The sequence below is a fragment of the Lactuca sativa genome, chromosome 5, assembly GCF_002870075.4.
Source record: "Lactuca sativa cultivar Salinas chromosome 5, Lsat_Salinas_v11, whole genome shotgun sequence".
NCBI lineage: Eukaryota > Viridiplantae > Streptophyta > Magnoliopsida > Asterales > Asteraceae > Lactuca > Lactuca sativa.
This window is the reverse complement of record NC_056627.2, coordinates 183,579,997-183,652,085: the sequence shown is the minus strand read 5'-3', so window position 1 is coordinate 183,652,085 and position 72,089 is coordinate 183,579,997. Positions and strand designations below refer to the sequence as shown.

At 38.3% G+C, this 72,089-nt stretch overlaps 3 long non-coding RNA genes across 8 annotated transcripts; all 3 read left to right on the top strand.

The window, feature by feature from the left end:
• Positions 1-34,171: 34,171 nt before the first annotated feature.
• On the top strand, positions 34,172-36,311 carry LOC128126249 (uncharacterized). The gene is made up of 2 exons (XR_008224027.1): positions 34,172-34,291; positions 36,054-36,311. It is a non-coding gene; the product is annotated as an uncharacterized LOC128126249 (long non-coding RNA).
• An 809-nt stretch (positions 36,312-37,120) lies between these two features.
• LOC111897284 (uncharacterized) lies at positions 37,121-41,207 on the top strand. Of its 5 annotated transcripts, none has more exons than XR_008224449.1 (7): positions 37,121-37,358; positions 37,498-38,354; positions 38,765-38,801; positions 39,109-39,556; positions 39,634-39,760; positions 39,833-40,140; positions 40,462-41,207. It is a non-coding gene; the product is annotated as an uncharacterized LOC111897284 (long non-coding RNA). The 5 variants fall into 5 exon arrangements; XR_008224448.1 differs by having other exon boundaries at positions 37,133-37,358; positions 38,288-38,354; XR_008224450.1 differs by lacking the exon at positions 37,121-37,358 and adding an exon at positions 37,370-37,497 and having other exon boundaries at positions 38,288-38,354.
• Positions 41,208-43,064: 1,857 nt separating this feature from the next.
• On the top strand, positions 43,065-44,485 carry LOC111897256 (uncharacterized). Of its 2 annotated transcripts, XR_006191863.2 has the most exons (3): positions 43,069-43,651; positions 43,747-44,033; positions 44,123-44,485. It is a non-coding gene; the product is annotated as an uncharacterized LOC111897256 (long non-coding RNA). The 2 variants fall into 2 exon arrangements; XR_006191862.1 differs by having other exon boundaries at positions 43,065-44,033.
• Positions 44,486-72,089: the final 27,604 nt, after the last annotated feature.

Below are 72,089 nucleotides of genomic sequence, written 5' to 3'. Positions count from 1 at the left end.
CTCGTGATAAAATCCATGAAGCGATCCAAGTGAGCATGGGTTTATTCCAATACTCTAATCTTATAACAACACTCATTAACCATGCAACAAACTTTTGCTATGTCTAAAACACTTTAGACAATCTACAGTCAAATTCATGATAGTCTTCTTTCATTCCTACTTCCAAAGAATGAGCGACTGTGGAGGGTTTGAATAATCTCATTATTCGGGAAGTCAAAACATGCAAAGTGAAACACAAGAATAATACTAATACTATATGGCCTCAAACCTTTGAGTATAAATAAAACATTTTATTTAATCACCATACTGATTACTCATTATTTGTTGTTTCGGGTAACCAACTTCTTACTTGAATTATAAGTACAATTGTCCCATGCTCTTAGCATGCACACAATGTTTACCTATGGTCCTTACTTTGTGAAATAGTATGATTGAATAACATTTTCAATCGCACTCATTTCACAATTCCTAATCCATTAGTGTAAGAATACAAAATTCTCGCCACTACTAGAATATGTTAGATTCTAACATTTTATGCAACAGTCATTTCGTAATGTCACAGCGTGTAACAACTCGAAGTTGTCCATCGCCGAAATCCGTTCCGCGCGTAAAAATCTGCCTTTATCGATTCGTCCCGTTTTTGTTTTTGGGCTAAGATATATAAACTATAAGTTTATTTTAATCTCGTAAGTGTTCAAATCCATTTAAAACTCATGAAAATGGCCCAAAATCATTAATTTGAAATTTCTAAATTCTATCCCGTCGAATTACGGAAACTTAATCGGGTGCGACCAAAAGCCCCGTTTAATGCCGGTATCGGGTAGAATTCCTCCGTGTCCAAGTTTTGGGACCTATTTAAACATGTTTAAGCTTTCATTTGAAGCTTTTGCTTCATCTCTCTACTCTCTCTCTAACCTCTCTCCTAAATTCAAGTTTAAGGGTCCAAATCTCAAATTTAAGGCTTCTAATCACCAAGGTACATTCTCTAACTTGTTATGCAACCTCTCTAGCCTTCAAATTCGAGTTTAAACCATGGATTAGGACCATTATCATGATTTTACGGCCCTAGAACAGTCCTAGGCCGTAAACACGTATAAATGGGGGTTTTGAGCAACAAAACCCTTCCAAACCACAATTAGACCTTAGATATGGCTAGATGACTTTATGGAATGGACTTAGAATGCCTTGAACCATGATTTAGATCCTTGTTCATGTGTTTACGGCCCTGGAGCATTCTTGGGCCGTAAACACATATAAAAGGGGTTTTTATGCCCTTAAACTCTTCCAAAACACCAATAAGGCTTAGATACGACTTGTAGAATTATGGATTTGGCCTTGGAACACCTTGAACATCAATTTAGAGGAGTAAACTTAAGTTTACTGCCCAAGAACATGCTTGGGCCGTAAACTCATATTCTTGAGGAGTAAACTCCTCTAAATGTGTTAAGATGCCACTTAAACACACCATGAGCCTTGGGGTAAATTCTAGAAGTGAATACAATCAAGATTAGGACCTTAAAACATGTTAGAACACCCTCCTAAGGAGTTCACGGCCATAAGGGGGTCTTGGGCCGTAAACTCCTAAAAATATGTCAAATGATGCCCAAAAATCCCTCCAAGGCTTGTAAAATGAGTTTAAATCACATGTGATTGTCCTAGCATCACCAAAACACATAAGAATTGGGTATAGGGGAGTTTACGACCGTAAACTCCTAGTTTACTACCGTAAACTCCATTAAATGGTCAATGTGTAAGTCTAATCCACTCCTATGCCCTAGATTTGATCCTAGCAAATTTTCCCAAGTCATATGAAGCCATTTAGCAACCAAAAGTACCCCTCCATGAGTTTACGGCCGTAAACTCATGGGGAATATGTCATTAGGGCCGAAAACTCCATAAGGAGTTTACTCTCGAAGAGTAAACTCAACATCCAAGCCTCATGTGTCCTCAAACGTCACTCGGGTCCTTCCAAACACTTGTAATGGGGTGTTTCCGCAACTAGAAGAGTATGTCCTTATCAAATAAATTAATCAAGTCCTAATTAAATACAAATATGTATCATTTTATAATCCATAGGAATCTTGTGCGTTCGCGAACCCAGAACTGACGTTTAGGATCCAATCTGACGCGTTTCTCAACTGGTGAGTTCATACCCCTACCCTTTTTCAAATGTTTTCAGGGGGAATACAAGCAAGAGTACAAGGAAATCTTGTACTTAAACTTATTTTCAGTTCAATGTTTCATTTTATGTATGTTTCTAATTTCAAAATTTGTGTTAACTATTGGTTCGAATTGCAAGGTAAACAGTTAGACTAAAGTCAGATTTCTTTAAAAAGTGTTTTAAACTATATTACTTTTTGTAAAAGAAATCATACTAATCATAACTAAAATTAATACAAATACGAATACGAATACGAATATAACCAACAGTATAGTACAAACACGAATACGAATGCGAATACGAATATAACCAATAGGATAGTACAAATACGAATACGAATACGAACACTAATACAAATACGAATATAACTATTAGGTTAGTACGAATACGAATGCGAATACGAATATAACTAATAGCATAGAACGAATACGAATACGAATAGAAATAGGACTACGAATGCGAAATAACGCCTTTGGATGACACCAAGACTTCGAATATACAGTTAGTGTATGCCTTGAATGTCACTAGAGTTTCGAATTTAATACGAAAGTACGCCTCTGGACCTCTACTGAGTTTCGAATACATCCGCCTTAGAATGTCGCCAGAGATACGAAAATACAACTAATGTACTCTTTTGGAAATCATCAGAATAATTGAAAATATTGTAATGTACGTTTATGGTGAATCCAAATATTCGAAAATACAACTAAGTTAGTAGATGATAGACATTCGAATGTAGGATAACTAAGAGTTTAGAATACTTAACTAATACTACAAGTATGATATTTACTAGTACTTCGAAATCAAACTTATGAACCAACCTCAATACATAGGAAAATATGGGATTTTCTTGAGATAACATAACAACTAGTAACGAATTTAGAAACGAATAAAGTAACAAACGAATAATTAAACTATTAGGAAAATATGGGATTTTCCTGGAATGACATAACAAACCGTTTTCAAAATTGTAACGAAAGATAACTAATCTGTTTTCATAAGAAAATATGGGATTTTCTTGAACAACAACTTTTTCAGAAAGCAAAGGAAACTCGCTCTTTTCAAAACTAAACCGCTTATGAACTCACCAGCTTTATGCTGATTTTCAAACCACTTGTATTCTCAGGTCAGCGTTAGACAGGTACACCGCCACCTTTTGGAGAAGACGGAGCGTTCCAAAGACTCGTCTTTACTTTTATTCGTATGATATATGTATAACACTTGTATAAATTTTCTTTCAAACAAATGTAAACAATATTATGTAATGTAATGTTTTGTGTTTACTGTTTTACTATGTGCATTGGATTGATACTCAACGTGGAGTCAACGCCGGAAATGTTTCCGCCTTTGGTTTTCGGGGTATACTTTCAACTATCCTCAAGCGACCAATCATTGGCGAACCTTAGATTGTCCTTGGCAGTTGTTTAATTAATTTTAGACAAAACCGGTTCCATTTCCCTTTTCCGTCTAAATACCCTAGGCATTTGAATTTTTTTTAGAACGGTCGAATATTACGACATATGCAATCGATCCTATACCCGAAGCGTGTGGGATACGATTCATAATGAAAAACATGATACTTTACCAGTTTCTTGCTATAATATTGTCATAATATTTCTATTTGCCATGTTCTCGAAATTCGAACTATGAAGAGGGATGTTGTAATCATAATCGAGCTTTGAGAATGCAAATAATAAATATATCATTGACTAAATTCAATTAAAATTTCTCGATCTAAGCTTTTAGATTGGAAATGAAGTATAACATTCTCTCCCTTAGTTATAGCAAAAACAACTTTTCAACCCCTGCAACTTTGCAAAGTGAAACTTATGTTTTTCTATAATTAATATTGCCAACTTGCAGTACTTAAATAATAATCATGCTCCCACTAACATGATGATTATATCCATTCCAGCATAACATTTATGCTCCCACTAGCTTTGACACATATTTAGAAACCAGCTAAACTTCTAGAAAACAATACTTATTGACTTCCAAAGTTCATTGTTTTTAATAAGAGATGCTTCGATAAGCCTTTATCTAACCTTCTCAAAATCACACACCTTTACTTAGATAGCTCACATGTGTGTCTAAACTAATTCAGAACTTATTTTACTAAATCCTAAATGTTTAGACTAATTGCCAAATCTCACAATTCGAACTATGAAGAGGGATGTCGTAATCATAATCGAATTTGAGAATGCAATCTACACAGTTGCTATCTTCTTAAAATCTTTCTTAGTGAAAGCGTTTCCTCACAATCATTTTTCATGAAGGAGAGAAACCTTATGACACTTAGATTTTATGGTGTATGTGTTCCTATCCATGTGAATTTGCCATAACCATAATTAAAAGATAATGTTTGTGACAAATTCAAACTCTTATGGACAGAACTTGTTCATTCTTAATTTCTTGCCATCAAGGGTCCAACCATTGCTTCCAAGTTATCTAGCAGCTCACCTATACCAGTCAATGTACTTTCATTGAACAAGGTGCTTGCCTTATGCAGTCTATTGAGAACTCGTAGAACTCATATGCATAATCAAACAATAGGATTGGCACAGAAATAGAATTTTGTCAACACGATAGGTTACAAACCTCAAGTCGTGTGCTAGTGTTTAATAGGTTTACTCTTGATTAGTTCCGGAATCTTTTCAAGATCTTCAGACTCCCACTGACCTCTTGATATATTAGATTCTCTTATGAAGAAACATTTCTTGATAAACAAATATCCAAGAGTTAGTGTGTGTTTATATCAAGACAAAACATTACAAACATTTGGTCTTAGTTGGTCCTTGTCTTCTCCAAGACATCACAACCTACCAATTTCAAACATGCAAGAGTATGAAAAACAATTTTCTACTTCACCTTTGATGAGTGTGTGTCACTCAATTCACAATCTTGGAGTACGATTCTAAGACTTGATTTTGGCACGAAGTATGACTCATCCTTTTGATTTAACCATTTCAACAATTTCCGATTCCTCTTCTTAGCCATACTAGTGCACTAAGATGTCCTTAGAGGATCAATTGTGATATGGTTCTTAATCATTAAGACGATCATAAAACTGATATAAAAGTACTATCCCTTATTCTTAGATTTGAGAAACCTTTTATCTTTCTGCCTTCATTGATTCTTCTTATTCGTTCTGCCATTTATTGAAACTTTTCAATGATTCAGAATTACATTTAATCTTGTAAGTATAACCACATTTACCAGACTTTTGGTGAATTATGACGAATAGTCTCATTGTTATTTGTGGTGGACTTGACTAGTGCACAACATTGTGTTCTAGTCCTTTAGTCCTTCACTTGAATCATATACTTGTGTGATCAAGGAATTAGTCTTAATTTCCTAAGTACCAAGATTTCCATACATCACATGATTCAAATCATATGATTCCAAGTTTCTGTCCAATTGAAACCTGGGTGATGGGAATCTTTCCTTACTTAAATTTTTTTGACACTACCATAAATGACATAACTAAGAATCACATCCATTTATAGAAATACACAAACATCAATTTTTCACAACGATTTCATTGCAAGGATATATATATATATATATATATATATATATATATATATATAATACAAATCAAAAAATTCATTTTATTCATAAAAGCAGCGGAAAACATGTCCTTACAATGCAAAATCAACTGAAAAACTATGTAATCAAATATTCCTAACAAATCTATCATAACTTCCTAGCTCAAAATCTGATCTTTGAATCTATGCGATCGTGATCCATTTCTTCGTGATCAGACTCATCTTGTTCTTCCATCAAACTTCCTCTCCTTTCTTTGATCCTGCAAAACATTCAAATGTAATCTTATCACATTATGTATTAAGAATTAATGAATAAGAACTTAATGGAGTTAGATAGTGGATTTTACCTGAAGTAGAGCCATACTTCTTGACTCTCCCATCTCTTAGATTCTTCAGGTCCTCTGGGAAGCTTCGTATCCAACGCCCCTTTTCTTGGCAGAAAAAACAGGTGGCTTCTCCTGGAGCGACCATGGAAGCATGGTTGGTTGAATTACCAGACAAATATGCTCCATTACTTTGCCAAATCATTTTTTATTCAACAGTAATAAGCATGTAAGTTAGGTGAAAGAGTGTCGCGTCAAGATCCATCATATAATACTCTCTTATGAGCTTATCATATGATTTAGGGAGTGACTGAAGAACCCACTCTACAACCAACTTCTTTGGAAAAGATGCACCTAACATTTTCAACCTATCGATGTGTGATTTTATCCTTAGGACGTGAGCACACACGGATTTTACATCTTCATGTTTCATTGCCAACATGGCTTGAGTGATTTTGAACTTTTCAATTCTTCGATCTTGTGGGTCTGGGAGAACAACAGGAGGAGGTGGAGGAAGTGAAACCAAGCTAGTCCATAATGCAGGGATCGATCTTTCACCTTCACTATGTAACAGACTTTCACTTTGAGCAGGAAAACCTTTTCCATGGGATTCGGGAAGACCACGGTTAGATTCATACATCTACAAAACAGGAGAAAAATCAAGTTAGTTGATTGATTGAGTCCTTAATAAATCATCCAAATGAGATATTAAGGCTAGGACCCAACATAATACTCTATAACTTGGGAGAGGGATGCCGTAACCCAAATTGCAGAACCTTTGAAGGTAAGTGAATGACGATTCACTAATTTTCCACCATGAAAAACGAAAAAGATATTAGGTTTTAAATGTAATGAAAAACTCTTAGATCCTTTGAGATTCATTGAACTTTTCAATGACATGTTTAAATCTCGATATGCCCCTCGATTTGCGACTAGGATGCCGAGGATCACAAAACAGGGTGTGAATAACCATGCAAACTCACATGGTGCCCCCAATGTTACAATCACATATTCGATGTGTCGGTTAACCACACACGCTCCACCGAATTATGAAAAACATTGAGTCACCCTTTTCTACCTTTGCTTAGAACCATTTAGTGTGCCGGTTAACCACACACGCTCCACTAACGTCTTCGCAAGGGTACAAAGTGTAATTTCATGGAATTGCATCAAATTCACTTTTGCCTAAAGTAACTAAGATTGAGAATTTTGTAAAAACATTTAGTTACTTTATACTTCATTATACTTTTAATGGAAAGGGGTTGCCCTATCCTACTCGTTCGGATAACGACCCTCCACCAATCAAGGAAGCGGTGGGTGAGAGTGGACACCCATTAAACGGCCATTTTATAGGCCATAACCTTATACCCCCTTATAGATCGGCTTCGTGAATGAGGCCTACTAACGGTAAGACTAGCAGTTTAAGTTATAAATATATAATATTAGACTTTTAATGTTATATATAGTATAGGGTGTATTTTACACTTTTAAAATACTAGGTGGTCTAATTTAATAAATTACACTTTTAATTTAATTAAATATAAACCATATCACTATGGATTTATTAACTCTCTTTTAATTATACACTTAATTAGTTTAATAAAACCATAAGAGTACAATTTGAACTTTTTAAAAATTAGGGTTTTAGAATTTAACACTTTAAAATTAAACTTTTAATTAAAATTTAAATTCCAAAACTTGAGGGCAAGTTTTGAAACATTTCAAATCATTAAGGTTTAGAATTTAAATATTTCAAAATTAAACTTTTTAATCAAAAATTTAAATTCCAAAACTTGAGGGCAAGTTTTGAAACCTTTGAAAACTATTAGATCAAAATACAAATAAGGCAATTAAGCAATTAATTGGTGATTATCTAATTATGACCTAATTCAATTTCATGCAAATATAATGATCAGATAATCCAAAAAATTAACATTTATCATATAAGGAAGTAAATATTCAATTGATTTGGAATTATCTTTTGACTTGGAAAGGATAATCATATAACAGTAATAAAATTCGGATTTTATCAGTCAAAAATGATTTAGGTAATTATCCTTAAGCAAAACAACAAGAAATCCCGAAAATCTCTCTGTCTGACAGCAAAACTCGTCGATTTCACATGGGAACTCACCGAGTTCATGCTACTCGACAAGTTCACTTTGGGACTCGACGAGTTTCTCAGTCAGAGGAGCAAAAAATCGATTTTCTAAGCATGAATGAAACACAAAGCATCAATACAATAGAAACCAATCATGGCTCTGATACTACCGATGGGTTTTAGCCATAAGAACATCCTATGTGCTCATGCAAACCGTAATGCTTGGATCTAGGTTTCTCTATTGTACATGCATTCATACAAGACTTTAAACCCTATATCTGGCATGTGATAATCGATATTAACATAAGAATGGGGTTTAGATCTTACCTTAATTGTTATGTAGCAATAACAATCACAAATCCTCCTTGTAATTGGCTTCTGAAAGCTTAGTGTCACAAATGTCACACCTCTAATGGCTCACAAACACCAAGAGTAAGAGGATGACTTAGGAATCAGTTAGCCACGTTTTTAGTGCCCTAGGGGTCCTTAAATAGTGAGGCTATTAAGGTTGTCTAACAAAGAAACCCTAATTTGACTGCTTAGGCCCTAAGCAGCCCATAGACTCCCTCTTTAGAAGCCTTGGATGATTTCTAATGGGTTTCCCCATAGAATTCGTCCACCCCTCTAATATGGAGTCCATTAGCCCAATATTCAACTATCACACAATTGATAGTTCTAGTCCCTTAAGTTTAATTAATCTCTTTTAGCCACAAAATTAATTCTTAATTAATTATTGACTAATATTAATTAAACAATATGATTTCTCCTTTAATATATTATTCTCATAATATATTAATAAGTCATAATTAATCCTCTCTCTCTCTCTATAATTCATCCTATCAAGTTGCTTTGGTAAAGGCAACCCAAAAGGACCATACACCATCGGGTCAAGTACATACCAAAATAGTTATGGACTTAGACACTAATCCAACAACTACCTACTATAGTTACTACAACATTCGTGTTTGTGTGTATTGGTTGCTTTACAGAAAATTGAAGATAATCATAAAGAACACTAGGTGTTTGATAAAATGCCTGAAAAAGAAAAGATTTTTTCGAGGGAAAATGGGGTATGGAGGTTCCAAATCAACTTCATCTGATGACTTTACAAATAGCGTTGGTTCCAAATGGAGGGAAGAAAAGAATGTAGTAGCCTTGTTGTTGCTGCCGAGTGTGTCACAAACTAAGGAAAATAGATTTAGAGCAAAACTTGAAAGGTATTTTCCAAATTTGATGTAACACCCTGTTTATTTATTTAATAAATAAATTAATTAATGAACGAATAGTAGCCCTAAAATAAATAATTACATGTAAAAGGATGGTCTCCCAGAGCTAATTGTCATAGTCTGGAAGTTAAGGGTTAAAAGTGTAGTTCCGGACTGATTTTGTAAGTATTTATGAAGGCGGGGACTAAATGGTAAACTCTGAACCTTAATTGAAAAGAATTTGTCAAGCAAGGGGCTGTTTTGTAAATCTCAGACTTAATTACTAAAGATTTTCAGGGATAGTGTTTAAAAGGTAAATATGGGATTTACTTTGTAATAATTTATGGGAATAGGGGCTAAAGGGGTAAATGTCGGACTTGAGTTGAAGAAGATTCTATGGGGATGGGCCAATTGTGTCATTATGGCAAAAAGTTTAAGAGGTATCGGGTATTTAAGGCATATGAAACCCTAACCCTAGAAGACTATTCCCAGCCGCCACCTTATACCTCCCACCTCCGGCGCCACCTCATTCTCATTCTCCCCAGCCGCCGCCGGATGTCTCTCTCGTTTTCCGACTAGATGGAGTCCCGAACGCCGCCGCCTTCTGCATCACCATCGAGATGCCATCATAGCTTGGCTGCCGGCGAAGACACGTCTCACTACTATCTCATTGCCGCCTCCTCGCCACCACCGAAGAATCACCGGAGCAACCATCATCCTGGTTCCGTCGTCGGCGAAGACGAAGGGTCACGAGGTGATCGTAAATCGTTGTTCATGGGTGTTGTTGTTTTTTGTGGTTAGGTCGCACGCATCCTCTTCTCATTCTTCTGTTGCTCCGTTTTAGCTCGAGTCTGCCACCGTCACGCTGTTGCTACCTCCGACCATCGCTTGTCACCGTGATGGCGGTTGCGATAGCGTTTCCTTATTTTGTATGAGCTACGTACTGTTTCAGAATCATTCATGTCGGGGGTTGTGGGTGTCATCCTGTGAGTTTAGTGTGTTTTGTGTGGTTTGGTTTGGCCGGAAAATCGAGGAAGGGCCACCACTACCACCGTGAGGTGGCGGCTGCCACCATCTACCACCACCAGCCACCATAAGGTGGATGTGTGTGTTTATTTTGTTTAGTTTGTGTGTTTATTTTGAGTTTTAGCATTGTAAAGTGTAAAATTACAATTTGGATAATGAAAAGAAACTGAAAACCACCACCGTAGGGTGGTGGCTGTCGCCTCTTGCCGCTACCAACCGCCGTGTCGGGTGGTGGTGTGCTTTGCCTCGTTGTGTTGATTCGTTTGGGGTGCTTGAAACCCTAATGGGCCCAAAGAAACCCTAATGGGCACAAAGAATCCCTAATGGGCTTAGTGAAACCCTAATGGGCCTAGTGAAATCATAATGGGCCTAATGAACCCTAATTGGTTAAAGGACGTAGCTATTGGGCTAATATGGATTGGAAACCCTAATTAGGGTTTAGAAAACCCTAATATTGGATTTATGGGCTTGGACCTATCGGGACCCACATTTGGGCCATTGGAATGGAATTGTGTATTAAGCCCAGTTATACCATATGATTTATTTAGAAGAGTGATGGACTTAATGGATTAAGTCCTTAATGGGTTAAATGAGAAACACTTAACCCTAATTGTCATTTTATGTGAAATCCTAATTTCTCTTGGGTTTATTGTTGGGCCTTTCTATTGGTCCTTGATGATTGGGTTATTAATGGGTCATCCAAGGTCAAGCAATTGGACCTTGGATGGACCCAATTTGGAAAATTAGGCCATGGATGGACCATAGTTTGGGCCTTAATGACTATATAATGTTGGGCCTTAGAATAGGACCATGTAAGGGGCTTGGGCTCAATTTGAAAAATTGGGCCATATGTTGGGCTTTGATTTCTAGTTGACCTTGGGCCTGTGGATTGGGCATTGGGCTTGAATAAAGCCAACCTTGGGGGTAATGTAGTAATTATCCAAGTATGTATTTATGGTTATGTGTTGGGACCTAATTATTAATTGGGTGTTATTTTGGTGTTGACAGTTCGGGAATCTGTCATCCAGCAGTTGGGGTTGAGTCTGCGGGACTTCAACAGTGTGGGCTTGAGTTTGCGGGACTTCAACAGTGTGAGGTGAGTTACCTTCCAGTAGGGGTGGGTCTAAGGCTACAATGTCGACCCACCAAGAGGAGATGTTGATAGATGATTGTCTTTATGATAATTATCTAGGTTTGCTACTACCTGATATGTTTGTATGCTAGCATGATATGTTATATGTGATAGTGGTAGTAGGAGGGGAATAATCCCCAAGTTCGGTTGTTAGGACCGAAGGGTAGGTCAGACACCCCAGATATGCATGACAACATGATTATGTTATGATATGTGTGGTAGTAGTAGTAGGGGTGGAATAGTCCCCAAGTTCGGTTGTTAGGACCGAATGGTAGGTCGGGCACCCCAAATATGCCTGACAATATGATTATGTTATGATGTGTGTGGTAGTAGTAGTAGTAGTAGGGGGTGAAATAGTCCCCAGAGTTCGGTTGTTAGGACCGACGGGTAGGTCAGCACCCCAGAATGGCTTGACACAGGTAGGTCAGCACCCCATAATGGCTTGATACGGGTATGTCAGCACCCCATAATGGCTTGACATGGGTAGGTCGGTACCCCAGAATGGCCAGACCGGGTAGGTCGGGCACCCCATAATTGCCCGACAGTATGTATGCTATGTGATTGTATAGTATGTGGTATGATGGGGGAACTCACTAAGCTTCGTGCTTATGGTTTACAATACTTTTGGTTTCAGGTGCTTTGTTTTCAAAGGAAAGGAGTCGGCTCGATCGCAGCGCATCACACTATGTTTTCCGCATATGAGATCTTGGGGATCACACTGTGATATTATTCTATGATACATGATTTGATTATTGACACTTTGGTTTTGACATGGGACATTATTATTGAAGATTTTATTACATATGGTTTGATAATAACTTATTTAAAAATGAAATTTTTGGCCTTGAATTTTGGGATGTTACATCTAAGTTCAAATTCATAAAAAGAAAAGTAAATAGATACATGCTTATTGCTTTTGAGTTGAATGCATGAGATAAGTTTGGAAATTAGTAAATTCAAGTTAAGAGTTATTAGAATAATAAATAATGCCTTATATACAAGTTAGAGTCACAGGAGAATTTGCTGCTTGTAATTTGATAGTGGAAGATTTTAACAACTTTGGCTTTTCTGTCTTTGTCTAACAGGGAACCAAAAGTTGAAGTTACTTGGCTTAGTCTCAATACAAAATGGAATTGAGTTGGAACTTATTAAATACCATTAATTAGGAGCAAATAGAGATATAATGAATATAGTAGACACACTAAGTTTAATCTGTTGCTCAGGTTCTATTAATTTTCAACTTCTATTAATTGAATTGATGTATTTTCTGAAATTTCTAGAAATTGCATGCCTTTTTACTTTTTAGTTACTTTATGAGGCAGTCACTAAAACATTGTTGGATAGAATGTCCAAAGAGAAGTGCATCTTCAACACCGTTTTGAGCCTTACTTACTCAACATCTCACACTTCAAGTTCAATCAGGTAATGACAACGACCATAATTGATATATTTTTTAGACTTTAATGCATTAACAAAAATTTTAGTTTGTATAGATTTAGAAAATTTCAGATTCCTTAACGCTTTTCTTGATATAAAAAATTTATTTTTGTTGGTCTATTGTTATAAAGATTGGGGTTCCATTTGGAGGCAAAACATTGACAGTGGATGTTAATCATAATAATATGAAGAGGCGAGTGGTGGAAAAAGACCGACTGTGCAGCTTGGCAGGTAAGTTTATTGATAAGCTATTTGCTTTTTTTAACAAGAAATTTGTTGTTTGAATGATAATATTTTCAGAATTAGTCCCCCCTCTGATTAACTAGAGAAGATGCAGGTATCAATTTTTTTTGGTACATCAAAGACTTCATGAATCAATAACTATAGGGAGGGTATGGTAAGAAATTCTCTTTCATTTATAAGAATGATTCTATTGATAGCCCTCCCTATAGGTATTGATTCATGAAGGAAATGGGTAAAAAGTAAATTACTTACAGTTTATTAAATTAGTTCCAGTAATCAATTTCTCCTTATGATCGACTTTTTTAACCTTCAATAACCCTAAAAGAACTTAGAATCCAAGAAAATCCAATTATAGATGCTCTTGTAGCAAGACCCTAAACGTATTTTATTATGAGATGAGGAAATTAAAAAAAAATTATTTATTAATCATCATTGTGTTATAAATGAGATTTCATGCTTACTCTTACAGATTTCAAATAAAAAATAATTTCTAGGTTGATAGACTTTCAAAACAGCTACAACCTGCCCTTTTGATCATGGATAAAATTAATATTTAAAAGTTACGTAAAAAGAAACTTCAGTTTTTCGAACAACACCACCAGGTTGAAATGACTTCTCCGACTCTAATACAGTATTGTAATTTAAAAATAATATAATAAAAAGAAAAAGAAAAAGTAAAAAACAAATTGACAACTTGCTTGAGGAAACTTTAACAACTCTAGAGCATATCTTAAAACAGTTTTTTTAAAGGGGCCTTTCATTAGAATTTTTATAGAAATTGAAGTAAAAATATCTACATTTTTATAAAAAAAACAAGTCGCCATTATTGAATACTGCTTTATTAAAAAAAAAATCGTATTATTTGTTTTATATTATAGACATGGCAGAAGTTGCTCAAGGCCTTCAGTCCAATCTCGCTCTTGCCGCAGTCGACAGAATCAAAACCAACGTTACAGCCAAAGCCACATGTAGCATCTTTAATAGAATTGTTGAATTTAAATTCAATGGAATTGTATTTTTAGTTCTTCATTGTTTGTATCATATAGGTTTTCATATTGTAAAATAAAGTTTTTTTTTATCACTTTTGTTTAATCAAACCAATTTTATATGATTCATGAGTTACAGATTTTTACTTATGAGACTTTTTTTATTGGAAAAGGTTTTTAACTACCGGGCAACATGAGGCTTTTAGATGCAGCAAAACATAACATGGTGGTGATGACATGGGGATGGTGTAAAGCTAGTGGAGATGAGGTCTGTTAACTGTTATTTAATACATTACTTCCTCGAGACCCAAAAATGCAAGTTAGGCCATAGGTGCAAATTCAATCACCCAAAAGATAAAGTTGCTCTTTTTGTGAATTTCAATGTTTCACTACACTATGTCATGTGACTTTGATTTCCATTCATGGCGCCATAGAAAGTAAACAAGATTTTTCCATAATGTTTGTTTGCATTAACCGAACCATGTATTTATCAAATTTATTGGTTTGGCTTTCTTTAATGTCCAAAATATCCGTGGGGAATATGAAAGTTGATTGATCAGGTTTTATGTTAGGTTTGGCTTTTGTTTTCATCACCAAAATGTCCTCTTGGACGACGTGTCCATGGAAGACAATATGACATTCATGATCGGTTTGATGATTAGATGAAGCTTCCATTTCAATAAATAAATCAATAAACTATGTACCCTAATTTCCTTTTGATAAAAGTTTAATCTAAATCCGACCCGCAATGCGGTTGTTATTATTATTATTATTGTTAAAAATATATTTTTTTGAATTGCAAGACAATTTTGTTTTTTTTTTAATTCGGACTATTACTATGTAAATTACGTGTTGGACCATCCATGCATAATTTTTTTTGGATTATCCTTATGTTATTTTATTTCATTCTGACTATCTTTGCGTTGCTTTTTCTCCAGTCAGATTATCTCATTTTATTTTTTTGTACAGACTATTATTGTGTTATTTTTTGGGCAAATATCATATTAACCCATTAAACTTGTTATTTTTGGTTTAAAAGGTCACTCAATTGTTTTTTTGTTACATAATGGTAATAAAGTCATGTATGACCGTTTTAAAATATCATTTAACCCTTTACATTAGGTTAGCGGTGATGTAGACTTACATGTAGGATACTACAGTCCAATTGGAGGCTTACGAGTCATGAACAGTACAAGCCTTGGGGAACAAGGGTTCTTACCTGGCTTGTGGTCCCCTTATATAAACTCGTATTCCCTTTTAGGTTAAACATTCTCAGTTTGTTACCCTTACAGAGCATCAGTTGTATACCCTTTATCTTCCTCCCCCCTTTATAAATTCCATCCCTACCAATGAGGCAATGATCATGGCTTCAACATGTAGCTTTTCGTACGGAGGATTCCATGCGTCGGACTTAGACATACCCACTGATAACGAGCTGTTAGCTATGGAGATACAGGTCGAAATGGAAAACCTGAGAAATGACTTCACCGTGGAGCTCGTCGAAATCAGGGAGCAGATGGCAGTGATGCAAAAGAGGTTTAATTTCAGTGTGTGGATTTTGATTCTTGGATTGGGTGCTGCTTTGAGTTGGGTTTATCGATCCTCGAAGTAGTGTGGGCTCGTGGACCACCGAAATCATTTTGTGGATGTCTTATTAGATACTAACGTTAGGTGGGTTTGTCTTGATTTCAGTGGTAATGGTGTTAGTGGGTTTAGTATATGTAATGTTGGTTAGTTTACGTGTAACATTCTGAGTTCAGGTGTGTCTCTTAAACCCTTCTCCTTTTCCCAAGTTGTCAAGTTAAGCCCCTTAAATGAAATGTTAGGTAAGCGAGTATGTTGGGCGTACTGAAGAGTACGCTGCGCGTACTCACGCGCTTAATTTGGATGCGGACTCGCCTAGGTACGCTGGGCGTACCCAGGGTTACGCTGGGCGTAGCGAGACCAGATGTAAACCCTAATTTGGGGCTTGTTCACTATAAAAGGAATGCTAAGGCCTTATCCTCAGCCACCATTTCAAAGAGTGATACCCTAATAAAGAGTCCTCCTTCGTTTCTAGCTAGTGTGTTGGTGTTCTAAGCTTCAAAGTGCCATTTCAAGGTGGTGAAAGAGAAGAGGAGGCCATTTTGGAAGATAGGAGTTAGTGGACAAGAGTAGATCCGAGCTTTTCAGAGGTTGGAGCTTCTTTCTGAGGTAAAAAGCTCAAAACTTTCCTTGTCATTTGTGTTGTGTGCTTCTTGGACCAATTTCTAGGGTTTTTGGTCCCAAGGTGGAGACTTTATGAGCAAATGGTCTCCATTGGCCTAGATCTACCATATTTCAGGACTATAAGAGTTGTATGTTCATAAAAATGCAATCTTGGACGTGAATTTTGAGCCATACATGAGATCTAGACCTTTTGAGGAAGAAGGAAAGGTGTTAGAGTGTGTAGGGACCTTTACAGCCATGCAAAGGCTTAAAGGTTCCGACTTTATGGGATAAGAGGCTTAGGGAAAGTCAGATCTGAAAGTTGAATGAGTGTCTTAACCGTTTAAGACCAAAATCCAAGGAAAGGCTGAAACTGAGACTTACGCTAGGTGTAGCTCTCAGTACGCGCAGCGTAAGGGGTTGAGACCCCGATTGTGGTTCGTCGGCGTACGCCCCGCGTACAGAGAAGGTACGCGCCGCGTACTGCCTCCTGTTGACTTCCGTTGACTTTTAGGGTTTTGGTCAACCTTTGGACTTTTGGGTCAAGGAGGGGTAAAATGGTCTTTTACCCTTCCGTGGAATTATAGGAGTGGATTTAATCTAGCCTTTGAGAGCCATTATTTATTTGAGGGTGTTGTTTGTGTGTTTAGGCGGGGGCTAGACCAGTGTGTTCGTGTGCGAGATTATCTGAGATACCTGAGGTGAGTATTCTCACTATACATTACCTAGAGTGGTATTATGTGTAGACCGAAGGGTCTTGTATGCTATGTGTATGTTTGAGATTATGTGCATTTTGGTTGTATGTATGTGGTATGTTGTATAGACCGGACCGGAGGGTCCAACGATATAGACCGGACCGAAGGGTCCAACGATACAGACTGGATCGAAGGGTCCGACGAGCTATGACCGGACCAGAGGGTCCAACGAGCTATGGGACTGGAGGGTCCCGCTGAGACACATCAACCGGAGGGTCGTACTGTAGCTTCGAGTGATGTATATATTGTATGTGATATTTTGGGGAACTCACTAAGCCTTTGTGCTTACAGTGTTTGTGTGACGTGTTTCAGGTACCAGTGAGGATCGCGGGAAGGCGCCGGCATGACCAGTACACACTATCGGAGTTTCATATATTTGATCTTGGGATGTGATTTTATGGATTTGTTATGTGATACATTGAGAAATGGGAATTTTTATGAATGAAATTGCATTATTAAAAAGTGAAAAATTGTTTTGAAATTTACGTTGTTACAAGTTGGTATCATAGCCTTGGTTTGAGGGATTCGGATGCACCTTCGGGCGTGTCTGAACTCAAACTGAGGATTTGAGAAAGTTTTTAATAAAATAAACAATTTTTCTAAAGAAGTAAAAGAGAAAAACAGGAGGAAGCAGTGTGTACGGTCAGCCAGCGCTCGAACGGTGATTTCCCAAAATACCCTTGCATTATGTGTTATGAGATATGATTGTGATATGATATGCATGTTAGAGTAGGCTAGGTATTTATATTAGGAATAGAGTGGCCTGATTTGTGATGCCTTAGCCTAGGAAGATTTCTGTTGCTATTAGATGCTTGAGAGTGAGTAGGTAGCAGTGAGGAGCTTATGAGAGGTCTACCAAAGGGTAGCCTATGCTAGTGAGATGTAGAGTACTTGTGATCTGGGATCCAAGGAGGAGGACTTGGGGTGAATACTGATGCGGTGTGGATGGTAGTATAAGGGCCCATACTCCGAAGACACTGTATCAATGCGCAGTCCAAGTAAGAATCCTTAGGGTACTACGAAACAAGTAGGGTTGAGTTATCGAGTGCGAGTATGCTTGAGCGGATCTCTGATATTTTGTGTTGTATTTGAGAGAGACATCATGGTTGGGACACGCCACACACCTGGGAGTAGTGGTGTTAGTGATGAGGAGATCCGCAGGTTGATTCATGTGGAGGTGGTTGCTGCCATCCGAGCCAAGATACCGGAGATGTTTGGGTCTATCAAGACCACTCTGATCAAGACTTTTGACGAGTGTTATGCTGCTCTTACTGATGCTGCTGTTTCTGCAGCCACCGCATCCGTCGCTGCTGCGAGGCCGCAGGGGGGTGACTCCTTGCTGTACCGGGAGTCCAGCAACATGAAGCCACCAGAGTTCGATGGGACGCAGTATCCGATCTTCGCGATGAGATGGATTTCTGATATGTAGGGATGTTTCTATACCTGCTCATGTCCGGAAATTTGAGAGTTCGGTTTGCACTGAACCAGCTTCGCTTGGGGGCGAAGGACTGGTGGAAGTTTGTGACGGCAGACTTTACTACGACAGAGCTTGCTGCGGTGACCTGGGAGGGGTTCACCGCGATGTTCTGAGATGAGTATGTTCCCCCTGTGGAGAGGGAATGTTTAGCCCAGGAGTTCTTGTCCCTCAAGCAGGGAACTGAGTCTGTTACGGTGATTACGAGGATGTTTCATGAGAGGGCGTTGTTTTGCCCTGAGCACGTGTCGACTGAGCAGGCACGTATGAGTCGGTACTTGAGCATATCGAGGATGGATATCCGTGTGTTCGTGGCGAACTCATCATACCAGACATTTTCCGAGCTCCAAGCAAACGCCCAGAAGAGAGAGAGAGATTGAGCTAGAGACAGAGGTCAGGGAGGAGGCCGAGTCTCAGAGGAGGGATAGGCGACCGACACAGACGCAGCCGACAGCCAAGCGGGCAAATCCCACTGATTCGAGATCTGGGGGTCCGAAGGGCCACACTTGTGGGAAGTGCGACAAGAGCCATGAAGGAGTGTGCAGAGCTGGGGTGTGTTACAAGTATGGGAAGGAGGGGCACTATGCAAGGGATTGCCCCCAGGGATTCATGGTTTGCTTCCATTGCAACCCGACCGGCCATCAGAAGGCCGAGTGCCCACATCTACGGCAGGGATCGACACAGGGATCTGCACCTGCTGCCCGAGCTACTGAGGCCCGGCTAGTGAAGGCCGAGGCATCAAAGGCTCGCGGGAGAGCCTTTCCAGTTGACAGCGGAGGAGGTCAGCGCAACGCCCGATGTCGTGATTGGTACTTTTCTTGTGAGTTATGTACCTGCTTTGGTGTTATTTGACTTGGGTGCGAGTCGGTCATTTGTGTCTTTAGCGTTTAGTCAGCACATCAGTACCCAACGGGAGGCATTGAGTCAACCTCTACGAGTTTCCATAGCTGACGAGCGAGTGGTGTATGCAATTGATGTGATTCGAGGATGTGTGCTCGAGATTTCGGCGTTGAGTTTCCGACTGACTTGGTTCCGATTGCGATGGGAGATGTTTGTGTCATCGTGGGCATGGACTGGTTGAGCAGGTTTGGAGCGGTTATCGACTGCGAGCGACAACTGGTGACCATACAAGACCCGAGTGGGGGAGTTCTTACGATTTATGGCGAGGGTACCCGTTCTGGGTCGGCATTTTATTCGGCTGCCAGAGCGAGACAGAGTTTACAGCAGGGCTGCAGTGGCTTTGTAGCCTATGTGATGGATACGCGAGTGGCTGCTGAGAGACTGGGTTTGATTAATGATGTTCTGATGGTGCGCGAGTTCCCGGATGTTTTTCCCGAGGAGTTGTCGGGTGTGCTTCCCGAGAGGCAGGTAGAGTTCCACATCGATTTGGTTCCGGGGCAGCGCCTATCGCCAAGGCGCCTTATCGCCTTGCGCGCCAGAGATGCAGGAGTTATCCTCGCAGCTTCAGGAGCTGCTGGGGAAGGGGTTTATTAGACCAAGCAGCTCACCGTGGGGAGCGCCGATCCTTTTTGTCAAGAAAAAGGATGGTTCACTCTAGACGTGCATTGATTACCAGGAGTTGAACAAGTTGACGGTCAAGAACCGTTACCCACTACCGAGGATCGACGATTTGTTCGATCAGTTGCAGGGAGCGTCTTGGTTCTCCAAGATTTATCTGAGGTCGGGATATCTTTAGATGAGAGTGCGGGATGAGGATATCCAGAAGACGGCGTTTAGAACTCGTTATGAGCATTACGAGTTCGTGGTGATGCCTTTCGGGCTCACCAATGCACCGGCGGCGTTCATGGATCTCATGAACAGGGTGTGCAGGCCGATGTTGGATCGTTCGGTGATCGTGTTCACTGATGATATATTGGTGTATTCGAGATCCAGAGAGCAGCATGAGGAGCATTTGAGGGAGATCCTCGGAGTTCTGAGATTGGAGAGGCTTTATTCCAAATTCTCCAAGTGCGAGTTCAGGTTACGGGAGGTCCAGTTCTTGGGGCATCTCGTCAACTAAAATGGGATTTTGGTTGATCCGTCCAAGATTGAGGCGGTTATGAGGTGGGAGGTGTCGAGGTCACCCACCGAGATCAGGAGTTTCCTTGGATTGGCTGGCTATTATCGAAGATTTATCAGGGATTTCTCCAAGATTGCCGTTCCACTCACCAGGTTGACCCAGAAGGGTGTTGCTTTTTCATGGGGTCCAGAGCAGTAGACCTCGTTTGAGACACTTCGCCAGATATTATACGAAGCCCCGGTGTTAGCCCTACCGGAAGGGATGGAGGATTTTGTGGTGTACTGTGACGCATCAATATCGGGGTTGGGTGCAGTACTTATGCATAGGGGGCATGTGATAGCATATGCATCGAGGCAACTAAAGCCTCATGAGACGAGATATCCCACCCACGATCTGGAGTTGGGGGCAGTAGTGTTCGCCCTCAAGATCTGGCATCACTATTTATATGGGGTTCGGTGTACCATTTACACAGACCACAAGAGCTTGAAGTATTTGATAGATCAGCCCAATCTGAATATGCGCCAGAGGAGATGGTTGGACGTGGTATAGGATTACGATTGTGAGATCTTGTACCACCCGGGCAAGCCTAATGTTGTAGTTGATGCCCTAAGTCGTAGGGCGGAGAGTGCCCCGATTCGAGATATCTGTATGCGGTTGACAGTGATGACTCCGGTGTTGGACACCATTCGGGAGGCCCAGGCAGAGGCCGTGAGACCAAAGGACCGTAAGAGAGAACGGGTGATTGGGCAGGTACCTGAGTTCATTATCGATAGCCGCGGGCTTATGACCTTTCAGGGTCGGATTTGGGTGTCGTATGCAGGCGGGGCGTGCACCACATTGATGGAGGAGGCGCATAGATCGAGATTCTCGATCCATCCCGGGGCCACTAAGATGTATTTGGATCTGAAGAAAGATTATTGGTGGCCCTGTATGAAGAGGGATGTAGCATGGTTTGTTGAGAGGTGCTTGACCCGTCGCAGGGTTAAGGCCGAGCACCAGTGTCCACATGGCAAGTTGCAGCCACTTGAGGTTCCCCAATGGAAGTGGGAACAGATTTTTATGGATTTCATCACCAAATTTCTGAGGACCGCGAGGGGTGTCGATGCAATTTGGGTGATCGTTGACCAGCTGACGAAGAGCGCTCACTTTCTTGCTATCAGTGAGAGCTCTTCTGCAGAGAAGTTGGTAGAGTTGTATGTGAGGGAGGTGGTATCACGACATGGAGTGCCGATCTCGACTGTGTCAGATCGAGATGTACGTTTCACTTCCAGATTCTGGAAGAAGTTCCATGAGGATTTGGGCACGAGGCTGCATTTCAGTACCGCTTACCATCCACAGACGGACGGGCAGAGTGAGCGGACGATCCAGACCCTCGAGGACATGCTCCGAGCATGTGTGTTGGACTTCGGAGGAAGTTAGGACACGCACTTGCCGTTGGCTGAGTTTTCCTATAACAACAGCCACCATTCGACTATCGGTATGCCTCCCTTTGAGTTTTTGTATGGGAGGAGGTGTCGGACTCCCATCTGCTGGGGAGAGGTCGGGCAGCGAGTGTTGGGTAGCACTGAGTTAGTGCTTCAGATGATAGACCAGATACATCAGGTCAGGAAGAGGTTGTTGACAGCTCAGAGTCGCCAGAAGAGTTACGCGGATAGACGACGATCCGAACTCGATTTTCAGGTCGGAGATTTTGTACTGCTGAAGGTGTCTCCCTGGAAAGGAGTAATCTGATTCAGGAAGAGGGTCAAGTTGGGGCCCCGATACATTGGTCCATTCAGAGTGTCCGCGAGGGTGGGCCAGGTAGCATATCGTTTGGAGCTACATGCGGAATTGAGTCAGATTCATGATACCTTCCACGTGTCTCAGCTGGGGAAGTGTATAGCCGACGAGTCAGCAGTGGTACCGCTGGAGGATATTCAGGTGGATGCGAGCCTGAATTATGTTGAGAGACCGATCGCGACCTTGGAACGGAAGATCAAGGTTCTGAGGAACAAGGAGGTGCCTCTGGTTCAGGTCCAATGGCAACATCAGAGAGGGTCCGTGCTGACTTGGGAGTCGGAGTCAGAGATGCGGGAGCAACATCCAAAGTTGTTTGCGGCATGAGACTTCGAGGGCGAAATCTGGTTCTAGTGGGGGAGAATTGTAACATCCCGAGTTTAGGTGTGTCTCTTAAACCCTTTTCCTTTTCCCAAGTTGTCAAGTTAAGCCCCTTAAATGAAATGCTAGGCAAGCGAGTATGCTGGGCGTACTGAAGAGTACGCTGCGCGTACTCATGCGCTTAAATTGGACGTGGACTCGCCTAGGTACGCTGGGCGTAGCGAGCCCAGATGTAAACCCTAATTTGGGGCTTGTGCACTATAAAAGGAATGCTAAGGCCTTATCCTTAGCCACCGTTTCAGAGAGTGAAACCGTAATAGAGAGTCCTCCTTCGTTTCTAGCTAGTGTGTTGGTGTTCTAAGCTTCAAAGTGCCATTTCAAGGTGGTGAAAGAGAAGAGGAGGCCATTTTGGAAGCTAGGAGTTAGTGGACAAGAGTAGATCCGAGCTTTTCAGAGGTTGGAGCTTCTTTCTGAGGTAAAAAGCTCAAAACTTTCCTTGTCATTTGTGTTGTGTGCTTCTTGGACCAATTTCTAGGGTTTTTGGTCCCAAGGTGGAGACTTAATGAGCAAATGGTCTCCATTGGCCTAGATCTACCATATTTCAGGACTATAAGAGTTGTATGTTCCTAAAAATGCAATCTTGGACGTGAATTTTGAGCTATGCATGAGATCTAGACCTTTTGAGGAAGAAGGAAAGGTGTTAGAGTGTGTAGGGACCTTTACATCCATGCAAAGGCTTAAAGGTTCCGAATTTATGGGATAAGAGGCTTAGGGAAAGTCAGATCTGAAAGTTGAATTACCGTTTAAGACCAAAATCCAAGGAAAGGCTGAAACTGAGACTTACGCTGGACGTAACTCTCAGTACGCGCAGCGTAAGGGGTTGAGACCTCGATTGTGGTTCGTCAGCGTATGCCCCGCGTACAGAGAAGGTACGCGCCGCATACTGCCTCCTGTTGACTTCCGTTGACTTTTAGGGTTTTGGTCAACCTTTGGACTTTTCGGTCAAGGAGGGGTAAAATGGTCTTTTACCCTTCTGTGGAATTGTAGGAGTGGATTTAATCTAGCCTTTGAGATCCATTATTTATTTGAGGGTGTTGTTTATGTGTTTAGGCGGGGGCTAGACCAGTGTGTTCGTGTACGAGATTATCTGAGATACCCGAGGTGAGTATTCTCACTATACATTACCTAGAGTGGTATTATGTGTAGACCGAAGGGTCTTGTATGCTATGTGTATGTTTGAGATTATGTGCATTTTGGTTGTATGTATGCGGTATGTTGTATAGACCGGACCGGAGGGTCCAACGATATAGACCGGACTGAAGGGTCCAACGATACAGACTGGATCGAAGGGTACGCCAAGCTATGACCAGACCAGAGGGTCCAACGAGCTACAGGACTGGAGGGTCCCGCTGAGACACATCAACGGGAGGGTCGTACTGTAGCCTCGAGTGGCGTATGTGTTGTATGTGGTATTTTGGGGAACTCACTAAACCTTTGTGCTTACAGTGTTTGTGTGATGTGTTTCAAGTACCAGTGAGGATCGCGGGAATGCGCCGGCTTGACCAGTACACACTATCAGAGTTTCATATATTTGATTTTGGGATGTGATTTTATGGATTTGTTATGTGATACATTGAGAATTGGGAACTTTATGAATGAAATTGCATTATTAAAAAGTGAAAAATTGTTTTGAAATTTACGTTGTTACATTACGTGTTTATGATGACTTATTTTGGGGGTTTTATTGATTTTGTATGGTTAGTCATGTAATGGTGTTTTGGAGGTATCGGTTAGCCGATTACCCTGATTATTTTTCACGAATCAATTAGTGTACCTAAAAAGTGGTTTGTAATGTTAATGAAAAATTTTTATATTATATTTTGGGCCCTATATTTTTGATGTTTGTCAAAACAATTTTAATGCATTTCAAATAAGATGTTGACTTGTTACAGCAATGGTGGATGCAATGTGTTAAAGGTTTTATGTTCATTTTAAAAGATAGTTCATGTTAAAATGCAAAAGTACAATGCTAATTTAGTTGAATTCTTAGGTGCACAATTGACAACAAAACAAGGGCAAATGAAACATGGTAAAGAACATAAAAACAAAGTACAGTCGTATTTAAAAGTACAAGGCTATTTTGAGACCTTGTAATTGTCAACATTCAAAGTACATGGTTTTATTTCTTGAAATTGTGTTTGAAGCACACACATACACATCTTAACATAACCATGACAACATGAAAACAAACACATCTAATTCAACTCCATTGGTGTGGTTGAAGTATCTCCTTCTCCATTTTTGGCTTGCACCTTTTTTGCCAACTTTTTCTTTAGTATCCTCTCTGATTTTTTTCCTTAATTTTATTGTAAGATTTTGTTCAATCTTCCCCTCTTTAACAACAGTTGCACCCTCATCGTGTCCCTTCCCTTAGTAACACCACTTCCACCTTCATCCTTTGTCTTCCCCCTTTTAACACCATTTCCTTCATCATATTATATCTTCCTCTTCTTCACACCACTTCCACTTGCATTTTAACCCGTCTTTCTTTTTAACTTTAATTTTGGGTGTCTTTCAACTGCATCACATGTTGACTTGTTGTGCCCTTTCTTCTTACAAACACCACATTCAATCCTTTTTCCTACCTTTGACACTCTGTGTGATTCACCGACCTCTGTAATGTCCCTCTTCCTATTAATAGTGGGTCTCTCTTACATTTTCCTTTTAAGTGGTGGCAATGGTGGTATGTAGTTTGTTGGGGGCCACATTGCACTCCCATTCATGCTTCCTATGGAGTAATTATATGTGTCCATGTATATAGTTGCACGATACAAAGGACCCACAAAGGCCTCCATATTCCTGTTTACATAACATATGGCTGCCACTGAATGAACACAACCATATCCATTTAACTGTCATTCCCTACATGTACATGTTTTTTTCTAAATCATCACCATATGACTCTCCTAAGTTTCTTGTCTCAATAGTATTCAAGCCACTAGGCAATACTTGCCAATACCTAAAACATACACACAGTTAGTATGAAAAACATCATTAATATATATAACAGTGTCACAAATTGAACAAACCTTTGGTGGATCTTCAATTCATTTATGGCAAGTATTATGTTTGGACACACATCAAATCATCCCCATCAAATACCTTTTAATCTCAAACTACACATCCTCTGCATCACATAAAGTCTTAAATCCTCCAGCATAGTGATGTTGGGCTTCTTCCTTGCATCTAAGAGCACATTGTTGATGCTCTCAGATAAGCCATTCTCAACAGCATCAATTTCCCTTCCTTCCTGAAAGAATACTCTGGACTATGACTTTGGATTACTTCCCATAAGATGCACATATGCAGCAAGGCACAACATTTGAACCTCTTTCATTGCAGCATTGAAAAGTGGCTCAGTCGATGCCTTACTTGCCTTCCAAAATAGCTTCTCATAATGAGCACCAGGATATTACTTCTTAAAGTTAGACAAAACGTGTCTGGCACATTGCCTATGTTATATGTCTAGGAATAACTCCTTTACAACCTCAATTAACCTTTGTATTAACATCATATGGATAGTTAGAACATGATCATAATTAGTAACGCAGAATTCACATAACCTTACATTATGTTGATCTGACATCAATGTCTTACCAAACCCGGATTCAAGATGTAGGTCTTCTTTCAGATTTTCTAGAAACCATTTATAGTTGTCCTTATTTTCCATAGCAACCACAACCCAAGCTATTAGGTATATATAATTGTTTCCATCCCTCACAACAACATATAACAGTTGACCACTACACATTCCTTTTAAAAAACAACCATCCATGTTTATAATCCCTCTACATCCACTTCTCCAACCTTGCTTCAATGCATATATATATATATATATATATATATATATATATATATATATATATATATATATATATATATATATATATCCTGCTAAAGTAGGTTTTCACATTTGGCATGGAGTTTACAGACACCTTAACTATTGATCCTGGATTAGACCTTCTAATCTCCTCACCATAGGACCACAACTTTGCATAATTTTCTATATGGTACCTTCAACAAGAGAAACTGCATGTTGTTTTGCTCTTCTACACTGTCCTATACTAACCTCAATGCCAAATTTATTTTTTACTTCTTCTTTTAGCATTCTCACATTCAATTTCTCATTTTCAAGAACTTCCCTTGTGAAATGACTACCAATCCATCTATAATTAAATATTGACCCTAACTTAAAATTCCTGGCACAATTATGCTCACTAATAAGGGACTTGCTTTGGAATGACTGCTCATCACGCATCCATGAAGCCCAGAGCCTAAATGTGCATTCACCATCACAACACTTAACCAATAATCTTTTACTGTCATTTTTTCATTATACAATTGAAACCAATTGGCGGCCTCCTGCAACTCCAACAAAGAATCACAACGCTGGGTAGAAACAAACTGCCTGATATCCGTCTTGAGCATGCTCAGATAACCGGTCATCTAAACCTGCTCTAAACCAAACTCAGGGCAAAACATAGCACTCTCAGTAAACATCTGGGTGATCTCCATCACCGACTCCGATCCCTGCTTCAGGTCTAAAAACTCATGAGCAAACCTCTCTCGCCCGACCCATGGAACATAGAGAGAGTATGAAACATCTCAATGAATTGATCCCAAGATATCACAGCCCTCTGCTCAGCAGAATACGATCCCGTAACAAGTGTCCACCAATTATTCGCTCCAGATCTCAGAAGGTTCAAAGTGCACCTGACATTCTGGTCAACAGGGCATGAACAAGTGAATAAACATCCCTCCGCATCAGATATCCACCTCATGGCTATGATCGGATCCTGGAATCCATCGGAAGTCGGGGACTTCGTATTATTGAAGTCCCAATACTGAAAGACCCGCCCTGTCCCAGCACCTGCAGCTGCTATGGCTGTGAAGGCTGCAACAGCAGCCTTCTCAGCAATGGCTACAGAGAGATCATCAAAGAATCCATCATCACGATCTTGATAGACCCAAAAGTCTTCGGAATCTGACTCCGGACAATAGAAACCACCTGCTTGTAAATAATCTCCCTGATGCATGTTGGATTTTCTATGCATCAAATACACTCTAAAACTAGGCAGCGAAAAAATCAAAACAACGATATACCTAAATGTACAAACATCCTGTGGATCTATGGCTTCATGCTAATTATATCAACCCTAGAAAACTAAAACATAAGTAAGAAAACATACCTCTTATGTGGCCCTTGATCTCCATGCCTGAGATCTTGAACCTCCCTGAAGTTGCTTGGATGAAAGGATCCAAACCAAAATCCCTCTAATGGTATCACACCCAATGACACCAAAGAGTGGAATAAAATAACTAGGAGAAGGGTCAATTTCAAAAACCCAAAGGGGTTAGAAATCATCCCTAAGAGGGGGAGGAAGAAGGGTTGGCGAATACTTCAAGCCAAGGTGAAAGGAGGAATGAAATCCCTAAGGCCCCATTTATAGCCTTGGATGCCTCCTAAGGTTTAGTACTCCTTCCTATGTGGGGTGGAAGGCTAACCACGAAATTTCACTCCTTTCCATGTAGGATGGACTGATTTTCATCCAACCCTAATTCCATAAGGTTCTGGAACATGCCTGATTAAACAACTATCGATTAATGAACATTCAACCCTTTAATTAATTAAACTGTTAATTAATTCCCAAAATATATTTCCAATTAGTTTCTAATTAATTATCAACCATAATAATTAATAGACTAATTTCTCCTTTATTTATTCTACTCAATTTGGGTCTTGAGGGCAACCCAAAAGGACCCTGTTATTATTAAAAATATTACCAATAGTTAATGACCTTGGACACTATTCCAACAACGCAGTCCTCTGATAATACTGGCTCACCCTGTCTGCCATCTCTAGATCCCGACCCCAATCCGATCTGAACCCGCCTCGTAGTCACCATATAGAAAATACACCAGGAAGATATCAGATAATCCACATATCATAACGGGGAACCAACTCCTAACAAATCCCTAGGGTTTGTGACTTCCTTTTTACGCGTATAAGTCGTGTGCTTTCAGTAGTACGGGCCCATACTACCTTCCGCACCTACCTGTGTTTGTCTCAAGGATCATCACAACGCCCTAACAATACTCATAAACATAACGAACACTCAATCCTCACTCCCTCGAGGAAAGGATAAACATCTCACAACTGGTCGGCTGACCCCACATGACTCATCCATGAAACTTTTACCAACCCTACAACACTCGTGTATGCTAGCCATACATAACACTGGACCTTATAAAAATTCGAATATTTGATCCTACCCTAAGCCCTTCATTCAACAAGAATAGGAAATAAGTCCAAACTAAACATTCTCAAACTATAAGATCTTAGTTATATATAACCATGATGCATACACTAAGCAACTACAGTGATGATGTCAATTTCATAAGAGAATACCATAGGCTATCAGGCATCATACAATCATGCAATTCCTGAAGATCCCTAACATATTACTAGCATGTTGTTCCAACATATAACAATATCAAATAACAGTCTGGCATTTTCGTGTCTACTTACTGGTTCCGGCTGATCGTACACGTCTTATCCTCCTTGAGTATTTGGAAAACCATTTTGAAAATCTTTTCCTTAGTTTGAGACTGGATTGACACGAGTGTTCCTCCAATTCACTCAAACCAAGGCTCTGATAGCAACTTGTAACACTCATAAAGTTCATGAAAATTTTAAACTTTTAAAATAAACCCCAAATCATCATTGCTTACAAATTGTTTTCAAAATAAGTTTCACATTAGAGAAATTCCCAAAATCGTAAAACAAAACATGAGGAGGAACAAGATCATTCCTTCGCCTTCCCGCGATCCTCTTAAGTACCTCAAACATAATCCAAAACTGTAAGCCCAGAGCTTAGTAAGTTCCCCCAAAATACCATAACAATCCACAATCATAAATATCATAGCAACAAAATGCATACAAAACCTTCAACATGTCTGGACCAGCACACCGGGCTTTCAGCCTTTCTGGACCAATGTCCGGGCCTTCGGCCAAACTGGTTCGCCTCGCAGGCCTTCAGTCTATCCAGGCCACCCTGGGTTTGTTGGCCTTCAGGCTTCAGCACAAAGTAGGACCGCCTAAACCCAACCACACACACATGTCGACATATACATAACTTATAACATATAATCAATCAACAGTCAAACGTAGATCATTCAGATCAATAAGCATAACAACATCTTTTCTACCAGAATTTAGATCTAACAGATCACTACAGTACTCAATTATACGATAATCAAGATAATAATCCATAGGGCCAACCTTGGTGCCTTCGACCCGAAAGTATAGTGATGAAGACTCACCTCACAATCTCGAACTGAACTGAAACATCCGACTGCCGACTCACCGAAAATCCTAATCTATCACAATAACAAATTCCCAATCAACAATTGGAATTCCAATCTTGACTAAGGACCCCAAACATAGGGTAATTGTCCATTTCCTTTTCTCTAATTGGGCCAAGGCCCAAGTCCAAAATTTTACATCCAAAAGGCCCAACTATTTCAAGGCCCATTATTAGCCCAACTATTTCAAGGCCCATTATTGGCCCAACTTTCCAAATTGGGCACAAGCTTCTCATTGGGCCTCACCCAAAGATCCGGTCCTCTAATTAGCCCAAACACATTTTTCCAGATGGTCCATTAGGTCCCAAGCATCATATCCCTCAAAACAGCCTAATACCCAAAGCCCAAAGAAGCTAAACCCATCAGGCTGAGTACGTGGGGCGTACTCAGCTGTACGCCTTGACCAGAAAATGGGACGCTGACCACCTACGCCCAACATACACCTTGGTATGGCCAACGTACACTGTAGCCATGCAAAACTCCATTAAGTTCTTAATACCTCTTGTCCAGACGTCCCAATTCAGATCTATACTAAAAAAAGTGTCCCAAACCATAAACTTTCCAACTTTATGGTTATGCTTATGCATGCCTAATAAGTCCTTAAACTCAAAACCCTTTCTTGTCTTAACCATTTAAGACCTTTATCATATGAATGCAACCACTAGATGGTCCAAGATAGCATTTTTATGACCTAAAATACCCTAAATCTTCAGAAAGGACGAATCCTTTGGTCTTAGAGTAGCTCAACTCATCAAGACCAAGAAAAGGGACTTAAACACACATAAAACCTTTCATGCAAGATCTAAGGGAAAATACAAGTAAAGGTAAAAGCTTTTTACCTTATGGAGCTTCCCAACGAGATGAAGGTCTTAGATCCAAGGCTTGAATCCACACCAAGGCTCTTTAAGGAATCTCTTCTTCTTCTTCTTCTTCTTCTTCTTCTTCTTCTTTTTCTTCTTCTTCTTCTTCTTCTTCTTCTTCTTCTTCTTCCCAACACAAAGAATCCTCAAACACACTCAAACTCACACACAAGGCCAGGGTCTTGGAAAACGTCTCAAAGATATGGAGGCTAAAAATGTTGGGAGAAATGAGCTATAAGGACACTTATATACCACCTAAACTCTAAATATTAGAGTTTTCATCCAGACATGAGTACGCCCTGCGTACTAGGGCACACCCTAATACGCTCAGCGTACCCTTATATACGCTTAGCGTACTCATCCTGACCAAAATTACCAAAATTGCCATTAGGGTATCCCATGGCTACAACCTTCTATTCCCAAGAACTAGAAATGATAAAAATAATAATGAAGGAGGGATTTGGAAATACCTGAAAACACGGGATGTTACATTTTCCCTTTAGGATTAGTATTGTTACATGAGACACACATAAGCAATTAAAGTGTGACCCTAAACTACTAACAGTCATATGTTTTTTTCTAGTTTACCGTTGCCATTGTAAATTTTTAGACAAAAAAAACGTAATCTATCTCTATATATTACTTATAATCACTACTTTACTTTCTTTTACTATGTGACAAATAAGCATCACCCATTCGTCACACAAAATATGTTATGTGGCCATATGTATAAGCTTTTAGCCACGTCACGTTCATGTGGCTAATTGAATTCTATTATTCAAACACAAAAAAATTGTTTCATGTGAACATATACTTACTTATCGGCTCACATAAAAACAATCACAAACACCTTCCAAATATCAAATAAATACCTTGGCGATTGGCCACATTTGGTCACATGTTTCGAGTGTGGCTGGTAATTGTCATGTTTTAAATCTAAAACAGTAGCTAATACTTTCGAAAAAAATATACAATCGTCACACGTATCTCAAAATAATATGGCTAACGCTAGGCGATATTTTTACTACTGAGCTTTAGTACTTGAATAATCAAAGTGTGGCAGGGAGGTTTCGGGAAAAGTGTGGTCGTATGTCATTTTTGTACTAGTGTTTATAAATAATTTTAAGAAAAAAAAATCAAAAAAAGAATAAAAAAGATATGTCTCACAAGTGATGCAACGTGCAAATGTAAACTAATGATGGATGACATGTACAACTTTTAACCAAACGAGAGACAATCTGAGTTAATTGTTGAAAATACGTCACCTACACGATGGACGATTCGTGTAATTTACTCTATAATTTAATAACAATCAAAAAGGAAAAAATTGAGAATAAAGTGTTGTGCAATTGTCTCGCGCGGTGGTGGTCACCACCACTGCATATTGATTGGTGTTGTGTGTTGTGTTCAACATAGTCCAACGGTGACACCTCAACCTACTGTGGTGTATGGTGTCATTGCACCGTTTGGTCTCAGAAGTTGAGAACCTTGCTATATATTGAATTCTTTTTTTAATTTCATAAGAAAAGTTTGATGAAATCATTAAATTAGACTCCATTAATCACCTCAAAGGTTCCATGAAGGTTTCAATATTAATTGTCTACCATTAGCATGATTGAAACTAGCCCGGAGAATGCCCACTATATAAACATAAGCCGATAGAGACAACTTCAACAACAAACAAATACCAATAGACCAAAGAAAAATATTCTTGCATGTCACTTATCATTTCGTAATAAACGTAAGGATTCCAATATTTTAATTGGTACATCATATTAGAACATTTGTCAATAGAAGCACGCGATTTCATCTACGGTCCATTCCTTTAACAGTTCAGAGAATGGAATGGATATTGTCTCAACGCGAATTTGAGCACAAAAATTTGGATCTTTATTGGCTAAAAAATACATCAAATCTAAAGTCTCGTCACTGAAAATGGGCGCGGACTTTGGTTTGCCACATAGTTCAAAGTGTAGGGTGATCTTCATCTTGAACGTTCTATTATCAACCCCAAAGTGTTCATAGATCAACTTAACAAAATCTCCATACCCTATTTTACGCGAAACTGGAATCATAAAATTTGATGTTGATATGTCACTACAAGAAAAATGCTAAATAGCTACAGAAAGTTACTATGGAATCAAAATCCGTTGCTATTTTACTACCGAATATGCTACGGAACGACTTGTCGTAGCTATTTTGCTACATAAATGGTTACGGAATTGCATTACGTAGCTAAATCTTAAATAGCTACGTAAAGTTGTTACAAAATCTAAATTCATAGTTACTTTAATACGGAATATGTTACAAAATGGTTGGTTGTAACTAATTTGCTACGGAAATGGCTACATAATTGCATTCCGTAGCTAAATCTTGAATAGTTGCTATGGAATTAAAATCCGTAGCTAGTTTACTACAAATAATGCTACAAGTTTTTTGGTTGTAGCTAGTTCTCTATGAAACTTGTTACAAAATCCATGTATGTAGCTAGTTGGCTACATAAATGGCTACAAAATAAAAATCCGTAGCAAGTTAGCTATGAAATTAGGATCCGTAGCTATTTTGCTAGGAAATTTGCTACAAAACAAAATTTTGTAGCTAATCTATTATGGAATCTGTTACAAAAAAGGTGAATTTGCAAAATAGCTACGAAATCAAAATCCATAGGTATTTGGCTACGGAAAATTCGTAGTGAAATAGTTACGGAATATGTTTCCATAGAAAAATATAGAAGATTTTTGAAAAGATATATTAAAAATGCACAATTATTTTTGAAACTCAACAACAAAAATAAAATATTATTTTTAATTGTTTTGAAATTTTAATTATAATATAATTTTTACATTATAAATATTTTAGCTTCAATTTTTAGATTTTGATGACATACATTTGCTAATTTTCTTATAATAATCTTATTCCGACTTCGAAAATTATTACCTCTAAATCAAAATTTATTTACCCTCTATTGTACTAGCTGTTCTAAAAAAAAGAATTAAAATGTTTTATTTTGACTTTTTAGTTAAAAAAAATGGTCAAGTAATTGCCGCATAAAGTTTTTTTCAATAATGTTTGAGTTTTTTCCATAATGTTTCATCAGGGGCAAATTAGTAAATTCAATAACCCCAATTTACTTCCTAACAAATTAGGGGTATTTTTGTTGAGTTCAAATCCATCGTCGGACAATGGTCAAGATCAGATCTCTTCCTCTCTCTCTCAACCTGCTGCCGCTGTCGCCCGTTGCTTAGCCACGTCGTCGTTGCTCACAACATTCCGATTTCAAGTACTGCCCTAAGCCCTAAACGATTTCATTGGTATTACTTGTATCACTATTATGTTCTTTCATGCTAATTAGGAAGAAAATTCCACAGCTAAAGCACTATTTTGTTAAGAAACGAAGTCTCCATGATTGACTTCTCTGTTAATTTATACACGCAATAAACAAAAAAGGAATATTTTTATGTTAATTTATAGAAAGCAGGATCATTTTGTCAATGTGATAAAACCATGCCCCCAAGGCTAGTTCGGCTCCCACATTAATCATTTTGAAGTCCATACTTATCAAAATACAAATTTGACAAGTGTTTATTATGCTGTTAGTAGATATAACATAACATTCAGTTTTAATTTTCTTTAATAAAAAAATGTGGATTAAAGTACTGAAAGAATGATATGTACAACAAAAATCCTCAATAGACACAAATTTGGTAAAAGATATAGGTTAAAATCACCAAATTTGTGGGCTTACTTTAAAATTCTCCATGAAAAGTAAAATCCTGGATGGCATACTCTGGGCCAAATTTGGTAATAGACACAAATTTATAGCCAACTTTATTATTCTTACTTTTCAAAACATAAAAGTCTCTACCGCAATAAAAGGCCTTATGACTGAAGCCAACATCATGGGATGAATTTAGGAGCAAACAATTAAATTCATCGTCTTTGAAACGACAATTAATTATTATTATTATTATTTTTTCGTATTGTAGATTCTTGCAACTACTTTACCCTTGTGAAACATATAGTTATTTTAAGAAGATTCAATGGTGTTGTTATTATTGATATCTTTCTTGCTTTTACGTGGTTTTTGCTTGGATATGACTAATGGCATATATTTGTAATCTTTATGTTTTTAAATATTTGTTTATAGTACAAATGATGATCAAATGAAGTTGTCTGTAATAGGTAATCTCTTAAGGGCAGCAACAAGTAACTTGTATAGATATTCTATATTTAGAGCAAAGGGCATAACTGACAATTTTTCAAAGTATGATGTATTATAGGAAAAGAACTTAAAATTAGGATGTTTAATAGAAAAAAAATTGAAAGTAGGGTGCTATATTACACACTTTTTGGAGAGTAGGTTGTTCTATCTTGACGAGGATATGGAGTTAAATACTTGCATGTTATTTTCTTAGATTAATATTTTCATTTCTAGAAGTAAGGTTAGTATGTTTGTTTCCTAATCTTTTATTATTCCCTGATTACACCTAGTTTTTGATACTTGTGTGCAGATATAATAAAATGAACAATAGAAATAGAAATTGGATGTATGAACGACTTGATGATCGTGGTCATGTCTCTCATGTTTTCATTAATGGTGTGAAAACATTCATCGAGTTTGCTTCTACTAAGCAAAGTTATATGGATGGAGATAAAATTAAATGCCCATGCACAAAATGCAATAACAAAGCATATAAAGCAGTTGATGAGGCAAAATATCACTTATACAAGTTTGGTTTTGTTCCAAATTATGGGTTACATATAATTATCGGAGGGAGAATATCTGTAAAGTCACTATTATGTAGGGACCATTTATGTAACTTTTATAATCACATGGGTCATTTCTGTAAATTCTCTAAAAGGCATGGACCAAAGTTATATTGTATTGGTAAAATGACCAAATGAATAATGATCATTTTCACCGGTGTTGTTGCTTGATTAATATTGTCCAACTATAAAAAGGTGGTACAAAAGACGTAAATGCCCTTTTGATTCAACACAACATGAAAGTAGTGTTTGTAGTAACTAAACTGTAAATGTTTGCTATCATTAACTAAAAGTATATATTTATAGGTTTTGAAATGTGTCAAAGGAATGCAATCCGTCAAAGGAATGGAATCGGTCAAAGGAATTGAAATTTGAAGAAATTGAAACGTGTCACGTGTTTGGTTAGAAGAGTTTGTAAGGAGAATGGAATTGAATTCAACTCCGTTCGTTTACATGTAAATATCTACTTTTAGTTAACTAAACTATAAATGTTTGCTAAATGATGGTTTTAAAGAATGGATGAAAAATGACAGTGTTATTAGTATTCTAACTGTTAGTTTGCTATATGATGGTATTTATTCAAATTTTGTGACATATATGATCTATAATATATATGATCTATAAAAAGAACTCATCGATTGAAAATGCCACATGCATTTACGATAATGTGACTAAGAAGATCAACATATTCTTAAAATATTCGTAAAGGAAAAATCAATTAGATGTTATTATATATTAGTATGTTATATTGTTTGAACAGCTGAATATTATATATTAAATTGTCACGAGTAGGAAGCTATTGAAACAAAAGCAATTTAAAATCTGCAAAAATGCCTACCCGTCGTGAAGTTGTGTTTTCTATGCACAATCTAATATAATCAATGGATCTGGCTGCCACAAGACAAAGGTAAAATTGTAATTTTACCCTAAAATTCCAATTGCTTCTAATTGTCCATCCAATTTTATAATTATCGAGAAAAGTATAAAAAAATTATAAAATAATCCAATTAATATTTTAACATCTTAGCTTATTCGATCCTCTATCAGTCAAGACCACGTTGACTTTGACTTTCTGCATTTGTCAAACATCTTCAAATCTTAGAATTTTAATATAAATTTTCATTTACCACGATCAGAATGATATTATTTATATATTTTATTTATTTACCATGATCAAAATTATATAAATATACTCACGTAATTGATAGTTCAGGGAGAACACGACTCGTGCGTATACACAGGTAGATGAAAACAAAGAGCGAAATTCCACCTGACATTTAAAAAAAATAATCAAATATTCAGATTAAATACACCAAAATATAATAATTTTTTCTGTTAATTTAAAGATTTTATTTGGTAAATTTGATTTCTTAGGAGAGGACCCATCAAGTCATCAACCGATCATTAAGGGAAAAATGGGTCAAATAATCGGATCATATCTTCTTCCCTAAATCAGAGGTAATCGGATCATATCGATCGTATTCCTCATTCCTTAGATCAACTGGTCTTATTACGCCATTATCGATCGGAGCTTTGTTGTTCGCCGCCTGCTCCATCCCAACATCTCTTTTGCCTACCTCGATCCTCCTTAAATTTGATGCTAAATCAGAGGTAACATTTTTCTCTCTTTTTTTTGCTCTATTTTTCTCGATCTCTCCATTGAATCTTTCTTCTTCGCACATCGTCGTTGTCTGGTCGTCGCCGTCGATTGCTGCTTCTTCCGGTCATCTTTCTCATTGACCCTGTGCAGGTACTATCCTTGATCCTCCCTAAATCCCTTCCTCGGTTTCTCCTTCTCCACTCTTCTGTGAACTTAGCTGGTCATGATTTTGTTTCAGAACTTCTAAATCTTCCAATGAATTTTGTTTCAGAACTAAAATTATTGTTCATTACGCATTACAGAACACTGTATCACACTCTCATACACACTTAACACATATACACCTCTACTGCTCTTTTAAAAGGATTTTCTCAACCAAATGGTTAAATGTCATATGACTTTATGTAGAAAATAAGCATACATTGTATGATGAGTTTATTGATCAAAACTAGAGACAAAAACTACATTCTGTTGTGGTCTACTGATGATAGAATTAAGATAACTTGGTGATGAAAACTAGATTATGCAGTAACTATGCTTTTGTGTGGTACATCACATTACAAACACCTCACTCATATTTTTCTTTTTTACCTTAAGCATTAGAATCTTGTAAGAATATTGTAATTTACTCCAATGCTTATGCCAAGCCCTCCAAATTCCAATGTTTAACAACTCATGAAGATGTTTTCCTATCCTATAAAAATACATTGTGCATTCTATACATGTATAATATGACCTTGTTAGTTGATGAAAAAGATGACTCTTGAAAAGAATGTATTTGATTGATCAAGTCAAGACTCAGAATAAATAGAATACAAGATGGGACAATCATAAGGTCCTATAATGTGATGTGCATTCATTGTGCTGTTTAATTTGATGTTACTTTACTAGATGGCATATTCTTTGTTTGTAAAATGTAATCTTGCACTTTTTTACTTAGATGAAGATAAGGAGACTCAGCTCTCATTTTGGAGTCCACTGTTGGATCTGAGCTCTTTCCTGTTAAGGTGAAGTTGATAAAAAAATCAGTGTCCAACAATGTTAAATAAAAAGCATTCAAGTAAACAAACCATATTGTATTATTCCTGGAAGAAATTAAGGTATAAAGTACAATTAAAGTTGCTATTATAGAACTCCTAAATTAAAACACAGACACATAAAAGTAGCAACCATGACCTAGTGACCTCTAAGGTGGTAGTGAAGCTCTAAAGTACCCTAGATTGGTAAATCTATGTCCCACGGATGTAACTGTAAATCTGAATATATCATTGTAGTCATTAGTTTGTTTTAATTGTAGTTTTTGTGCAACCATAGAAATCATTCCAAAGTGAATTCTCAAAATGAGCTCTTTCGGTATCACTTTATGTATAAATATTAATTAAAGGCATGAACTGTTTCAACTTTTTCTTTGCTCCAGGTTCCAATCCACTCCAGTCCAATCCAATCCAATCCAGGTGATAACAAAACCATCATGTTTAAGTTTTGTGCTTTATCTTTTATACTTACTATGACATTGTAAGTTGTTATTTTTTTCATTTCTAAATGCAAAAATAGCAATCTACGTTCATTAAAGTATTTGCATTATACTTTTAGTTTTTGTATTTTTTCAAAGTAAAAAAGTAGAATGCTAAAATAAATAAGCAAACAAAAGTACATTGGTATTTTAAAGTAAAAAGTAGTATGCTTAAATTTTTAGTAAGGTATTTCTATAATATTTGTGATCTAACAGATTTATAACTTCCTAATTATTTAAAATTTCAGGGAATATGTCACAATTCTTATTAAGAGACACATTGAAACGAAAGCAACATACAAGTATACGTTTCATAAACAAACGCACAGATGATGCAAAATTTGCCCCATTATCTACACCAGTATTGTTGTCATCATCATCCCGTACCACATTATCATCTATTGGTACTGTATCTGCCCCAACATTTGCTTCACATGTTGGTGCCACATCATTAACACATGCATCATCCATACCTACATCATCCAACCAGTCATCCTTACCTACATCATCTACCCAATCATCTGTATCTACATCTATCTAATCATATACACCTGCATCTACTACATCATCTGTACCTAGATCCACAACAAATTGTAGTGAATCGGTTGAGGAAAATGTTGGCGTTCAACATCAAGGGTATTTACTTGGATCTACAGGACTGGATGGGCGTCTATATATTGGAGTGCAAGATAAGGAGTAAGTTAAAATTCTTACATTTTTGTCAACATTGAGCTTCATGAATTTTACAATGCGGTTGATTTTTTCTTTTGTAGGTTATTTCCTTCAGGCCCATGTTCTTCCGTTATCTATGAATCCTTTGGTGAAAGAGATGATTTAAACGGGTATAGCTGGGCAGCTTTAAGTGACGAGACAAAACTCCTTTATTGGGACAAGTTTCATGTATGTATCTCATTTATGCAATTATTAGGTACTCATTAACTAAAAATCTCATCTTTATATTTTGTATTGTAGAAAAAGTGTCATTGGGATGATGCAAAAACTCAGTTAGTCCAAGCTTGTTGGGAAAATAAGGCAAAGGAAAGATATAGACAATATATCTACAATATAAGCTCAAAATGGAAAAAGTCGACTATAAAAAAAACCTGTTAATATAACATCAGAAGTGTGGACATCCTGGACTGCAAGATGGAATACTGAAGACTTCAAAAAAAAAATCAGAACAAAACAAAAAAAATAGGCGTAGAGGTGTAGCTGATGGACAAGCCCTTTCTACGCATACCGGTGGATCGGCTTCTCATTCCAAGATTGCTTCTAATTTAGTAAGTACTCATTTAATTTTATATTATAGCAATCTACTTTCATTTAGATTTTTATAAGGACTAAGCATAAATACATAAAATAGCAATGTACTTTCATTTAGTTGTATGTTATTTTATTTTTCATTTTTCAAGAGTGGAGCCTAAATGCAAAAAATAGCAATCTACTTTCATTTACTTTTGTATCATAGCAATCTAGTTCCATTTCGATTTTTAAATGGGTTTAGCCTAAAAGTAAGTTGCTATTTTTTCATTTTTAAATATCTAAGCCTAAATGTAAAATAGCAATCTACTTTAATATTGATTTTTTTTGTATATATGTAGAAGAAGCTTTGGGGACATGATCCGGCACACCATGAACTATTCTTGTATACACACACTAAGAATCACGATGGAGTGACTTTTTTAGTTGACAAAGCTAAAAAAAGTCATGTAAGTTTTATTTTTAATAATTTCATGTAAGTTTTATTTTGATTTTTTTGTATAAGTTTTATCTCAACACAATTATAAAATTATAGGATGATTTTATGGAACGATGTGATTGGTTGGAAGCAATAGGAGAGGAAATTGATGAAGACAAACTATTTTATGATGTTGTTGGGGGACATGATCGAAAAAGAGATTATATGGATTTGGCTCATATGGAAAGCGCATTCGTTCTAGTAAAGGATATTCTGAAATGCATCGCGAACAATACGAGGATAATAATGCCGAGACAAAAGTCGAGATTGAGAATTTGAAGAAATTAGTTGAGACGCAATGCGAACAATATGAGGATATTCAACAAAAATATGAGGATGTTCAGCAAAAATATGAGGATGCTCAGAAAAAGAATGTGGAGTTTCAGCAGAAAAATGTAGATGTTCAAGCTAAGTTTGAACAACAACTCGCACAAGCAATGAATGTCATTAACACATTGAGTGAACATGTCAAAAATTTTATTAATCGATGATAGAATATTATGTATCGAATAATGTTTTACGTTAAATTTGTAGCGACTTTTGATTTTGAAATATGAATCTTTTGATGTATTGGATATTTCTTTTAGTTTCTATAGAAATACTTTGTTATTTTTGGTTTTATATTAATTGTATTTTTGTAAATTGATATAATAAGTCAAATTAAATAACCGAATTTTATAGAAAAAATGGTATGGAACGATTGTTATGGAATTGACTACAAAAAAGTTGTTACGAAATATGTTACGGAATGAATGGCTACGGAATTTGTTACGGAACGAATGGCTACGGAATTTACTACAGAACAATTAGTTACGGAATTTGCTACGGAACAATTAGTTACGGAATTTGCTATGGACCAAATGGCTACGGAATTTGCTACAGAACAATTAGCTACGGAATTCGCTATGGACCAAATGACTACGGAATTTGCTACGGACCAAATGGCTACGGAATTTGCTACATAACAATTAGCTACGAAATTTGCTATGGACCAAATGGCTAAGGAATTTGCTATGGAACAAAATAGATACGGAATTTGCTACACAATTCATTGTTACAGAATTGTGATGGAAGTGCGTTGTAGTTGAAATGCTACGGATAGACGTTGTAGCAACGACCATAGCAAAATTGCTACGGAACTATAATTTCGTAGTTAAACATTTTGCTACAAGAAATCTTACTATGGAATCTCATTGGCAAATTCTGTAGCAACTTCCGTAGTTATTTAGGTTTAGCTACGGAATTACATCATTTTGCTACGAAATTTTAATTTTCTCGTAGTGTGTCCCCCTTGATAGCTCCATTCTCATATTTAATATTACCTCCATGATAAAAATTGATGAGAAATGGATGATGTAAAGCCATGTTGGTAAATGATTGGATCGTATCTGCACGCACAAATCACAATCAATCCAAAACTGCACCTGTCAATATTTAAATATATTCTAATGGTTTTTTCGAATCTAAGAGACAGTTATATTCATCAAAAACATAAATACTGTGTTTACATACAAACAAACGCCCATACATATATCAAACATAAAAAATGTATAAATCTTCCGAGTTATAGCTGCTAACACAGAACTAGTTTTAGGGTTCCTAATCGACTATTAAACTCAAGAAAATAGATGGAAACAAAAGGAAAAAATACCTTGTTCTTTTGCTATAGGGAAATGCGCAGGCAGAAGAAAGTATTTATTCGATGGCTACACTTAATAAAAGAGAATTTCAAAAGCCAGAATAAAAGATTTTTCATTGCCCAAAGAACTGCGTAATAATTGTATCCGTTGGAAATTTGATAACACAGATACTCCTAGCATCTACTAACCAGGGAGTGCAAGAATTGTGGGTTATTCTTTTAACTTTTGAAATATATCAATGTCATTTTTACGAGATTAAATTAATTCATGTAAACCATATAACAAAAAATATGTACTTTATTTTAAGAGTAACGACAAAAATTGTGGTTTTGGCAGGGTCACTTTTTAAGGTCGATTAAGAGTTAAAAAAATAAATTAAAAAAAACAGCCTATATGGAAAAAATATTTAGATTATCTTAGCACGCTAGCTAAAAAAATGCTTATAACCCAAAAACTAGTTGTTAGCATGTAAAAAAATAATATTGGGTAAACTAGTTGAAATATGTGAAGTGATATAAAATGATATGTACAAAATAAGCTTTTTTTTTTTTTTTTTTTTATAATTAATAAAATATATACTTGGTAAAAAAGATTTAAACACTTAGGGGGTGTTTGGATTAGATTTTTAGCTTAATGCTTATAGCTTATTTGTGGTGAGAATAAAAAATAAGCAATAAGCATGGGGATGGATGCTTATTAAAATTAGCTTATTTAGTCTAATAAACTGAATTTTATCCAAACACTTAAATTAGCTTATTGTAGGAATAAGCACCTCTTTTTTTTTCTATCCAAACACCCCCTTAATAACCTTGGTTGAGTAATTTGTAAAAAAACTAGTTTGTAACCTACTTTGTTGATTTGTTCGTATCAACCTAAAATAAACCTCAAAAAAAATAAACTACGATGATAAACTAGTCATCTGTTAATTTGTCCACTGACATACCATTGCTCTTCGTATGTACAAACCGCGATTAATTTGCTCACCTCCTTTCATTTGGTTCTTTTCTAAGTTTCAGAGAACTTGATTTACTTTGAAGAGGTCGACATCACTGATATCGACAATAATAGACAAATGGAGAGGGTGTATCCGTTTGTTACACTATAAAGATGTGAACAGGGGTCTGCACTTTGAGCGTTATGGTGGTCTAGGAATCCTAATGCTTTTCAACTCACATGGAGGCCAACCGGTCATAAATAGTCAACGCAGTTGGCCTCCTCCTTCAATCAGGTGACAAATCTGAGCCCTAATTTTCAAGTTCAATTATGTGTATTAAAACTGGTAATGGAGGTTCTGTTGCATTTGAGGAGGCGAAGGGGTGACATTTTTACATACATAAAAGCTCTGGTGGGATGCCAATAACCTATTTGTTGAAATGATTCAAAGAAGTTTCTTATTCAGAAACACGTTAATTGGTGGGTATGCTCTTATTAGTTGCAATTTATCTCCGATCTTCGTCTTCTTCTTTTTTAGTTCTTTAATGAATGTTTGTTTTCTTTCAATCATAAAGTGGGCAGGTGTATTTCAGAGTAAATACGATTCACTTTTGTTGTAGAGATATGCTTCTTTTTCTGCCTTTTCACTTCAATTCTTTAACAATTAAGATACAATTTACGTACAATTTAAGAATTTCGTTTTGCATATTAACATTTGCCTATTTATGTTATTTTGTTCATTAGTTATACACAATAGTTAAAGTAAACTAAAAAAGAAGGAAGGATTGTTGTTGTGTCATGTGAACTTCATAAGATGGGTACCTGTGGGAATTAAATTCGACAAGGTCAACAATGAAAAGAGGTATTTGATTATTATTGTTTAACCTTACTTTCAATTTTTAAACCATTTTTTGTTATAAAACTGAGAGCTTACTTTCAATTTCCGTCAAGGTATTGTCCTCCACAACCGTTTACATGAACATCACAGGTTAAAAGGTTGGTAGACTGGATTGACATGACATTGATCATCTTGATGATACTTCCTTCTGGTCTTTTCCCCAACAAAGCACAAATGCAGTTTATAGCAACATACATTTATTTGTGCATTGAAAATCTATTTTATAGCATTGTATTTTCTATTATATCATCATTCAAACGTTGGTTTACTTCTTCAGCAATGGATACTAGATAGGAATCAATTTTTGTTATTAGCTTTAATATGTTCTATATTTTTTATGATTAGTGCATGAGTAATGTATGTTAGTTCTTTATTTGAGATGCGGTTTTAGTAATATGCTAAAATTATTTTGGTCTCCTATCTATTAAACATGGCAACTTACATGCTACTTTGCAAAACAGTTGATCACCAAAACAATCTATATCAAACCTCCGCAAAGAGGGGATCTTCACTAGTTCTAACTAAGTAAACAAAAAAATAGATATAGTATTGATGGATTTGAATAAAATCCCTTAATAAAACTATAACATCCATAAAATTTACGCTAAATTTTAAACTTTTAACACTAACAAAAGAGTTAAATAGTAATTGTTTTTACAAAACATTTCCAATTCTTTTATCATCAGAGAGTCCCAAAATAGATCATGAGGATGAGGAGTGGTACGGTCATGCTTTTGCCTTCCCCCGCTCTCCTGAAGTACCTGAAACAATAAACTGAAAACTGTAAGCCCGAGGGCTTAGTGAGCTACCCCCAAAATACCAATACCACACTGGCAGAAACCATAGCCATAACGATCAATCAAACAACATACATACTGGGCAATCGGCTAGACTGGTCCGCTCTACTGGGCCTACAGTCTATCTGAATCTATCCTGAGCCTTCGGCATGACTGGTCCGCCGCGTGGGCCTACAGTCTCCCCGGACCGCTCAGAGGATGTGTTGGCCTTCAGCACAAAGCAGGACCGCCTCAACCCAACCAACCAGCAACTAACCATGTACGCATACTATCATATACTGGCACATACACATAGCAAACATATCTATCTCAATTACCATCAATCATAGAGTTTCACTTGTAACTAGAGCATCGACCTAACAGGTCACTAACATACCAATCCTTATGGATCATAAAAGCATAACATACTATCTATCCTGATTTCGATGTAACAGATCAAAATCATATGTAGCATGCCATGACAACCGATCTAACCGATCTCTAGCATAACAACCATCCTAAACAGGATGAATTCTAACATAACAATCACATAACACCCATCCTAAACTAGGATGAAATCTAACATGGCAATAACAAAGCAACCATCCTAGACCAGGATGTAAATCATAAAGGGCCGGCCTTGGTGCCGTAGACCCTATCGATATAGTGAGGATAACTCACCGTGCAGAAGTCGATTCGAAATGCAAACTCCAACTATCAGATCACTTGACACCGGCTCCACCACCTATAACCATAGCACAATATACTCATAAGTTCTCACTCTTATGAGACACCCCATAACCTCTTAGTGATTCCTGATCAAGGTCAAAATCCTTAGTCAAGGTCAATAATCCATGTTGACCTCAACTCGCCAAGTACACTCGGCCACTCGCCTAGTCCATGGAACACATTCCAACTCGTCGAGTCATCGGAGTGACTCGTCGAGTTCCTTCGAATCCTGATCAATCCTTAAGGCCACCCGTCGAGTTTCCTGCTTGCCACTCGACGGGTACACACGCATGCATATCCTAGGGAAAAGCCATCCGACTCGACGAGTTGTTCTTCAACTCGTCGAGTTTTATGGTGATCTTCATCGGACTCGCCGAGTTGTTCATCCAACCCGCCGAGTTCAATGACCATCTTCATGTGACTCGCCGAGTTCATTCTTACGACTCACCGAGTCCATCCAGTCCTCTTTCCATACATACTTGTTTTGAGCCATGCAGCGGCTCCAAATCATAGATCCAAGCTTCTAGGGCATACTTACCACGTAAAGTTGCAAACTTTACGTGCATGCATGGTTATAAAGGCTCCAAATGTCTATTTTAAGTTCCTAATGGAGCTTCTAGTCCAAGAGGGACTTCAACCACAACCAATACAACAACTTTATGACTCTAGCATCCAAGGAGGGTCCAGATCTGAAGTTACAGCTTCAGATCTAGCCCATAGCTCAACATCCCAACTTGAAAATCCATAAAAAGCCCTAGAACACAACAAAAGGGAAGAAAAGGAAGTAAGAATGGCACTTTGATACCTTCAAACGATGCTAGCTGAGGCAAAAACCGCTTCCCACTCCTTTCTTGCTTCAAATTCCTTTGCACTCTTAGCTTCCTTCCTCCAAGATCCTCTTTTCCAAGCTTCAAACCCACACCAAGGCACACACACATGAATTAGGGTTTCAAGGGCTCTCAAAGACTGTAAGGAGGCCCAAAGGAGGCTGAGGCTCCTTTAAATAGGGGTGCAAACCCCGGGATTTAGGGTTTCATCTACCAGCTCCTACTCGCCGAGTCCCAATAGTGGACTTGCCGAGTAGGTCACTAAACACGTGATCTCACCCCGCTGCTACTCAACGAGTAGGTCGACCAACTCGTCGAGTAGAGCTTCATCCATAAATTTTTAATTAATTAATACCTGAGGATCGGGGCGTTACAATTCTCCCCCACTTGAACTAGACTTCGCCCTCGAAGTCCGCTGAAGAAAACAATATCGGGTAATGCTCGCGCATTTCCGCTTCCGGCTCCCACGTCCACTTGGATCCCCTCCGATGTTCCCAGTGCACCTTTACTAAAGGTATTTCCTTGTTCCGCAGAATCGTCTTCTTCCTTTCCAAAATAGCTACAAGCCTCTCCACATAGTTCAGGCTCTCATCGACCTGAATGTAATCCAACGATACCACCGACTCCTGGTCCATGATGCACTTTCGCAATTTCGAAACATGAAATGTGCTGTGGATCCGGCTAAGTTCCTCCGAAAGCTCTAGCCTATAAGCCACCCTGCCAACCCTGGCAACAATCCTGAACGGCCCGATGTATCGGGGACCCAAATTTCCCCTCTTCCTGAAACGAATCACACCCTTCCAGGATGAAACCTTCAGGAGAACCATGTCACCCACCTAAAATTCCAACTCAGATCGGCGTCGATCAGCATAACTCTTCTGTCGACTCTAAGCGGCCTGCAGCCGCTGTCTAATCTGCTGTATCATCTCGGTAGTTTGCAGAACTACCTCTGTCCGACCCATCACCCTGTGCCCAACCTCACCCCAACAGATTGGGGTCCTACACTTCCGCCCATACAACAGCTCGAAAAGAGGGGCGCCAATACTGGAATGATAACTATTGTTGTAAGCGAACTCTGCAAGCGGTAGGTGGGAATCCCAACTCCCACCGAAATCAATGACGCACGCCCTCATATCTTCGAGGGTCTCAATGGTCCGCTCACTCTGCCCATCTGTCTGCGGATGGAACGTTGTACTGAAATGCAGCCTCGTACCTAGTTCCTCGTGGAACTTCTGCCAAAAATGGGAAGTAAATTGGACATCCCGATCGGAAATTATGGAAACTGGAACCCCATGGCGAGAGACAATCTCGCGGACGTATAGGTCGGCCAACTTCTCTGCCGACGAACTCTCCCGTATAGCTAGGAAATGGGCATTCTTGGTCAATCTGTTGGATTAGTGTCTAAGTCCACAACTATTTTGGTATGTACTTGACCCGATTGTGCATGGTCCTTTTGGGTTGCCTTCACACTGGTGACTAGACAGGATGATTGTTGAGGAGAGCGGCTGGTTTATTGTTAATAAGAATAAATTAGGGTATAAATATGATTTGTTAATATATTATATGAATAATATATTAATTTGGAATCATATTATTAATTAGTATTTAATCAGAAATTAATTTAGAATTAATTTTGAGATTAAAGGGACTGACTGAAAATGCAGGGGCTATTTTGTAATTATTCAATAGTTGAGGCTTTGGGCCATTGGATCACCTTTATTAAGGCTTGAACAAAAATCCTAGAAGGATCTAGGAGTTTTCGTCCAAGGGCTTAAGGAAAGGAGTCCATGGACTTGCTTAGGCCCTAAGCTAAGGGATTAGGGTTTACACCTTGAAACCCTAGTTAGCCTTAAGTATAAATAGCACCCTAAGGCACTAAGATTTCGTCCAAGCCTTGGGAAACCCTAAAAGGGACGAAATCTAGGGCAAGATACCCTTTTCTCCTCTCTCTCCCATACCCATCCTTTCACCTAGTGTGTTTGTGAGCCATTAGAGGTACTACACTTGTGGTACTTGCTTTCAAGAGCTAAGGAAATTCATGGAACTAGTTGTTATTGCTATATAACAACAAAAGCTATGTATTCTATTTTATATATGAATTTAGAAAATAATAGTAGCATGCCAGGCTTCTTTTTGTGTTCATAAAGTTGTATAACTAATAGTGAAAACATAGATCCAACTCTAGGGTTGAATGCACACATAGGATTGTTTGCTGATGTGACAACCCGAAATTTATTCCGTCATACTTAACCCCTCCTTCTGTTAATAAGCCTCGCTTTATAAATCGTCCGTTAACCTTTTGGAAGATGTTAATTAATTTGGGACTTTTATATTGACTTTGTAAGGGTTGAGACAAATTAGAAACACCCCAATATTCCCTTGAAAAATTTTAGTTTCAACCAAGTCAAAATACGACCATTTAATCGGGTGCGACCAAAAGCCCTGTTTAACGGCAGTATCGGGTAGATTTCCACTGAGCCCCAACTCAAACCCCTATATAAGGGTGAGTAGACTCCATAGAAACCTTTCCACCCTCTCTACACTCTCTCTCTACAACTTGTTTTCGAGCCAAAAACGCCCGTTTCGAGCCCCAAACTAGTAAGTAATCTATCCTAACTTGTTGTGTAGCTCAGTTAACATACAAATTCGTGTTTAAGACATCAAATAGGGGCAAGATTATGTGTTTACGGCCCAAGAACACTCTTGGACCGTGAACACCCTTAAGTGGGGTTTTTAAGCCCCAAAACCCCTCTAAATTACCCCTAGGGCTTAGATATGACTTGTGGACTTACACCTTCGAGCTTAGAACACCAAAACCTTATGATATGGAGAGTAAACTTGAGTTTATGGCCCAAGAACACTCTTGGAGTGTAAATCCTTCTTCATAGGCCGTGAACACCTATAAAGGTGTTAGAAATGCCCTCAAACATCCCCTATGGCCTGGAAAAATGTCTAGAATCAACCACAAGTGAAGTAGGGGCTTTAAACTTCAATTTAATGATGGACTTAGGAGTTTACGGCCGTAAACCCCCCTAGGATTGGTCCATGGGCCGTAAACTCCCAAAGAGTGCCCAAATGATGCCCTAACTTCTTCATTTGACTTGGAAAAATGCATAGAACTTTATTTCCTACCATTTAAGACCTTAATAAACCAAAGGAATGTGCATATAAGAGCTTACGGCCGTAAACTCCTTGTTTAGGGCCGTAAACTCCTCAAATGGTCCATTTAGAGCCTTAAACCCCTTCCTATGCCTTATATTTGGACCTAGCCTAATTCTATGAATGATATAAGACCTTGAAACATCCTAGAACACACCACCCATGCGTTTACGGCCTTAAACTCATGGGATAAGGTCTTAGGGCCGTAAACTCTATAAAGAGTTTACTCTTGAAGAGTAAACTCCCTATCTAGGCCATACACACCCTTAGATGTTACCCGGGACACTCCTAGCACTTAACCAAAGTGTTTTCCGCACTTTAGGATGCATATACGTGTTTAATTAGTATTATATTTACTAATTGTATGTAAACATATGTCATCATATGTTAATAGGTCATTAAGTGTGCTCAAGTCTTTATTTGACACCGAGCACCCAACCGGCACCTTCATCCGATCCACTTACAACAGGTGAGTTCATACCCCTGAATTAACCTTTTAAATATTTTTACATGCTTTTGTGGGGGGGGGGGGGAATACAAGTTAAAACATGCTAGTTATCATATCAATCACATGTGATTGATAACCCGCATGCACAAGGAACGGCGGAAACGTCCAGGGGTGGAGGACATCATGTACAGTATCACAACAGTGTAAAATAGTAAACAAGCAACAACATCATCCATTGCATTATAAGTAAAGTGTTAATACATGTGTGTTCTTTCATTGTAATAAGACACCAAAAATATATAATCAAAATAAAAGACGAGACTTGTCTGCTCCGTCTTCTCAAAAACTGGCCTCCGTACCTGTCTACTGATGACCTGAGAATACAAGTTATTTTGAAAGAGAGTATCAGCTTTAAAGCTGGTGAATTCATAAGTATTTAAGTGTCATTGTCTTGCTTTGAAAAGCTGTTTTAAAAGTCATGTAAACCTTTAAATGAAAATGTTGTTGTAAGTATGAAAAGCCCTAGAAAATCCCTTATTTTCTATTAGTTTAAGATGTAGTCTTCTACCAAGACCCGAATGTTTTGTTATGACAATGTAGTCTTCTACCAAGACCCGAATGTTTTATTATGACAATGTAGTCTTCTACCAAGAACCGAATGTTTTGTAAGTAAAATGATAGTTTTTCCTTCTTTTTGACTACTACAAACAGTAATTAGTCTAACTCATCGTTTATGTGAATATATCACAAAATAAAGTAAACAGGAAAAATGTTCTCGTGTAAGTGTTGTCACTGGGTACTAGGACTGACGCAACATCGCAATAAGCAAAAAGTATAACCTAATGAACATTCCGAAGATTGTACACTTGTCCTCTGTAGCAGCAGCAGGTGGCTGGAGGGGTTAGCGCCTGCTATCGATCTACCTAATATAAATAGTAACCATAGACCTCCGTAGATGGTCATCGACCACTGGTGTTAATCAGATGGGATTTGGAATGGTTAGTCCCGCCTAGATATCGATCTACCTAATATAAATAATAACCATAGACCTCCGTAGATGGTCATCGACCACTGGTGCTAATCAGCGGGGTTCGGAATGGTTAGTCCCGCCGAGATATCCCATTGAACCGTGATAGGAAAGATAATTTACACAGAAAGTACTAATAAATCATCCTCGTAGTTCTAAGTACAAGTATCCAGGTAAGTGAATACAGGATAATGCACCTATGTAACAGTGTTCATGTATGGCATTCATGTAAGTGTGTTCATGTATCAGGTAAGTATATGTAAACATGTTCATGTATCAGGTAATGTACCGGTGTGGACTCATGAATGAACTGACTCTTGTGTGATTCCTTGTAATAGGAATAATGTTTGGTATCTTCAAAATATCCCTATGATAATTTACTGAAAGGTAATTGGTTGTTCAAGTAGGTTTATACATTCTTACTACTCAAGGGTGTGGGAAACTAAATGAAAGATGTAAACTATAACAACAATACATATATAAGATTATAAGTGTATATGCATAGTTTAGTTCAAGAATGTAAAATGGTTTTGTAAGATATCTACGGGTTTTGAACAAATATAAAAGTGACTTGATGTCATTTTGATAACCATTTCAAAAGTAATACATTTGATAACAAAGTATTTTAAAGATAGAAAACCATTTCATGCATCACATTTTGTAGTATGTGAAATCTGTTAAATGAAAACACAATTATAAAATACATATAGATGATTTAATAACATGCTATTTTCTACTTGTATTCCCCCCCCCCCCCCCCATTAAAGCATTTAAAATCATTTAAAACATTGATTAGGGGTATGAACTCACATGTAGATGGTGATTTGGATGAACTGGACGGTGTAGGATTGTTAGGTGCCAAGTGAGGACTTGTACACACACTATGATCCTAATGAACATATAATCACACATATATGCACTCAATTAGTCTTAAATTACTAACTGATAATGTTAAGACATCCTAGAACATAATAAACACTTTATATAAGTGTTTTAAGCCCTAAGGATTGCATCTAAGCTATTGTGGGACAAGGTACTTGGGTTTAGGGTTCCAAAGGACCCCATATATGAGTTTACTCTCCATATAGCATCACACATGGAGTTTACGGTTGTAAACTCTTGAGTTTACGGCCGTAAACTCCAAGACTTAATGGTATTTTGTGTTTTGAAGTTCTAAATGATCCCTAGAATTATTCCAACTTGGTGGTTAAATCCTTGGAAGGGTTTAAGGCATATAAACACTCCTTAGAGGAGTTTACGGCCCCAAGGCCATTTCCTTTGGAGTTTACGGCCGTAAACTCCCTTGGAATGGTGTCTTTGTTGCTTTCAAGTCCCTTACACGTATGCTATAGGTCTTAGACTTTTATCCCAAGCATTTGAAGGCCTTAGGCACACTTTGGTGTCTTTGTTTGATGTTCACGGCCCAAGAACCTTATTAGGGCCATGGACTCATTTTGAGGGTTTTTTTTTGATGTGTTTTGGTCCTTCATTTAAGTGGAAACAATTCCTAGCAATTGTCTAAGGCTTTAGGTGCCTTAAAAGCACCCTTTTGTGCATGATTTTGGAGTTCATGGTCCAAGATCATCTTGGGCCGTGAACTCCCAAACTTGGGTGATTCTTTGATGTTATCTTGTCCCTAATACACTCCTATACAAGTCCAAGGTAGTAACTTATCACAAGGGAAGGTCTAGGCATTGTTTCGGGAGTTTACCGCCCAAGAACACCTTGGGGAGTAAACTCCTAAATCTAGTGATTTAGCTATGTAATCTATGTTATGAACACATTTTAAGCTATTTAACACTACTAGAGAGGGGTACTCACGATTTGGGATAAAAAACTGAAGATCTATGAGAGAGAAAATGGCTTTTCTCTAGTTGGAAATGCGAATAATGAATGAATTTGGTTCAGAATTCTATTTATAGTCCTGAGATATTTTTGGCAGAAAAGATTTTTATTCCCGAAATGATCTCTAATATAATAGAGTGATGGAGAAATAGAGTTGCACTAAACCCTAGTGCACCCACTCTCTTGATATCTCCTGAAGTGTAAATCCTGAATTACTCAAACTTACACGAAAAAGTCTGAAAATTAACTGTGACTGCTATAACTTCTATTGAAGTGATATAGTTTGTTCAGAATGGAAATTTCGGGTTGTCACATCATCCCCCCGTTAGAAGGAATTTCGTCCCAAAATTAGAATTTAAGCAAATAAGAAATTACACATAACTAAGCGAAAAGATGAGGGTATTTCAGTTTCATCTGATCCTCTTGTTCCCAAGTGAATTCAGGTCCACGCTTTGCGTTCCAGCGCACCTTCACTATCAGGATACGACTCTGCTTTGTTTGCTTGACCTCTCGGTCCATGATCTCTACTGGTTCCTCCACGAAGTTGAGGCTCTCGTTGATCTCGATCTCGTCGAGTGGAATAACAAGAGTCTCGTCGGATAGACACATTTTCAAGTTCGAGACGTGGAAGGTGGGATGTACGTTACTAAGTTCGTGCGGTAGATTGAGTTTGTAAGCTACAGGGCCGATTCTCGCGAGAATCTCGAAAGGCCCTATGTATCTTGGATTGAGCTTCCCACGCTTTCCAAAGCGTATCAAGCCCTTCTAGGGTGAGACCTTCAGTAGGACTCGGTCGCCCACATGGAATTCCAATGGTTTCCTTTGCTTGTCAACATAGCTTTTCTGTCGGTCTCTAGAGGCTTTCAATCGTTCACGAATTTGAACGATCTTCTCTGTCGTTTCCCGAATGATCTCCGGACCCGTGAGAGTGCTTTCGGGAACTCGTCCCTTAGCTAACTGGGTATCACCCACTTCAGCCCAGCACAGAGGGGATCTGCACTTTCGGCCATATAGGGCATCGAATGGAGCTGCCTTTATGCTCGTGTGATAACTGTTGTTGTAGGAAAATTCGACAAGGGGTAAATGGGTATCCCAAGCTTTTCCAAAGTCAATCACACAGGCACGCAACATATCTTCTAAGGTTTGGATAGTTCTCTCACTTTGCCTGTCGGTCTGTGGATGGTAGGCTGTACTCATGTCCAGCCTAGTTCCTAGGGAACTTTGTAATGACTGCTAGAACCTCGAAGTGAATCTACTATCTCTGTCCGAGATGATAGATAAAGGAACACCGTGCAGCCTTACAATCTCCCTAATGTATGTTCGTGTGAGTTTCTCCCTCTTGTCTGTTTCTTTGATTGGCAAGAAGTGTGTAGACTTAGTCAGTCTATCGACGATGACCCATTTAGAATCAAGTCCACCCGTCTCCTTGGGCAACTTGGTTATGAAGTCCATAGTGATCCGATCCCACTTTTATTCTGGTATCTCCAGTTGTTGTAGAAGACCGGAGGGTTTCTGGTATTCGACGTTCACCTTCGCGCAAGTAAGGTACTTACTTATGAAGGTAGCAATATCTGCTTTCATATTAGGCCACCAGTATAACTTTTTAAGATTCAGATACATCTTATCTGAACTCGGGTGGACGGAATAACGAGTGTTGTGAGCTTCGGTCATGACCATGTCTCTGAAGCAACCGTGTTTCGGTGTCCAGATCCGATCCATGAGGTATAAGGCTCCGCCACCCTTGACTTCTAAGCTCTTATCCATCCCTCTAAGGGATTCACCAGCCACGTTTTCAGGTTTCAAAGCATCGAGTTGAGCCTCCTTAATTTGCGTGGACAAGTGTGAATGTAGTTAGAGTCAAAGATTTGACTCTACGACCAATATATTCTTTCCAACTTAGGGCGTCGGCTACTACATGGGCTTTACCCGGATGATAACGAATTTCGCACTCGTAATCACTGAGTAGCTCGACCCACCGTCGTTGTCTCATGTTGAGCTTTTTCTGGTCGAAAATGTGTTGTAGACTCTTATGGTCTGTAAAGATCGTGCTTTTTGTACCATATAGGTAATGTCGCCAGATCTTCAGAGCAAACACAACTGCTCCTAGCTAAAGATCGTGGGTGGTGTAGTTAACCTCATGTGTCTTCAGCTGTCTCGAGGCATAGGCTATGACCTTACCTCGCTGCATCAGAACACATCCGAGTCCTTGATTGGATGCATCGCAATAGACAATGAAGTCTTCTATCTCTTCGGGGAGGGATAGTATCGGGGCGGTGCACAAGGCTCGTTTGAGCGTTTGGAACGCTCTTTCCTGCTTCTCTTCCCAGTCAAAGGCCACACCTTTCTGGGTCAGGGTTGTCAGAGGTTTTGCTATGCTGGAGAAGTTCTGAATGAACTTGCGATAGTAGCCAGTGAGACCTAGAAATTGACGAATTTCTGTAGGTGTCTTCGGTGCTGACCAGTTCTCGATGGCCTTAATTTTGGAAGGGTCCACACGTATTCCTTCTTCGCTAACAACATGGCCCAAAAATTCGAATCGCCGAATCCAAAATTCGCACTTGGAGGACTTCGCATAGAGCTTCTCCGCTCGCAATGTTTCTAAGACTCTACGGAGATGTTGACTATGCTCCTCCTTACTTCGAGAGTAGATGAGTATGTCATCGATGAAGATGATGACGAACTGATCCAAGTAAGGACGACATACCCTATTCATCAGATCCATGAATACTGCGGGTGTGTTAGTTAATCCGAATGGCATCACTACAAACTCGTAGTGCCCATAATGAGTTCGGAAGGCTGTCTTGGGAACATCCTCCTCTAACACTCGTAGTTGGTGATATCCGGATCGCAGATCTATCTTCGAGAAGTAGTTGGCTCCTTGAAGTTGATCAAATAAATCGTCAATGCGAGGCAAGGGATAACGATTTTTAATGGTAAGTTTGTTGAGTTCTCTATAGTCGATGCACATGCGAAACGATCCATCTTTCTTCTTGACGAACAAGACCGGTGCTCCCCATGGTGAGAAGCTTGGTCGAATGAATCCCTTCTTGAGAAGTTCGTTAAGTTTACTGGAAAGTTCCTGCATCTCGGCCGGTGCCAGACGATAAGGAGATTTGGCTACTGGGGTAGCTCCTGGCACTAAGTCGATTCTGAACTCGACTTGGCGTTGTGGTGGTAAACCGGGAAGTTCTTCTGGGAAGATGTCGGGAAAGTCGCGTACTTCTGGGATGTTCTGGATGTCTTTCAGTTCTTGACTGGTATCGACGACGTGTGCGAGGAATGCATGATATTCCTTTCGCAAGCACTTCTGGGCTTGAATGCACGAAATGATGCGAAGGCTCGTACTAGGTTTGTCACCGTAGATAATTAAGGTTTCGTTGTTAGGAAGGTTAAGACGAACTGCTTTTTCAAAGCACATGATGTCGGCGCGAAGAAGACTCAACCAATCCATGCCGATGATAACGTCGAAACATTTAATTTGGACTGGCATGAGGTCTATCTTGAAAGTATGGCTATCTAAAGTTAAGGTACACCCTACGTATATGTAGTTAGTACTCTCCGTTTTCCCGTTATCCATTTCTACCGTGAATGAATTATCTAAAGCACAGGGTTTTTGTTTAAGTAGGTGTGCAAATTTGTGGCTTACGAAACTTTTCTCTGCTCCACTATCGAAAAGTATGCAAGCATATGAGCTATCGAGGAGAAACGTACCAGTAACTATCGTAGGATCAGCTACCGCTTCCTCGTGGCCTAGGGCCATAACTCTTCCTACTCCTCCAGCCATCCCCGCTTTAGGGCAGTTCCTCTTGTAGTGGCCCACCTCGCCACAACCGTAGCAAGTTTGGCCCATACCGGCATTAGGAACCTGGGCGGCCTGAGCTGTTGGAGTTTGGCAGAAACGGGTTGTGTGCCCCTTCCTGTTGCAGTTAGTGCATTGCATCTCCCTGCAAGGTCCGCGGTGGTGGAAGCTGCATTTGTTGCACTTCGGGAGAGACCCAGCATAAGTTTTTGCTGGTAAGGGGTTCGCAGGGACAACAGGAGTCACTGTGGCAGCATTGATCGACACAAGTTGTTGTTTATTGGAGGCTCCTTGTGAAGCCCCTCTTTTCCTCTTATTCCACCCCTTCTTGTTGTGGTCGGGGTTGGACTTTTGTGGTACGGGTGTATGGATTGTTAGGTTCTGAGGTTTCCTGTGATCTATGAGAGATTGTGCCAGTTCCTTGGCACTATCAAAAGTGATAGGCCTGGAGGCTAACACACTTGATTGGATCTGGGGCGATAGTCCCCAGATATACCTCTTTATCTTCTTGCTCTCGAGAGCAACCATATTAGGGCATAGGTTCTCCAGATCACAGAACCTATTTGTGTAGGTCGTGATGTCAGGTCCAACCATTTGTAAACCCCAAAATTCCTGCTCGAGCTTTTGTACTTCGCCTCGAGGACAATATTCTTTCATCATCACGTCCTTCAATTTTTTCCAGCTGATGGAATACGCCACCACCAAAGTCAGATACTTAACATGGCCGTTCCACCATGTTAGTGCTCTATCAGAGAAGGTACAAGCTGCAAACTTGACCTTTTTGCCCTCCTGGAAAGCACAGATTTCAAAGACGGATTCCATCTTTTCAATCCATTGCCTCAACACCATAACACCCCCAGTTCCATTGAAGCTGTGGGGTTTGGCGTTCGTGAAGTCCTTGTAGGTGCATTCCCGAGGTGTCCGTGGCTTTCACCGTGGTTCGAGGGAGGTGCACCTGTTCCCGATCCACTAGGGACAGGGGCATTGATGGCTGACACAGCAGCTGCAACTGCTGCTGTGAAAGCTGCCTGGAACATGTTGGCATCGAAGGGGTTAAGTGGTTGAAGAGGTTCAAGTGGTGGTGGAGGTGGTGGTATCGGTGCTTCATTTTTTGGGTTACGCCTGGGATTTCTGCGTGGCGGCATCTTTAGCTATACGTTTAAAAGATGACGACATGGATAAGAATAAATGAATAATGATTGTGTTTCATGGACTAACTCCCTATAGCCCAACAACAAAATGAATAGAATGACTAAATGAAGATGACAACATTTGGATAATAATTTCCATAAGATTAGACATCTGTCAATGATACTGGGATTACAGATGTAAACAAGTTCGGGAAAAATGGCCTAGAAGTAGGCCTTACGTCAACGAAAATGGAAAATTTTGACAGAATTAAGACTAGATCAAGACCTAACAGGTCTAAGATTTATAAAGACAGGAAATTAGAACAAAGTTTTACATAAACTAGGTTATATCCAAAAGATGAGTCGACGAGATTCTATCGGCGACGAGAACTGCTAGCATGAGTTCTTGATCCCGACAGTAGACGTTCCATGTCCCTCATACGCCTGTCAGCTCTCACTTGCTGAGCTCGAAGTTCCCTAACTTCAGCTTGAGTTTCAGCAAGTTCCCTCTGCAGATTTGCATTGCGGACCAGACTCCTTTCATGAGCAGACTCTAGTTGGCGAATGTGGGCAGTGTTAACCCCAGAGTTGGCTTCAATCTCCACGACCCGGTCAATAGTTGCTTGAACCAGTATCGTGTTTCTGGAAATTCTACGAACCATGATGGGTAGGACCCTGTCAGCAGAACCTCCTTCAGTGAGGTTGTAGAAACTTCGGTCTCCATTGTAAGGAATGGGTTGACCTTGTTCCTGACTCCATCTAGTCAAGTTAGTGGCCCACAGAGGTGTGGGTCCTTGAAACGCGGGACGGGGGTTCAGGTTTGGGTTTTGAGCAGCTGGGGGTAGGTTGTTGACTTCAGGCTCTGAGTCAGAACTATCGGAAAAACCCTCAACATGGTGATCATCCAAAGGGATTGGGTGATCATCTTTTGGTTCTGCCTCTAGCCAACCAGCATTGCCTGGGTTTGGGAAGTATGGATCGCCGTGGTGAAATCCAGCCATTTTAATCTACGCGAGAAAAGGGATATAAGAAATAGCTAAAATAGATGAACTGACTAAGATAATTACAGTAAGACCAAATACCCCTATGGTATTTCTTTATGGTTGTGTTGGTAAGTTTTTAGACTTGCTGCCACATCACAACCATTCTTGATCATATGCTAATCACTCCTCGGACCAGCAAAGTTGATCAGGCTATGCCATTCCCAAGACTGACCATATATCCCCAGGCTTACTTGTGATATTCAATAATTGTAATACTTTTGTTCTTGTCATTGTGACACTGATTTTAGTATGAATGCAGGCACGTATACTTACTTAAATATTTTATTATTTAAAAGTATAACTCTTAGACAGAGTGTTTTAATCCCCATGTATTTATAGTTAGTATATCTTTTATGGGTTGATATACTATATTCACTATAAACAATGCTCTGATACCAATCTGTCACACCCCAAAACCACGAACGGCAGAAACGTTCAGGGGTGGAGGACGTCATGTACAGTATCACAACAGTGTAAAATAGTAAACAAGAAACAACATCATCCATTGCATTATAAGTAAAGTTTTAATACATGTGTGTTCTTTCATTGTAATAAGACACCAAAAATATATAATCAAAATAAAAGACGAGACTTGTCTGCTCCGTCTTCTCAAAAACTGGCCTCCGTACCTGTCTACTGATGACCTGAGAATACAAGTTATTTTGAAAGAGAGTATCAGCTTTAAAGCTGGTGAATTCATAAGTATTTAAGTGTCATTGTCTTGCTTTGAAAAGCTGTTTTAAAAGTCATGTAAACCTTTAAATGAAAATGTTGTTGTAAGTATGAAAAGCCCTAGAAAATCCCTTATTTTCTATTAGTTTGAGATGTAGTCTTCTACCAAGACCTGAATGTTTTGTTATGACAATGTAGTCTTCTACCAAGACCCGAATGTTTTGTTATGACAATGTAGTGTTCTACCAAGACCCGAATGTTTTGTAAGTAAAATGATAGTTTTTCCTTCTTTTTGACTACTACAAACAGTAATTAGTCTAACTCATCGTTTATGTGAATATATCACAAAATAAAGTAAACAGGAAAAATGTTGTCGTGTAAGTGTTGTCACTGGGTACTAGGACTAACGCAACATCGCAATAAGCGAAAAGTATAACCTAATGAACATTCTGAAGATTGTCCACTTCTCCTCTGTAGCAGCAGCAGGTGGCTGGAGGGGTTAGCCCCTGCTATCGATCTACCTAATATAAATAGTAACCATAGACCTCCGTAGATGGTCATCGACCACTGGTGTTAATCAGATGGGATTTGGAATGGTTAGTCCCGCCTAGATATCGATCTACCTAATATAAATAGTAACCATAGACCTCCGTAGATGGTCATCAACCACTAGTGCTAATCAGCGGGGTTCGGAATGGTTAGTCCCACCGAGATATCCCATTGAACCGTGATAGGAAAGACAATTTACACAGAAAGTACTAATAAATCATCCTCGTAGTTCTAAGTACAAGTATCCAGGTAAGTGAATACAGGATAATGCACCTATGTAACAGTGTTCATGTATGGCATTCATGTAAGTGTGTTCATGTATCAAGTAAGTATATGTAAACATGTTCATGTATCAGGTAATGTACTGGTGTGGACTCATGAATGAACTGACTCTTGTGTGATTCCTTGTAATAGGAATAATGTTTGGTATCTTCAAATTATCCCTATGATAATTTATTGAAACGTAATTGGTTGTTCAAGTAGGTTTATACACTCTTACTACTCAAGGGTGTGGGAAACTAAATGAAAGATGTAAACTATAACAACAATACATATATAAGATTATAAGTGTATATGCATAGTTTAGTTCAAGAATGTAAAATGGTTTTGTAAGACATCTACAGGTTTTGAACAAATATAAAAGTGACTTGATGTCATTTTGATAACCATTTCAAAAGTAATACATTTGATAACAAAGTATTTTAAAGATAGAAAACCATTTAATGCATCACATTTTGTAGTATGTGAAATCTATTAAATGAAAACACAATTATAAAATAAATATAGATGATTTAATAACATGCTGTTTTCTACTTGTATTCCCCCCCCTCCCATTAAAGCATTTAAAATCATTTAAAACATTGATTAGGGGTATGAACTCACCTGTAGATGGTGATTTGGATGAACTGGACGGTGTAGGATTGTTAGGTGTCAAGTGAGGACTTGTACACACACTACGATCCTAATGAACATATAATCACACATATATGCACTCAATTAGTCTTAAATTACTAATTGATAATGTTAAGACATCCTAGAACATAATAAACACTTTATATAAGTGTTTTAAGCCCTAAGGATTGCATCTAATCTATTGTGGGACAAGGTACATGGGTTTAGGGTTCCAAAGGACCCCATATATGAGTTTACTCTCCATATAGCATCACACATGGAGTTTACGGTTGTAAACTCTTGAGTTTACGGCCGTAAACTCCAAGACTTAATGGTATTTTGTGTTTTGAAGCTCTAAATGATCCTTAGAATTATTCCAACTTGGTGGTTAAATCCTTGGAAGGGTTTAAGGCATAGAAACACTCCTTAGAGGATTTTACGGCCCCAAGGCCATCCCTTTGGAGTTTACAGCTCCTTAGAGGATTTTACGGCCCCAAGGCCATCCCTTTGGAGTTTACGGCCGTAAACTCCCTTGGAATGGTGTTTTTGGTTCTTTCAATTCCCTTACGCATGTGCTATAGGTCTTAGACTTTTATCCCAAGCATTTGAAGGCCTTAGGCACACTTTGGTGCCTTTGTTTGATGTTCACGGCCCATGAACCTTATTAGGGCCGTGAACTCATTTTGAGGGTTTTTTTTTATGTGTTTTGGTCCTTCATTTAAGTGGAAACAATTCCTAGCAATTGTCTAAGGCTTTAGGTGCCTTAAAAGCACCCTTTTGTGCATGAGTTTGGAGTTCACGGTCCAAGATCATCTTGGGCCGTGAACTCCCAAACTTGGGTGATTATTTGATGTTTTCTTGTCCCTAATACACTCCTATACAAGTCCAAGGTAGTATCATATCACAAGGGAAGGTCTAGGCATTGTTTCGGGAGTTTACCGCCCAAGAACACCTTGGGGAGTAAACTCCTAAATCTAGTGATTTAGCTATGTAATCTATGTTATGAACACGTTTTAAGCTATTTAACACTACTAGAGAGGGGTACTCACGATTTGGGATAAAAACCCGAAGATCCATGAGAGAGAAAATGGCTTTTCTCTAGTTGGAAATGCGAATAATGAATGAATTTGGTTCAGAATTCTATTTATAGTCCTGAGATATTTTTGGCAGAAAATATTTTTATTCCCGAAATGATCTCTAATATAATAGAGTGATGGAACAATAGAGTTGCACTAAACCCTAGTGCATCCACTCTCCTGATACCTCCTGAAGTGTAAACCCTGAATTACTCAAACTTACACGAAAAAGTCTGAAAATTAACTGTGACTGCTATAACCTCTATTGAAGTGATATAGTTTGTACAGAATGGAAATTTCGGGTTGTCACACCTACTTTGTTAATGCTACTACTTCGTTAAACGCTTCCACTTAGTTAAATGCTTCTACGTCGTGAAATGCATGCATGTACCTGTATTGTTATATAAATGATGTTTAAAGGACTTAGGAAGGCTAGTTCGCCCTATTTCCTTTTCCTCGTTGGGATATGGTCTGGTGGGTATCGGATATTCCTTTCGAAGGTCGTCTAAACATTAATTATATATCATGTGTACATGTATAGACATGAAGGTTTACATCGATCAATTCATTTGTGAGTCTCTACTGTTAGTCCAGCGCCTCTAATAGAATTCAGATTACGAGATGCATCTTCAAGACACGGATCTCCCCATCGTCAAGTTGGTAACCAGAGTCTCCTGTAGGGAGAGCGGGCATTGTGTGTATAGATCTATACGGGACTGACACCCCCTCACCCTGACTGCTAGCTACAGTCCACGACCTACCAAACCAAGGGGTGACAAATGTCATATTTACACCGACGCTTGCAGGGCGTCAAGAACTCTAGTGTCGATTACTATGGTTACGAGTATCTCCATGTTTACCTTATAATTCATGGCCTTAAGGTAACGATAATTAACACTGTATGCTGGAAACACACTCTTAGAATTACTCTTTGTTTTAGACCTTGCTAGTTGTATCTTTCATTTGATACTGTCTGGGGTCTGTGTTTCTTTGTTTTAGACCTTGCTAGCCGTATCGTACATTTGATACCGTCTGGGGTTTGTGTCTCCTTTTGTTAGACTGAGACAGGCGTATCATTCACTCGATACTCTCCTGAAGTCTATGATTTCTTTGCCTTAGTCAGCAGTATTTTCTGTTGAGGCATATGTTATTTTCCCTTGTATTTTACTAGTGATAATCTCCTACTTTCTTCAAAGTCAAATACCGTATTTTGGGTAATGATAGTATTTCAAGGAAAATTTCTCTTTAAAACATAACATTGTCGAGTCTTGGTAGAAGACTGCTTTTAATTAGAAAATATAGGATTTTCTGGGAAGAACTCTAATACACCGTAGACTCTAAACTACTACTTTTTATAAAGTTATTTTGGAAAAAATGCTTACTTACACAAATGACACTAAATACTTATGAACTCACCATCATTTATAAAAATGATGATACTCGCTTTCAAAATAACTTGTATTCTTAGGTCAGCAAATAGACAGGTACATCCCAGGAGCTTTTGGTGAAGACAATTTAGTACCAAGCTGCGCCTATATTATTACTTGTATTACTTTGACGTTTCTATGCAATGTAAACTATGTAAAACTATTACTATTACTGCAATGGTTGTTGTACTTTGATTAATATACTGCATATGTTGTGATACTTGACATGATGTCATCCACCCCAGAATGTTTCCGCCATTCCGGTTTTGGGGTGTGACAGCTTAAATCCCAACAGTGGTATCAGAGCCATTGGTTTTTGTTTTCAATTAGCTTTATTCAAATGTGTTAGAGTGCAAAGTTCTTTATTTATGACTTTGTAAATGTTTGACTTTTGTAAAACCCACTTGCATGTGGTGCATTAGCCTTTAGACCCATTTGTTAGTTAGAGTCAGAGAGAGACATATAAACACCTCTATATAAGGTGGGTTTGTCCACTTGTAGAGGTGTGCTTGAGAGATGTAGTCATAGTGATTAGTGAGTGAGATATTTATGAAGCTCTAGACTAGATCCATTTTTGTACTCATTTACTATGATCGAATATATCTTTTAGCACCCAAATCACCATGTTCAATTGTGCAAACTTTAATTCCGAATGCCAAACCATGTTCTTTGTCACTATAATTGGTATCAGAGCGGGTCTTCAAGATCAAGGTGATATTTGAAGAACGATTCTCGGTTTGGCAATTTTTGTCGCAGTTTGATCAATTTTGGTGAGTCTCTCTCTATGATCTCTCATAATCATTAAATCGTGCATTGTGTTTTTGAATTTTGATCGATTTGAATCATTGGATCAATTTTTTCTTGAAAAAACCCTTTGTGTGATCCAATATTTTTTTTATTAGATCAAGCAACCAAAATCACGAATCTTATTGTTCATTGATCCACATTAAACCCAAACCATTAATTCTTTTGTTTTGAGCCCAACTATATGATTTGCCACTGTTCATCTTTGAAATATTAGGCCCAGTGTAAAAAAGAATCAAGACATATGTTTTTTTTCATTGAATTCTGTTTGTGATCCAATTTTACAAGCCTTGTACTATTCATCGAATTCAAGTCTACTACACGTCTTTTGTTCATCTATTCGATCTTTCTTGTCAAACGAGTTCATATGATTTTTTTTCGATCGGTTGGTTTGTAGACTATCGAGTTCAGAATCGACTTTTATTTTGTTGATCATCGATAGAATGCAAGTTGTATTTGATTCAAATTTGTATTTGATGATTGTTCGATTTTGACTAGTTCTTATGACTGATGTCTATTTATCGACTTTTGATTAACTCAAAATCGATTTTGATTTTGATTAAGATTTGATGATGATAATGAACGATTCAAGAACAGATATGACTGATGAATGAAAAGAAAAAAGGAAAGTCAAAATCGATGTGTATGCTTAAGTCGACTTTGAATTTGACTGAAATTGTTCTTAGATGGAGTCAATTGTGAGTCGCATATTGATTATCTCCGATAGAGATAGTAGATTCACTTCAAGGTTCTGGCAGTCACTACAAAGTTCCCTGGGGACAAGGCTAGACATGAGTAAAGCCTACCATCCACAAACAGACGGGCAATGTGAGAGAACGATACAAACCTTAGAAGATATGCTGAGAGCTTGTGTGATTGACTTTGGAAAGGTATGGGATATCCATTTATCCCTTGTTGAATTTTCATACAACAATAGTTATCATACGAGCATAAAGGCTGCTCCTTGAAGCCCTCTATGGTCGTAAGTGCAGGTCCCCTCTGTGCTGGACTGAAGTTGGCGACACCCAGTTAGCTAAAGGACGAGTTCCTAAAAGCACTCTCACCGGTCCGGAAATCATACGGAAAACGACAGAGAAGATCGTTCAGATTCGGGAACGGTTGAAAGCCTCTAGAGACCGACAGAAAAGCTACGCTGACCAAAGGAGGAAACCTTTGGAATTCTAGGTAGGAGATTGTGTTCTATTGAAGGTCTCACCGTGGAAAGGCTTAATACGCTTTGGAAAGCGTGGAAAGCTAAACCCAAGATACGTAGGGCCCTTCGAGATTCTCTCCAGGATCGGCCCTTTAGCTTACAAGCTTAATCTACCTCGTGAACTTAGTAACATACATCCAACCTTCCACGTCTCGAACTTGAAAAAGTATCTGTCCGATGAGACTCTTGTTATTCCACTCGACGAGATCGAGCTCAACAAGAGCCTCAACTTTGTGGAAGAACCGGTAGAAATCATGGACCAAGAGGTCAAACAAACGAAACAAAGTCGCATACCCATCGTGAAGGTTCGCTGGAACGCCAAGCGAGGACCTGAATTCACATGGGAACGCGAAGATCAGATGAAACAAAAGTATCCTCATCTTTTTCTCTGATTCACAAGTATCTTTCTTACTTTAAATTTCGGGACGTAATTCCCTCTAACGTGGGGATGATGTGACAACCGGATATTTCAACTCTATGTAAATGACCTAAAAAGTCAAGTATTGTAACCACTTTTAATATAGTGAAATTAACTTTGAAAATAAAATGTCCAAAAATCTCAAATTTATTTACCTACTATGTTAGATGACATTAAACCGTGATCGTACGTAAAAAGATCGCCCAAATCTGACTTCGTATAAGGAAGTTATGATTTTTCCAAGTCCGGCTTAGCGACAGTCAGCTAAAAACTCGAACCGGAGATCGAGCGACTTTTGGCCGGAATGACCTAAATGAGAATCGAAGGTCTAGACAATGGTTTTTCAATGGTAAAAAGTCTGGCAAAAACAGACGTCAGATAATGAAGTTATGAATTTCTAACGAAATTTTCTTACCGCGACCTTTTAAAAATAAATAATAAAAATAATTTCAAAATTTGCCGACGGATTCTAAACGAAAGTTGTAGAGCATAGTCTCACCTACGCGTGGATATAAAGAACGTCGAAAACGGAGTTCGTATGAAGAAGATATGAATTTTTGAAGTTTATTAAATCAATAAAATATAAATTTTATTATTTAATCTCGGCATTATCTGAAGGAGGAGTCACCAAGTCGATCCGAGTTACGCCCATCGTACGCTCGTACGCCCAATGTACTCGAGGACTAGGCCTCGGATCGTCCACGTCGCCCCTATGAGAGGCTATGCCCCGTCCCATCCGAAGCTCCGAGGCAGTCGAGGAGGCGGTCACGCATACGCCCAACGTACCGAGGCGGTTCCCAACCCCTATAAAGGGGATGCGAGGGTTCCAAAGAAAGGGCTAAATTTCTCACAAATTTCTTGCGTTCTTGCCTCGTTTTCCGTGTCCGTGCTAACCCGAAGCCCCGGTTTCCTTGCTCAAGTCTCGAAGGTCGTTTGTGCTCCCGAGATTCCCGAGAATCCCGAGAAAATCCGCTTTCTCGAGTCGAAATTCTGCTCGTTTTTCATCTCGCCTTTTTCGATCTTTCAAGTGAGTTCATACCCTTATAATCCACACTTTTAAATGTTTTATAAATGCTTTTATATGCTTTTAAGGGGGAAAATACAAGTAAAACACACGATTATTATCGTGTGTTATATAAAGTTTCATTATACACTTTTTATCAACGGAATCATATGTGATTTATAACTATTATAGGGAAACTTTCGTATGCAAAATATATCACGATAACATCATATCTTTTGAAATGAAAAATGTTGTTATATATGTATAAATCAAACACTCTTCTTATACTGTATGTATATGTGTCCATCTTAGACACTACAAAAATTATACTTTTCATAAGAAGTGAGCATTTCACTAAAGATTACTATACAAACAAGACACACTTTTAGAAAACTATAATAGGTATAGTTTTACGAGAACATCACGAACTTTTACATACTAGAAACACTATTTCAAGAAGTTACTTTCACATACAAGAACAAACGAACATTTTCACACGTAAATCTGTTTTATACTAAGTTTTGTGAGACATTAACTTCACGTATGTTCGAGTACACATTTCAAGTCCTGTACTATATACCAGAATCCCTTGGAGGGGGAGCATGGTGTTTGTGTATAGATCTATACGGGATTGACAACCCCACACCCTGACTGTTAGCTACAGTACACCATTTGGGGTGACAAACGTTAGAACATTCCAACGCCTGAAGAACGTTGTGTATAGACATTTCTAGTCAATAACATGGTTATAAAACTCACATGGAGTATTAAAAATACATTGATTTACGGGGTTTTTCAGACGTATTGGAAATTTTATACGTACATAAAATTTCTAAGAAACAAACATTGGTCTTGACAGAAGGCTACATTTATGCTAGTAGAAAATATGGGATTAACTAGGAACAAACAAACAAAAACAAAACATTTCATTTCATACAAACGTTGTCATTTAATACTTATGAAACTCACCAACTTAAATGCTGATCTACTCTTTCAAAACTGCTTGTATGTCCCAGGGATTCAGTAATTACAGGTAACAAACAGCTTTTGAAGAAGGGACGTTGTGGCACCTGTTTAAATTCATATTTTGGCATTATATTGTAATTGGTTTGTCACACCCCAAAACCGGAACGGCGGAAACGTTCTGGGGTGGATGACATCATGTCAAGTATCACAATATATGCAGTATAGTAATCAAAGTACAACAACCATTGCATTAATAGTAATAGTTTTACATAGTTTACATTACATAGAAACATCAAAGTAATACAAGTAATAATATAGGTGCAGCTTAGTACTAAACCGTCTTCACCAAAAGCTCCTGGAATGTACCTGTCTATTGCTGACCTGAGAATACAAGTTATTTTGAAAGCGAGTATCAGCATTTTTATAAATGCTAGTAAGTTCATAAGCATTTAGTGTCATTTGTGTAAGCAAGCATTTTATTCAAAATAACTTTATAAAAGTAGTAGTTTAGAATCAACGGTGTATTAGAGTCTTTTCCATAAAATCCTATATTTTCTAAATAAAAGCAGTCTTCTACCAAGACCCGACAGAGTTATGTTTTAAAGAGTAATTTTCCTTGAAATACTATCATTACCAAACTACGAAATTTGATTTTGAAGGAAGTAGAAGGATATCACAAGTAAAAACATTAGGGAAAATAACATGTGCCTCAGCAGGAAATGCTGCTGACTAAGGCAAAGAAATCATAGACTCCAGGAGAGTATCGAATGAACGACACGCCTGGCTCAGTCTAACGAAAGGAGACATAGACCCTAGACGGTATCAAATGTACGATATGGCTAGCAAGGTATAAAACAGTGAACAAAGACCCCAGACAGTATCAATTGAATGATACGTCTAGCAAGGTCTAAAACAAAGAAACGCAGACCCCAGACAGTATCAATTGAATGATACGTCTAGCAAGGTCTAAAACAAAGAGTAATTCTAAGAGTGTGTTTCCAGCGTACAGTGTTAAACATCGTTACCTTAAGGCCATGAATTATAAGGTAAGCATGGAGATACTCGTAACCATACTAATCGACACTAGAGTACTTGACGCCCTGCAAGCTTCGGTGTAAGTATGACATTTGTCACCCCTTGGCTTGGTAGGTCGTGGACTGTAGCTAGCAGTCAGGGTGCGGGGGTGTCAATCCCGTATAGATCTATACACACAATGTCCGCTCTCCCTACAAGAGACTCTGGTTACCAACTCGACGACGGGGAGATCCGTGTCTTGAAGATGTATCTCGAACAATGAATTCTGATGTAAGTGTTGGACTAGCAGTAGATACTCATATATGAACCGATCGATGTAAACCTATATGTCTATACATGTATACATAATATATAATTAATGATCAAATGACCTTTGGACGAATATCCGATCCCACCAGACCACATCCCAACGAGGAAAAGGAAATAGGGCGAATTAGCCTTCCTAAGTCCTTTAAACATTATTTATATAACTATACAAGTACAGGAATACATTTAACTAAGTAGAAACATTTAACGAAGTTGAAGTGTTTAACGAAGTAGAAGTGTTTCACGAAGTAGAAGCGTTAACAAGTAGAAGCGTATCACGAAGTGGAAGCGTTAATAAGTAGAAGCGTATCACGAAGTAGAAGCGTTAATAAGTAGAAGCGTATCACGAAGTAAAAGGGTTAACAAAGTAGTAGCATTTAACTAAGTAGGAGCATTAACTAAGTAGAAGTATAACGAAGCAGTAGTATCTAACAAAGTAGGAGTATAAAAACATGGAAGAAAACTTTGATGAAAACTTTGGAAAACCTTTATACTTAAGAAAATCATGACTTGGTATTCTTTTGTAAAATAAGTTTGAAAACCTTTAGAAACCCTTGAAAATCTTTCATAAACAAGTTTTGATTATAACTTTGATAAAACAATATAAATAAAGAAAACCTTTATTTAAAATGCTTCTGTAACGGAATTTGAAATAAAACATGCAGCGCGAGAGACAATTTGAGAAAAGCTTTGAACAAGTAAAGACGTTTTAGAAAACCATTTACAGTATCATACTTTGTAAAACAGTTGACAGTGTATTAAATCCTTGTGCATGCGGGTTATCAATCACATGTGATTGATATGATAACTGGCATGCTTTAACTTGTATTCCCCCCCCCCCCCCATAAAAGCATTTAAAAGGTTAATTCAGGGGTATGAACTCACCTGTTGTAAGCGGATCGAACGAAAGTGCCGGTTGGGTGCTCGGTGTCAAGTAAAGACTTGAACACACTTAGTGACCTATTAACATATGATGACATATGTTTACATACAATTAGTAAATATAATACTAATTAAACACGTATACGCATCCTAAAATGTGGAAAACACTTTGGTTAAGTGCTAGGAGTGTCCCGGTTAACATCTAAGGGTGTGTATGGCCTAGATAGGGAGTTTACACTTCAAGAGTAAACTCTTTATAGAGTTTACGGCCCTAATACCTTATCCTTATGAGTTTACGGCCATAAAATCATGGATGGTGTGTTCTTTGATGCATTAAGGTCTTATAACACTTGTGGAACTAGGCTAGGTTCAATTCTAGGGCTTATGAAGGGTTTATGGTCTAAGGATGTTCTTAGACCGTAAACTCATGTTTACTCCCCATTTGGTCCGATTTTGGTGTTCTAATTCCTTTCGTGTAAGCCTCTAAGCCATTGCTAAGCATGAGAAGTGTTTGGGAGGGTTTTTGGGCATCAAACCCACTTCCAAAGGGGTTTACGGTTTTGGGAGGCTCCCAAGACCGTAAACTCATGTTCTTGGGGTTTTTGGATGATTAAGTCACAAATTTGCAAGCTAGATAAGTTAGATAACAAGCTAGGAAGGTTTACTTACCGATTTGAGGCTCGGAGGGGCGATTTTTGACCAAAACCCGTTTGTAGAGAGACAAAGTAGAGAGAGAGAGAGTCTAAGTTGGGAAAAGGCTTCTAAGGTGTGTCCACCCACCCTTATATAGGTCTTGGGTGTTGTACCCGGTATACGACTACCCGATACTTATGTTTAACGAGATTTAAAATTTTACCTGGTTAAATAGCCGTAAATAAAAATAAACTTTTTCCAAATAAATGGAAAGATAATTTACATGTTTTTATTTTCGCTTGACGAATATTAATTAGAATATTCCAACGGGTTTAAATCCGGTCAAAAATATTTTCGGGATAAATTTGGCTAATTTTTGATGTAATTAATTTAGACGTTAAAACTAACGGAAATTTTTGGGTTGTCACATGGTTTTGAACAAGTATCTTTTAACAATGTAAACTTTCAATTATATATATGATGGTTATATTGCTTTCTTTACTATGTATTCATTTGTTACGTTACCACATGAAGTCATCCGCCCCCGAACGTTTCCGTCGTTCCGGTTTGGGGATGTGACAATTACGGCTCGATCCGTTATGAACCAAGTGTGTAATAATTGGCTACATACTTAATGTAATTCTGAAATACACTTAGATACATACTACACATGACATATTTGGAAAAGTAAAAAATGGCACGTGATCATGATGATATTAAGATTTTACGGGTTAGTTCTTGCTTCTTTTACTTGTTTATGTGCTTTTATAGATTATTAACTAAAAAATCCATAGTCCAAAATGTTAAGAAATTGTCTGGAATGGAATGTTAATTCATATCCAAAGCCTTAGAAAAGTACTTAATTTTTATTATTGACTTGTTGGTTTCTTAGAAAACTATTATAAAGTCTTGTTCCTTACCTTTATCCTCCTTTTTTACTCCTCAAAATGAACAAATGTATTCCATAATGCAAAGAACAATCTGTAATATGAAGAATAGTCTAGAATATGAAGAACATCTCGGTCTATAATGTTTATAGCAATCAAGAACGTTGTTCCATCCAACATTTATTTTTGAAATTGACTAACTTGCTCAATATTTAACATGACGGTTCCTTCGATACTTCTCTTACTTTGTTGTGCAAACCTACTATTTGTGCCGATATTCTAGGTAAGCTAAAGCACCGACTGACATGGCTACATTCCGACAGACATGCCTTGTTAGGTGGCTCCATATTCATGTGGGTGTATAATTATGTTTTTTTTGCAAGGAACTCATCATAAACCCTTGAACTGAAGTATAAAAAATGTTTCTTGAGATCAAGGATTACGAATTGACGTTTGGGATGAAGGAATTTTGTCT